The sequence below is a fragment of the Pongo abelii genome, chromosome 1, assembly GCF_028885655.2.
Source record: "Pongo abelii isolate AG06213 chromosome 1, NHGRI_mPonAbe1-v2.0_pri, whole genome shotgun sequence".
In the NCBI taxonomy this organism is placed as follows: Eukaryota; Metazoa; Chordata; class Mammalia; order Primates; family Hominidae; genus Pongo; species Pongo abelii.
The window spans coordinates 71,317,715-71,389,803 of NC_071985.2; the positions used below are offsets into that span (position 1 = coordinate 71,317,715).

Genomic DNA, 72,089 nt, shown 5'->3' on the forward strand with positions numbered 1-72,089 from the left:
TGGGAAGGAAAGGCCAACGAAGTGACCCAACAGACCCTCTCCTAGGCAGAGCGTCAGTCACCTCCTCACACATGAAAATCTGGAAATCTGTTCATGAATTCGAATGGAGACTTTTCCCCCCAAAGATATTCAGCAAATGGAGATGACGGTACCAGAACAACAAATATGCATTTCTTTCTTCTTTTGAAAAAGAAACACAATGATGTTGCCTCTGACATGTCTGTGTGTAGAGTGAGAAGAGGAGAGTATCTGAAGTCACACACCTCTGAGCAGTTTTTCTCCCTTGGACAAATCACTTAACTTCTCCCAGCCCGACTCCTCCTCTGGTATGAGTGACTATCCGACGTGTGTGAAAGGCCAGTGCATGTGTCCAATGTGTGTGAGTGTTCAATGTGTGAAAGTACCTCACAAACACTAATGCACTAGCCACCCTTTAAAACTAGTGTGCTGCCCTTGCAAGTAGATTTCCTTGTCTTTTTAAACATCCTTGTTGCCAGCGTCTACTGGACTGTAAAATGGGAAACTGCCTTGTACCCCCGCTCTGTTCGTTCGCTACCACCCCTGCGAAGAATGACCATTTCTCTGAAAGGCCGTTTCCTCATCTCCAAAAGGGAAGCCTGGACGGTTGGTCACCATTAACATTAGAAACCTCCTTCACGCTTCTCTTTTTGCTCTCTTACTAACAGCTTTATCTGTGCTTTGACCTAAAAGCTAACTCTGAATTTTTAATGCATCTGTGAGGTCTCATGTCTTATCAGAGGGCGTCTTCCCAGAAGTGATATTTCCATCTGTTTTCACACCTTGGCAGGTGGGTGGGTGAACAAAGGGGATAGTTCTATTTTCCCCTTCAGGTTTCTGAACCAAATCAATGAAAACAAACAAACAAAAAAAGATCACAAATCAGAGCGAGTTGTAAATTGCTGAATGTCCTGAAAAGTGACCTGTGGTTCTTCATCACTTGGTCTGTTTGCTAAGTTCAAGGTCTGATGGGGTCTGGATGTTTGTTCCCTCCAGATCTCATGTTGAAATGTGACCTCCAGTGTTGGAGGTGGGGCCCAGTGGGAGATGTTGGATCATGGGGGTGGATCCCTAGTGAATGGCTTGGTGCCCTCCCCATGGTAATGAGTGAGTTCCTGCTCTGTTAGCTCACATGAGAGCCGGTTGTTTAGAGGAGCCTGGCGCCTCATCCTCTCTCTCTCTCTTGCCATGTGATACACTGTCCCTCCCTTTACCTTCTGCCATGATTGTAAGCTTCCTGAGGCCTCCCCAGAAGCCAAGCAGATGCTGCTGCCATGCTTTTACAGCCTGCAGAACTGTGAGCCAAATAAACCTCTTTTCTTTATAAATTACCCAGCCTCAGGTATTCCTTTATAGCAATGCAAACAGACCAATACAAGGTCATTTTGGGTTTAGCAGAACATCACACTGTTTTTTAAGTCCTAGGACAGCAGGTGAGTGCAAAGCATATGTTCTATGGGCTCCAACATGAATTCAATATGTATGTTCTGATTCATTCACACTCTACTCACTAAATAACCATTTGATATCTACGAAGTCTTCAGAGTTTTAATGAAAAAATCTCTTCAAAGTATTATTTTCTTTGAATCCAGTATTCATATTTTCCATTGTTAAGAATAAGAATTAATTAATGGTCCATAGAGTTTGCATAGGTTTGAAACATTGCCAGAATCCTTTGTTTCTCAACTTCAGGGTCCCTTCAAAACATCTAATCACACAATCGTAATTTTAAAAAATACTTATATATGGTGTGTGTGTCAACCATGGGCATGTGCCAGGAATTGTGCTAGGCACTTTGCATTGTCACTAACATTTATAACAATGGTGGAAAGTAAGTATTACTTTCATTAACAGGCAAGGAAGCCGAGGCTCAGAAGATTTTATGACTTGCCCAAGGCTAGAGCTGACAAGTCAAAAAGCAATTCTATTGAACTCTCTCTATTTGAATCCCCTTAGTTAATTTTCTTTAATTTAGAAAATGTTTATCAAGTGCCTTTATGTGCCAGGTGCTGTCCTAAGCCTGAGGAGAAAATCTTGAGGGGCTCCCAGTGAAAAGTCTCTCATTTTTATCCTTCAACATGTGATTGCAGATGGCAGGTAAAAAGGAGTTTCTGAGGTTGTATCAATTAGGGTATATTTGATTGCAAGTAACAAGAAACCCAACTCAAATTGCCTCTAGTTATCCTCTAATATCCATTTTCTTCTTCCACTAGGAGCACAGTCTCCAAGGTTTAGCCAGTCACGTGGCCTCCCAGAATAAAGACAAGTCTCTCAGCCCCACCTGAAGCTGGGTGTGGCTGTGTAATTAACTCCTAGCATACAAGCAGAAGTGCTATATGCCTCTTCTGGGAAGGATCATTTCCTTTTCTCCTTGCTGACTGGATTTGGGCATGATGGCTGGAGTTGGAGAAGCCATCTTGGACGGGGGAAATACATTATGTGTTAATTTAGCTGACAGAGCTACCAGACAGAAGGTACGCTTTCCCTGGACATTTTTTTTTTTTTTTGCCTGGGAAATAAATAAAACTTAAACTTGTTGAAGCCACTCTTGTTTGGGGTTTCTGGTTACTTGCAACTGAACCTGATCCTAACTCATACACTGCTCACATAGCTGGAAGTGCAGAGGTGGGGTGGGCCCAGGGTTAGTTCGACTTGGCAGTTCGGTCTTTGTTCTGCTTTTGGTGCCAGTCTCATTTTAATACTGCCTTTCTCTCATGGGGCAAGATGGCTGCTAACAAAAAGATAGTTAGTACATGCTTCCTTATCAATTTTCAGAGAGAGAGAGAGAATCAAGTCTACAGCCCTCTCATAAAAATGATGAAGCTCCTTCCCCAGAAGCCCTCTGATATCTTGCTTTTCATCGCCCTGAATTAGGTCAAATGTAGCCAGGGGATTGCCATGACTGATTGGTTTAGTTCTGACAGAACCAATCACTGTGGCAAGGGAATCAGACTTACATTAATTGACTTGGACTAATCAGGGTCTACCCCTGGAGGTGGGATAGTCTCTCTTTCCTCTTTCCTCTCTTTTCTCCCTTCCTCCCTTCCCCCCTTCCTCCCTTTCTCCCTCCCTTCCTTTCTTTCCTTCTTTCTTTCTTTCCCTCTCTTTCTTTCTTTTCCTTTCCTTTCCTTTCCCTTTCCTTCCTTCCTTCCTTCTTTCCCTCCCTCCCTCCCTCTTTCTTTCTTTCCTTCCTTCCTTCTTTCCTTCCCTTTCTTTCTCTTTCTTTCTTTTCCTTTCCTTTCCTTTCCCTTTCCTTCCTTCCTTCCTTCCCTCCCTCCCTCCCTCCTTCTCTCTCTCTCCCTCTCCCTCCCTCCTTCTCTCTCTCTCTCTCTCTCTTTCTTTCTTTCTTTCTTTCCAGAGTCTCACTCTGTCATCCAGGCTGGAATGCAGTGGTGCAATCTCGGCTCACTGCAACCTCCTCCTCTCAGGTTCAAGCAATTCTCCCATCTTAGCCTCCTGAGTACGTGGGATTACAGGTATGCATCACTACGCCCAGCTCATTTTTGTATTTTTAGTAGAAATGGTTTTGCCATGTTGGCCAGGCTGGTCTCGAACTCCTGGCCTCAAGTGATCCGCCCACCTCAGCCTCCCAAACTGTTGGGATTATAGGCATGAGCCACGGCACCCAGCCAGATAGTCTTTCTTTTTAAATTCAGGATAACAGACGAATTTAGGGTCAGTATAGTTAATCCTTGGCATCGATGAATTTAACCTTCCCAGTTTGTACTGCTTTGAAAGACTCCAGTGGTCTACAACTGTGCAAGCGGTGGTACAACACCTTCCTTCTGTGGGTGCTGAGAAGATTCAATGACATACATTGTCCTCTATTTCAGGAACTAGAGACTGGTGGGCTAGGAAGAGTCATTTTACTGGTGAGTCCCCAGACTGGCGCCATGCAGTCCCCAGATAAATGAACCCCTTGGAAATGAGCAGAATCGTCAGTACTACCTTCTCCCAGGCTGGTGTGTCTTAGGGAGGGCTGCTACCTGAGAATTTCTCCTCCAGCCCCCACCCACCTCTGCTCCAAGGCTGCTTGAGGTGTCTATAATTTCTGGAAGCTTTATTCTTCACAATCAAGACATCTTCTTGCCAGAAAGTCCCCAGTAAGCTGGGAGGAGCAACACATTAAAAACCCAGCAGAAATTTGTTGATTAGGAAAATTAGAAAATTAAAAACCCCTCTTACTCATCCCCGCCATTTCCTCTACCATTACAGACAATGGGCCAGTGGGCAGTTGGGGTGTTGTCATAGAAAAGAGCAAATTCCCTGTTCAGGCTGATCAGAAAGGGCAGGATGGGATATCACAGTGGGAGTCCTGAGTCCCTGCTGAGGATAGAAGGCGGGGATAATAGGAATGATCAGAAAGTGGAGATCATGGAGACATCAAAGTCAAATTCAGCGATTTAATGATTTAGCCAGCCGGGCACGGTGGCTCAGGCCTGTAATCCCAGCACTTTCGGAGGCCGAGGCAGGTGGATCACTTGCGGTCAAGAGTTTGAGACCAGCCTGACCAACACGGTGAAACCCCATCTCTACTAAAAATAAAAAAATTAGCCGGGTACAGTGGTGCATGCCTGTAATCCCAGCTACTCCGGAGGCTGAGGCAGGAGAATTGCTTGAACCGGGGAGGCAGAGGTTGCAGTGAGCTGAGATCATGCCATTGCACTCCAGCCTGGGCAGCAAGAGAGAAACTCTGTCTCAGAAAAAAAATAAATAAATAAAAATAAAAATAAAAAATAAAAAATAATAATTTAGCCCTGGGCTAGCCCCATGCAATCTATGCTGAGTGACAAAATTGCTATCATTTGATTCCATGGCTATTGATTGACAACAGCTCTATTACTTCCCTTCTTGGATACACCAGTGGTTTCCAGAATCTTTGAAGCTTTGTTTCCTACTCATCCGTCTGGCCTGTGGTATGCCCACACGGCTCAGTACACAGCCTTGTTAAAAGGACAAGACTCCATCAATCTCCCCAAAATGGAAAAACAAAACAAAAAAAACAAACAAAAAACAGAAGAAGAACATTAATTCAGTACAGAAATCATGTCAGAGAAGGAGTGAAGCCAGAAACACTGTCCCAAAATAGGATTAGAGGGAGCTAAGTTGCAGTGGAAAGCAAAAGGTCTTTCTTACTTTCAACCAATTCTAGAAGCAACTTTTACAATGAACATCTCTTTCTGTAGTAAATTTATGTGGGCACTATCTTTCAGTACGTCATCCGTTCATTAGCTTATTTAAGCTTATCACTTAAATCAATGAAGTATGTTGGATATTTAATCTCAAACTGTCAGGATCCAATTTATTCTTCTGAAGGGCCATTTCTGAAGTTCTTTTGAAGTGCCTTATTTCACCTTTACCCCAGTATTTCTCCAAGTGTCATCCCTGGACTATTCATATACAAATCACATAGCAGGGAAAAGAATAATGGTGGCGGTGGTGGTGGTGAGTATTAAAAATGCAGCTATGGCAGGCGGATCACTTCAGGTCAGGAGTTTGAGACCAGCCTGGCCAACATGGCAAAACCCTGTATCTACTAAAAACACAAAAATTAGCCAGGCATGGTGATGTGTGCCTGTAATCCCAGCTAATCAGGAGGCTGAGGCACGAGAATTGCTTGAACCTGGGAGGCAGAGGTTGCAGTGGGCTATCGTGCCACTGCATGCCAGCCTAGGTGACAGAGTGAGACTCTGTCCCAAACGAAACAAAAATCAGATGTCTGGGCTGTACCTGGGACCTACTAAATTAGACTCTGTGGAACTAGAGCCTGGAAATGAGCACTGAAAACCAGCAAGTCGTGTGATTTTAATGTACTTCATGGTTTAAGCACATTAACTCCTGTACAGTGCCAATAATAGTAATACCTTAGAGCTTATAGGGCTCTATGATTTACAAAGACTTTTATGTAATATCTCATTTGAGCCTCACCATAACCCTCAAGGAAGAATGTCAGAACAGGTAGTATCATCTCCATTTATGAAGGAGAGACCACAGCTCTATGCTATCAAGTAACTTTTGTGAGGTCACACACAATAAATGGGGTAGCCTGGACTGCATCTCAGGTCTTGTAGCATCAACTTTGGTGCTCTTGCCATTACCCTGGATGATACTGACATTCCAATTTACTAAATAAGAAATCCAAATTCAGGTCATGCACGGTGGCTCATGCCTGTAATCCTAGCACTTTGGGAGGCCGAGGCAGGTGGATCACTTGAGGCCTGGAGTTGGACACCAGCCTGGCCAACATGGTGAAACCCTGTCTCTACTAAAAATACAAAAATTAGCCGGGTGTGGTGGTGTGCACCTCTGGTCCCAGCTACTCAGGAGGCTGAGGCAGGAGAATCCCTTGAACCCAGGAGGCGGAGGTTGCAGTGAGTGGAGATCACACCACTGCACTCCAGCCTGGGCAACAGAGCAAGACTTCGTCTCAAAAAAAAAAAAAAAGGAAGAAAAGAAAATCCAAATTCAGGCCGCTGTCTTAAGGGAAAGACAACAGACATAGAGCACCCACAGGAAGGAGAACCTTTTGTGGCAAGAGAAAACAAAACGGTAAAAACTTGGAAGATATCAATAACCAGCATACTTACTGCCATTAGTGGCCTAATAATAATGCTGAATTTGTTCAAACTACAAGTATAATCAGTTACATATTTATTATATATTTAGGTTTAGAATGGTTGACTCAGTTGGCTTGAGCAGGAATGATCAAGTTTTTACCGTAGTGAACCATGTGATCAGAAATTCAATTAAGTGAATGCCACCTTAGTTTACTTTTAAGAATGACAGTGTTGGCCGGGTACAGTGGCTCACGCCTGTAATCCCAGCACTTTGGGAGGCCGAGGCGGGCAGATCACCTGAGGTCAGGAGTTCAAAAGCAGCCTGGCCAACTTGGTGAAACCCTGTCTCTACTAAAAATACAAAAAAAAAATTAGCTGGGCATGGTGGCAGGCACCTGTAATCCCAGCTACTTGGGAGGCTGAGGCAGGAGAATGGCTTGAACCCGGGAGGCAGAAGTTGCAGTGAGCCGAGGGTGCACCACTTGCACTCCAGCCTGGGTGACAGAGTGACACTCGTCTCAAAAAAAAAAAAAAAAAAAAAAAAAGTAAAAGAAAAAAACCCCAAACGAACAAACAAAAAAAGAATGACAGTGTTGAATGAGAATCCATGTGACTCAAACCTGAGTCAAGGACATAGGAGGAATTGATACCTACTTTCCTTTTGTCAGAAATCCATAATGTCCCAGTTTCATTCTGAATTTTAGTGGAAGTAAATCTGAGGAACTCAAAATTATCTCATGAATTATGATTCAGTTCAGTTAGAATTATTAGCTAATTCAAGCCCGCTAAAGAGACACACACTGGTGATTAGTTTCGCAAACATAGTGTTAGGCAGATGAATAGTCCCTGAGGAACCCCTAGTTATAAGATACATCTGTTTTTCTCCTCCAAATCTCAGTGGCCACACTGTGAAGGCAGATGGGTCCCATTTAGCCTTGGACCCTTTGCCAGCCATTGGATTTATACCATAATGCTGTGGAGACCGAGGTGATGTGTCGGGCCCTGTCTGGAACTGCTAGTTAGGCCTTGCCTCATAGCTAGAGATTGCAAGGACAGACATCTTGTGGCCTAAGAGAGCATGAATGGCCAGTTCAGAAGTATCAGAGAGGACAGACCCCTCTCTGGCATGGCTTCAGGAAGCCATCTCTGGTAAGACACTGCATAAACTGAATAAGTCCTTTGTTAACTCAGACTCCGCATAAATTTTTATGTCACACTTGGTGAAAAACGCAGATTAAACTACTGGGCTTATACCACTGTAATGAAGACATTTGGCTAATGGGCCCTTCGGGATTTATTATAGTCAGTCCTGAGTTAGAATGAATCCAAGCTGTTTGGGCACAACCTGGCTACAATATGTGATTACATTTCTGTAAGTGCTGGTCAGCCTGTGTGTTTCTCCATGACCCCATTTGTCTAATTTCCTTTGTTTTTATTTTTGTTATTTTGATACCCAGATATTTATCTTTCCTCTACTGCTGAGATAAAGAATAGCTTGGTTTTCCAAATAGTTTGTGGTTAATAATTTTTTGGTCATCTGAATTTGTTGAAATGTATGATGTGCATAATCAGTATAGTGTTTCACGGCACTTGAGGGGCAAGAAATATTACTTTGTTTTTCTGGCTCATCAAATTCATCTCCAGTATTCTCTGAGCCCAGGAGCAATCATCTGGGGAGGGGTCCTCCCTCTCCATCACCCCTCTCTTGAGTTGTCCCAGGCTTCCAGGGCTTACTCAGTCTAGGAGGATGGGGAGAAAAGCCTCTGTCATTAATCCATTTGGTCACTGGAGAAGATGCTCTCACGCAAGCTTCATGGACCTCTGATGGCTGGGAGCCGTGCAGCTATACTTCCTCCTCACTAGAGCAGACAGCTGTTCCTGAGCCGAGGAATTGGAGGTCCAGCTTCAACAACATCCACACAGCCATCCGCCAGTCAAGGTCCTATCAGCTCCTGGGCACTGTCTCTCCCCAACTCTAAATGCCTCATGGCCCTGATCCCACCTCCACCCTCAGTCTTCTCCTGCCTGGAACCAGTGCTCCCAAGATTTGGTCCTTAGGCACCAAACGTGTCCCTTGGGAGCCGGGGACATAAAAACACTGAAGCCGGCTGCCTTCTCTGAGGTTAGGGGAGAATTTCCTTCAGTTCAATCCGCAGCAACAACAATAAAACCTCCACAAAACCAAAAACCACAAATAAAAGGGCACAACACTAGATAATTTCTCAACAATCCACTCTAAGTAGGATATATATGGCTATAATTCTTCCTGAATTTTCTCTACAATTTTATTTAAATAATGTTTCTTTTTTCCATTTTTTGTTGTTGTTGTTTTGTTTTGTTTGTTTTTTGAGATGAAGTCTTGCTCTTGTCGCCCAGGCTGGAGTGCAATGGCGCGATCTTGGCTCACTGCAACCACTGCCTCCCAGGTTTAAGCTATTCTCCTGCCTCAGCCTCCTGAGTAGCTAGGAATACAGGTGCCCACCACCAGGCCTGGCTAATTTTTGTACTTTTTTTTGTGATTTTGTACTTTTAGTAGGGGTTTCGCCATGTTGGCCAGACTGATCTTGAACTCCTGACCTCAGGTGATCCACCCACCTCGACCTTCCAAAGTGCTGGGATTATAGGCATGAGCCACCGCACCCGGCCTCTTTTTTCCAATGTTATACTGCTTATGTTCCTCCCTCCCCTCTCCCTATATATTTTCAACTGAAGCAGTTGAATCTATTTCTGGAATACCCATTTTATTCAATTAGTGATTTTTTTCTTCTCCCTGTTTTGAAGTTGATACCATATTTTCATGAAGATTTAGTTGTTATAGGTTTCAAAATCTAATAGAGCCTACCAAAAATGAAAAAAAAAAAAGATTTTGTTATTGTTTACAGCTCTTTTGGACTAACTTCACATTATTTGTCAAGTTATATAAATGATCTTTGGGAACTTTAATTGCATTAAATTCACATACTCGTTTAAGACATATTATCTTTACTGTATTCTCTTCTCAGCCAGAAACAGAGTAAATGACTTTGCCATTTTTTAATGTCTCTCTTTGTGTTTCCTATTATGGTGTTTTACATTTCTTAGAATAAGATAGTTTTTCATTCCAAGTTGAGTCAATACTGAAGAATGTATGGTGTTTTATTACTGTTATAGAATGGAATCTCTTTTTTTGTGTATATCACCAGTACAAAGAATAACACCAAATTTTGTGGAGTTAGCCTGTACTCCAGAGCTCCTTATCACCTCTCGCCTCTTGGGCTTCATAAATATATAATAATATCATCTCTCAATGATACTTTCTTCCTTTCTTGTGTAGCTCCCTCCATTTGCCCTTCTCCGACATTACTGTCAGCATCGCAGTACTGTGCTGAGTGTAATGATGGCAAAGGCAGACTGGCTTTGTTTCTACTTTGAAGGGATTCTCTATTTTATATAATATTGGCTTTTAGCTTTAGTTTCTTTATGAAAGAAACTTTAACAGAGAAACTCTCCTTATTCAAATATTTAGTTTTCAAAAAGAATAGTTGTTGAATTGGTTTGAATAATTTTTTGGTAGCTGTTGTGATAATGAAGTTATTTTACAAATTTATCATATTAGCACGGTAATTTAAAACCTATCACTTGAATAGATATGTGGACAATACAGTAATATCCAGACTTGACTCACAACTCAAAGCAAGAAAAAACAAAAAAACAAAAAAAAAATGAAGAAGCCAGCAAGTAAACAAACCAACTAACCCAGTAGCTCAGAAAAGCCCGTGCTTCTTTATGAAAGAAGCACAGTTTATTTAGGAGTGTTTCTTTCCTTTAGGAGGCCCACCACTGGCAGTCTTTGAAATGTGCTCAGTGGTTTACCCAGACCACTCTTTTTTTTTTTTTTTTGAGACAGAGTTTCACTCTGCCACCCAGGCTGGAGTGCAGTGGTGGGATTTCGGCTCACTGCAACCTCCAACTTTGGCCTCCCAGGTTCAAGCGATTCTCCTGCCTCAGCCTCCCGAGTAGCTGGGATTACAGACATGCACCACCACACCCGGCTAATTTTTGTGTTTTTATGGGGACAGGGGTTCACCATGTTGGCCAGGCTGGTCTCGAACTCCTGACCTCAAGTGATCCTCCCACCTCAGCCTCCCTAAGTGCTAGGATTACAGGCATAAGCCACTGCACCTGGCCCAGACTACTTCTTACCCCTGTTTCCTGGACAATGTGAAGCCGTCTTTGCAAAATTATGACTGAGACACTGGAAGGGATCTAACTTAACCGACTCCATCTTGCTTCTAACCTCCAAGCTGTCTTCGTTCATGCCTGGGTATAGGCTGAACTAACTTTGGGAGAAACTTTGCAGTTTATAGTTTAAACAAAGACAGTAACAGCCCTTTCCCAAAGCAGACCTCCTTCTTGTCTGAGGACTAGATTAACATTAGCCACAGGATTAGAAATTATGGTTTAGGAGTCATGCAGCTAGAGGCTACAAGATTCTGACCCTCCCTAAACTGCTCCTAAGATCAGTGCTTGAGATATTTTGCAGACTTAGCTTTGATGGATCAACTGGCACCACCCAAATCGATAAACTGGCTCATCTAATCTTGTGGTCCCCACCCAGGAACTGACTCAGTGCAAGAAGACAGCTTCCACTCCCTATGATTTCATCCTGACCAATCAGCACTCCTGGCTCACTGGCTCCCCTACCTACCAAATTATCCTTAAAAACTTTGCTCCCTGAATGCTCAGGCGACTGATTTGAGTAATAATAAAACTCTGGTCTCCTGCACAGCCAGCTCTGCGTGAGTTACTCTTTCTCTATTGAAATTCCCGTCTTGATGAATGAGCTCTGTCTAGGCAGAGGGCAAGGTGAACCCCCTGGGCAGTTACAAGTATATGTGCGTCGGAACAAATACCAGAGGAAAAACACGAAATTGTTTTTGAATAATTCCTGTTTTTAGCTGGGTAATTCTCAATTTTACCATTATACTCTTCTTTTCTTTTTTTTTTTTAGACAGGGTCTCACTCTGTTGCCAAGGCTGAGTGCAATGGTGCGATCATGGCTTACTGCAGCCTCGACCTCCCAGCTCAAGCAATCCTCCCACCTCAGCCTCCTGAGTATCTGGGACCACAGGTATGCACCACCATGCCCAGATACTTTTTATATTTTTTTGTAGAGACAGGGGTCTCACTATGTTGCCCAGGCTGGTTTCAAACTCTTAGACTCAAGTGATTCTCCTGCCTCAGCCTCCCAAAGTGCTGAGATTATAGGCATGAGCCACCATGCCTTGGCCATTATACACTTCTATGTCTTCTAAACATTCTACCATAAAATTGTATTAATTTTAAGTGAGAGCAATAAATGTTTTTTAATTATAAAAATTATATATTCTCGTGGTCAAATAGCCAAATAGTATGCTTCCAGAATTTTTCTATGCACATAGAAGTATAATTTCACTTTTAAAAAGACACACAAATAAAGGCAGGCTACACATATTGTTCTCCATCTTGTTTTTTCACTTGCAATGTCTTGGTCATATTTTCATATTAGAACCTCTGTATTTACCTCATTCTTTATAGCAGTTGCAGGGGATTCCATTGAATGGTTGTATCATGACTGACTTAGCCAATCCATTTTTCAGATGTATTTAAGATGCTTTGAGGTGTTTCGCTATTATAAATACACTATATATGCTTTATTTTTTTTTTTGAGACAGATTCTCGCTCTGTTGCCCAGGCTGGAGTGCAGTGACATGATCTTGGCTCACTGCAAGCTCCGCCTCCTGGGTTCACGCCATTCTCCTGCCTCAACCTCCCGAGTAGCTGGGACTACAGTCGCCCACCACCACGCCCAGCTAATTTTTTGTATTTTTTTTAGTAGAGATGGGGTTTCACCGTGATGGCCAGGATGGCCTCGATCTCCTGACCTCGTGATCCACCCGCCTCAGCCTCCCAAAGTGCTGGGATTACAGGCGTGAGCCACCGCGCCCAGCCTACACTACATATCCTTATACATTGCACATACATTTTATTATATATGAACAATACCTAGCAATGAAATTACTAGGCAAAAGGGCATGTATATTTACAACTTTGATAGTTATTGCTAAATTGCCCTCACCTTCACTAACTATGGGTTAAATTTTTTTTTATTATACTTTAAGTTTTAGTGGGTTAAATTTTTTTTAACCTTTGCCAGTTGAATATATGTAAAAACAAGAGATTATTTTACAAAATACTTATAAAGAAAAATGTTCCATCATTGAGCAATATGAAGTATATATTTCAACAGTCTGAAATACATCAGATAATTATACAATTATTTTAGCCAAGATTGTGACTCAGGGTTGTAATATTTTCTCTCAGTATCCATTTAAGAAAAACTACTGTTTATTGTTAATTGTTACTGTGTATCTAGTAATGAAAGCCCAGCCCTATTTATAGTAGAACATGAGAGTTATCTTATGACTAAAATTGCTATGATTCATGGTACGAGGCAGTCACTAAAATTTTCATCCCTGTGATTGAATAACCAAAAAGAATGCACCATGGTTGCAAGGTATAGTTGAAAAGAAGGAAGATTTTCAGAGGGGGCCATTCTCAGGGATGGGGCTGAAGCCTGACCACTGTCCACAGGACAGATGAGCACAGAATACACTTTTTAAGATTAGCACCACAATGCTTATGTAGTCTGATAGTCAATCTTTTCTCCACCACTCAGTATCATATCATGAGCATTTTTCTATGTCATTAGTCAATAATAAAAATATTTTTTCTAGCATTATTCAGTCTTTCTCTATATTATAACTCAAGGCAGTTTTAGCTTGAGCTTTCCATTGCTGGGTAGCCCAGTGCCCTGGAATGAGAATAGACTTCAGAATTAGGCTTCAGAATCTATGTTCAAGTCATGCTTCTGCCAATTAGTTATGTGATCTTAGGCAAGTTGCATAACCGGACTGAACCACATTTTCCCCTTCAGTAATCTGGGTAAAATAAAAGCCAGCTCTCCCCCACACTACGATACTGTGAGGATTAGAGGAAGTATCACAGGCAAAGTGCTTTTTTTTTTTTTTTTTTTTTTTTTTTTGAGACAGAGTCTTGATCTGTCACCCAGGCTGGAATGCAGTGGCATGATCTTTGCTCACTGCAGCCTCCACCTCCTGGGTTCAAGCAATTCTCGCGCCTCAGCCTCCTGAGAAGCTGGGACTAAAGGTGTCTGCCACCACACCCAGCTAATTTTTTGTATTTTTATAGAGATAGGGTTTCACCATGTTGGCCAAGCTGGTCTCAGACTCCTGACCTCCGGTAATCTACCCACCTCGGCTTCCCAAGGTGCTGAGATTACAGGCTTGAACCACAGTGCCCGGCCGCAAAGTGCTTTTTGCATTGTTAAGTAGTAAGAAGTGACTCATTGCTTTAACTCAGACCCAAAGGGCCTCTCCCTGGGTCTGCTGACCCCCCTTCTCCTTACTTGAGTGACTGAGGTCCTCTAAGAGGAACCCCCTCTTGAGCAGTGAAGACCAGACTTTTAATCTGTCACTTAAAGACCTTCACAGTCTGAACCAAACTTAGGCCCATCTGCTGATCCCAGTATCTTGTCACCGTTTCAGTCCATTTCTTGTACTTTCACATAAAAGCCTAATTTTTAGGTATCTTGCTGATATTGCCATTTGCCCTTTATTTCCTCTTATGCCTGGCCCAGTGCCAACTTTCCTGCAAGGACTTCCCTGACATCGAAGACTACTATGGTTTACTCCTCTGGGTTCACACAGCACTTGGTCTCTATTGCTGACCTATACATGGTTATCATATAGTTCAAGAATTCCTTGACTATTGGGGCATAGTTATCACCTTTTAGGTTGTCTGCTAATCCTATGACTCCTCTTTATTTTTTCAAGACTTGCCTCTTACACAGCAACCCTATTTGGCCACAGCTGATGGACAAGGGTGACCCCTGGGCCAATAAGATTCTCTCTTCAGGGACTTTAGAATTGACAACCAGGATGCTGGTCAGTATTGCTGGAAGTGAGAACATGGCCTTCAGGAGTTGACTCAGCCTTTGTGAAGTGCCCATTTTTGGCCCACCCAGGTACACAGAGGTAGAGAATGTTGTCTGCCAAGGAGATCCAAAAGCAATGAACAGACACCAGAAGCCACGTAACCCAGTGAGAGAAAATGACTGAAAGAAAGCACCTTGGTACCTGAAAGCTTTCTAATTCAGGGTTTCAGTGCTTGAGAGGCCCAGCTATAGTTTCAGCAGCTTTGGGCTCTATGAACTATCCCTGTATAAATAAATGTCTCCCTTGTGTTTAAGAAAGATGGATATCATAAAATCATGTGAATGTTCAGTAATAGAGACACATCCAAAGTTTCATGGGGCACCTGGAGGTGAGGGAAAGTAGTCAGTAATGGCTTTCTGTAGAAGGTGATGTTGGTTGGACCAGTAGGGAGGGCACTTCAGACAGCGAGAACAGCATAAGCAATGCTGGGAGCTGCAAGCAGTTCAGTGTTGCTGGCACATAAACGCATGGACTGGCCAGGAGTGAGGCTAGCCAGGGAGGTTGGCCAGGGGCCCAGTCAGGAGCATCTTGGGTGCCATGGGAAGGAGCCTGGACTTTATCCTGCAGGTCAGGGGTTCTCAACCATGTTTGCACATTAGGATTTCCTGGGAAATTTTAAAAAGAAATATGGTTTCTTTCTCCCATCCAGTCCACTTAAATCAGAATCTCTGGGAATGGAAGCAGGAACTGATTTTTTTTTTTTAAGGGCCCAGGTGATTCTAATGAGCAGATAGGCTGGAGAACCTGACAGGATGCCTTGAAGGGGTTTAAGTGAGATATAGACATGGTTTTAGAAAGATCACCATGGATGCTAGACTTAGAGGATGAGATGGAAGACAGGGTGACTGTGGGCAAACTGCTGCAGTGTGCGGGGAGACACTGAAGAGAACCTGAAATGGGACAAGGGTGCCAGAATAGAGGGGAAGTTTGCAAACACTATTTAGGAGATAAAATAGTTTTCAGTTTAAGATTTAGTGACTGGAGAGAGATGGAAGGTAGTCAGGGTTGTCCTGAGGGTCCTAGCTTGGGTGACTAAAATTGCCCCAGGCGGCACTCACCAGGGGTAAGCTGTGGATGTGTGGAATACGAGGTGGTGCCTGGTAAAGATCAGGCAGCTGAATAGACCTAAGGCTTCAGGGCTAGACCAGGTGGAAACAAATTTCAGTTTCACAGCTCATTGAGTGTTGTCATTTATTTTTTATCACTTATTGAGGAGAGCCTCCAAAAAAGTCACTTTCGTAGGTTACAAGGTGTTATGGGTGTTGAAAGCAGAGTGAGCCCCACCCCGGACCACCTCCTGAGACAGGGTGTGATGTGTGTCTCCAAGTGCCTTGAAGTCAGGTGACTTCTCAGAGAGGTCTAAAATTAGCAGAGCAGCTGTGCCTAGTGGGTGGCAACACCTCAGCTCACTAGGCCGAGAATGGGGCCTTCCTGCCATGGGCTCTGTTGTGTGAGTAGGTCAGGAATTAAAAGCAAGAATTTGTTTCTTTGCAGAATTTCCCCAGGAGCTGCATGTATTGCCAGTGTGCTCAAAGAGAAGAGAAAATGTCTTCTGTTGCCAGGTGGAAGGGAAAGAACAGGGAGGGGTATGTTGGAAAGAAGCTTCATAGAAGGGCTGATTTTCAAGAACGTTCACTATGGAAATGACGCCCTTAACGACAGGTGAGGAGTGGAGGAGCTCGCACTGGGGAGTCAGTTCTGACAATGGGAAACTTGCCGTGGGCTGTGTTTTGCACAGAATAATGCTGTGTAGATGCTTTTTTTTTTTTTTTTTTTGAGACAGAGTCTTGCTCTGTCACCAAGCTGGAGTGCAGTGGCGCGATCTTGGCTCACTGCAAGCTCTGCCTTCCGGGTTCATGCCATTCTCCTGCCTCAGCCTCCCGAGTAGCTGGGACTACAGGTGCCCACCACACCTGGCTAATTTTTTTTTTTTGTATTTTTAGTAGAGACGGGGTTTCACCATGTTAGCCAGGATGGTCTCGATCCCCTGACCTCATGATCCGCCCACCTCAGCCTCCCAAAGTGCTGGGATTACAGGCGTGAGCCACTGCACCCGGCCTGTAGATGCTTTCTTGTTGTGGGTTTTCACTCTCGGGGGTGGTTCAACCTGGCCTCCAGATCAGGCCTCTGCTGCCAACCCTGCCAACCCAAGGGATTTGTGGTGGGGGCCAGGCAGGTAGGTAGAAGTAGAGGGAGAGGAATCTCTTCCCGTTTTTTTTTTTTTTTTAACATAGTATAGATGTATATAACATATTAAGCATACATTTTAATAGTTTTATATAAAAACTAACCCTCAAGACATATAAAAGGCTGGAGAGGAGATTGGAGGGGAAGGGTAGTAAATGACACAATATTTCGTTGTGTTTCCATTAGGTTGGATTCTCCCTTCCTTGAGCTTTTGTCTACAGATTATTCTACACACACAGGAAGGATGACTGAGAAAATGAAAAATGGCAAGATATAGGACTCACTACCTAACTGAAAAGTTAAGCATGAACAAGCTGTAGGGGTATTATATATCCAGGAGTATTAATTTATATGGCATTTATCTGGGGATTTTTTTCCTACAAAATACCACCATAATCCCAGATGATACCAGAAGATATTTAATAGCAAGATTAAAAAATTAATCTTAACATGTCCTTTATGTTAATGTCCTCCATTCGCACAAGGAATCCCCATTCTCCATCCAGAGATACCAGCTATCTCCATAACCACGGGAAATTGGTGAGATTGCCTGGAGCAGCTGCTGTGAAAGGCAGGGAGGAGTACAAAAGGAGGAAGCAGATAGGATGCTCCTAGAGCACCTACGGACTGAAAAGGAAGACTTCTGGGCTGGGTCTCAGGGATCATGTTGAGTTCAAGGAAAGAAACTCCCCAAGAAGCTGTGTCCGTTTGGCCTGTATGCGAGCAGATGTGCATTATCTTGGCCAAGCTGCTTCTCTGAGCTCCGAAAGACTTGCTTGGCTTGAAATAGCCTCTTTTGGCCAGGCACGGTGGCTCACGCCTATAATCCCAGCACTTTAGGAGGCTGAGGCGGGTGGATCACAAGGTTAAGAGATCGAGACCATCCTGGCCAACGTGGTGAAACCCCGTCTCTACTAAAAATACCAAAAAATTAGCTGGGCATAGTGGCATGCGCCTGTAGTCCCAGCTACTTGGGAGGCTGAGGCAGGAGAATCACTTGAACCCGGGAGGCAGAGGTTGCAGTGAGCTGAGATCGCACCACTGCACTCCAGCCTGGTGACAGAGCAAGACTCCGTCTGAAAAAAAAAAAAAAGAAAAGAAAGAAAGAGTCTCTTTTGTAATCTTGGTTGTGTTTTCTAGTGAGTTCTTGGATGCATTTAGGAGGTGCTACCATAACTAGGAGACCAAGAGGGCAGCAATTCACTCATGAAGGAGGGCAGAGAGAGTCCCAGGGAGGAGGGAAAACTGCGGGTGGAGCTGAGTGCTAGAGGCAAGAACTCAAAGAGAAAGCAGGGACAGATGAGACTGATGATGCCATACAATCCTCCTTTCAAAGCTGAGTATTTAACATTGTTGAAAAATCAGCATTCATCCCTTTTATTTTATAACTGGTAAAGACCTTTATAATCCTCCAGTGGCCAAGAGGACCCACTGGGCCAGTCTGCTCTGTGACTCTCCCTCGTATCTAATGAAATGGGCAAGGCACTCCCAGAGGCAGGCACTGGGCACTTGGGTCAGGTATCTACCCCTGCTTTTGAACTTCTTTTTGCCTCCTTCAGTCCTCTGCCCCTTATAGCCAGGCTTCAGGGTGTAGTGCATGTCCATGTGATTGCTTATACCTCAAAGCTACTTCTGGATAGCCTGAGGCAATCTTGTGCTACTCAAGAAGTAAAGGAGAAGAATTTCCAACTATATACCTGGCTTTGTGAATAGTCTATGGGAGCTACTTATTGGGAGCCTCCACAGAAAAACCTATTTCCCACTGTTATATATGCTCACTTTTCATCCATTCAGATGCAGAGGCTAAAATGTAAAACCTAATATAAATTCAAAAAGGAGGTATATAAGCATTTCTGCATCTATCACTTGCAATGCTCTTTTTACCTGGACAAATCAAGAGTGAACCTGTTCTTATTTGAGGTCACAGGAACAGCATGTCTTTTGTGACATTTCAGGCTCAGCTTATGGAGAGTTTCTTAAAGTGGTGAACCAGGATGTTTTGGTGATAACTTGCAAAAGGGATGAGTGAAGTAACTACAATGAAGACTGATGATCTAGATTCAGGATTCCATTCCCTTCTTGTTCCTATAAGGTTGAACATTTGGAGACACTCCCAGGATCTCCATTTGTTTCTTCATAACTTTAAAAGAAACCAACATTTATTAACTAGTTCTATGCACCATGCTAAATGCTTTATATAGATATATGTGTGGAATTTAGTCCTCAGAACAATTCTGTGAGATAGGCATGGGCAAACACATTTTACAGATGACTCTTTGAGTCCCTGAGAGGTTAAGTAACTTGCCCGAAGTCTGAGTGCTGGTGAGTGGTGGATCTAAGATTCTAAACCAGCTCATCTGATGCCAAGTCTACATACTTTATGCATGTTACCTTCTGGGAAAGAACTAATGCCTCTTTTTGTAAGATTTGAGAGAACAAATAAGAAAGTACATATAAAAAGCTTTGAGAGTTGGGAATCAAGGTATCTGTGAGCCTTAGATTCTTAAGTATGGTGAAAAGAAAGTTGAAAGGGATCAGTTAAAATCTCACAAGATCAAAATGTATTGCTCAGGGATTCTCAAAATTAGAAATTGTAAGTAGAAACATGGATCTCAGCCTTTTTATCTATAGGTAACAGGCTGAAAAGGCTCAGTTTTGCTGCAGATTCCAAATTGATGAATATGTGTGATGGCTTTCCAAGTGAGAAGAGCTCTCTGAGTCTTGAAAAAATGGTTTATGACCACAATTTATAAGAGGACTATTAGTGAAGGAAATATGGACTTCCAACTGTTTACAACAGATTTTAAGAAAGAAACCATGACTGTTTTACAAAAGTCTTGTGTAATGGACAGAGATAGCCATGTTAGTTTCCATTTTCTGTGGAAAGGGGGGTATCTCATTTAATTCAAATCAACCCAGCAGTCCTCGGGGTTTGGAGACCTCTGTCATTCTCCAGATTTAGCCAGGCCAAAGTATAACATGTACATGCCTTAGATGTCTTACGAAAGTCACGTCACTCCAGAGAAAATGTGAATACCTTACAGAAGCTCTGGGGACAGTCCACTGACTTCAATTATTTTGGAAAGAAAGTGAAAGCTCAGGAGTGGCCTTTGAGTTGTGACACCCCTCCTTGCATTGCAGGGACTGGCCTCAAATCAACTTAGGCTGTCTGGATAGGCCGGCTTCAGAGCATTTGGTTCTGAAGTGATCTAAACAAAGACATATTTTTTATGGCTATTCTAAAAAGATAACTGTTGCTGGGCACGGTGGCTCATGCCTGGAATCCCAGCATTTTGGGAGGCTGAGGCAGGCAGATCACCTGAGGTCAGGAGTTCGAGACCAGCCTGGCCAACATGGTGAAACCCTGTCTCTATTAAAAATACAAACATTAACCGGGTGCGGTGGTGGGTGCCTGTAATCCCAGCTACTCGGGAGGCTGAGGCAAGAGAATTGCTTGGACCCAGAAGGCAGAGGTTGCAGTGAGCTGAGATCGTGCCCCTGCACTTGAGCCTGGGCGACAAAGCAAGACTCCGTCTCAAAATAAATAGATAGATAAACAGCTAGCTAGCCAGCTAGCTATCTGGTCTACCCTGTCCTCTGATGTTAGATGCCACAGAAATAGAGAAAATGCAATGTCTGCTTTTCACAGTCTAACTCTGTTGGATAACATGATTTTCCTATTTGACTGTGTTTTTCATGTTGTTAACTCCATATGTAGAATATGTCAGAGCCATGAAGGTGTTTGGCTAAGAATCTTGGAGGCTGAGGTTGTAAACTGAATGTGTAGCCTCCTTCGATGGGAGAAGGAGTATTCACAGAATCTGAGTGCTGAGAGTGGGAGATAATTTGAAGTCGGCAGCGTCTAAAATAGTTCCTGACAACCCAGTGCAATGACTCACACTTTGGGAGGCTGAGGCAGGAGTTTGACACCAGCCTCGGCAACATCATCAGACCCAGTCTTGACAAAATAAAATAAAATAAATTAGCCTTGCATAGTGGCACATGCCTGTATCCTAGCTAGACAGAGGCAGGAGGATTGCTTAAGCCAGGAGTTCAAAGCTGCAGGGAGCTATGATTGCATGCCTGGACTCTGGCCTGGGCAACAGAGTGAGACCCTGTCTCTCAAAAAAAAAAAAAATTAAATAAAAATTGAAGTGAAATAAAATCATAAAATAGCTCCTGATGATTTCCCCCTTCTAGTATTCATGCTCTTGTGCAGTTGCCTATAGCCTCCCTAGGGTATGGGTTGGGCTTAGTGAGTCAATTCTAATGAACAGAATATGGCAAATGTGATGGGATGTCACTTTTTAGTACATTTATTTATTTTGAGACAGAGTCTTGCTCTGTTGGTCAGGCTGGAGTGCAGTAGTGTAATCACAGCTCACTGCAGCCTTGAACTCCTGGTCTCAAGCCGTCTTTCTGCCACAGACTCCTGAGTAGCTAGGACTACAGGCATGTGCCACCACAACGTGCTAATATTTTATTCTAGGAGAGATGGGGTCTCACTATGTTGCCCAGGCTGGTCTCCAACTCCTCGGCTCAAGTGGTCTTCCTATCTTCTCCTTCCAAAGTGCTGGGATTATAGGCGTGAGCCACTGTGCCTGGCCAGAATGTTACTTTCCTGATAAAATTACATGTAGACTCTGACTTCTGTCTTGCTTGCCCTCTCCTATTCTATATCTTTGATCTTCTGTAGTTTGAATATGATATGCCCAGGTACAGTTTTGGGATTGTTTGTTTTTGCATTTGTCCTTCTTGGTGTTCTCTAAGCTTCCTGGATCTGTCACTTGGTGTCCGACATTATTTCGTGGAAATTGTTAGTCATTGTTCCAAATAATTCTTCTGTACTTTTCTCTCTTTCTTCTCTTTCTGGTATTCTCATTGTGCATGTGTTATATCTTTCGTAGTTTTCCACCAGTACTTGGATGTTCTGTTTTTGTTTTGTTTTGTTTCCAGTCTGTGTTCTCTTTGCTTTTCAGTTTTGGAGGTTTCTATTGATGTATCCTCAAGCTCAGAAATTCCTCACCCATGTCCAGTCTACTGTGAAGACCTTCAAAGGCATCCTGCATCTCCCTTAGTAATTCTGATCTCTAGCATTTCTTTTAGGTTCTGTCTTAGGATTTTCGTCTCTCTGCTTACATTGCTCAATTGTTCTTGCATGCTGTCTGCTTTCTCCATTAGAACCTTTAATAGACTGATCATAGATATTTTAAATTCTAATTCTGATAATTCCAACATCCCTGCCGTATTTGGTTCTGATGCTGGCTTTGTCTCTCTAAACTGTATTTTTTGACTTTTAGTATGCCTTGTAGTTTTTTCTTGTTAGCTGGTCATGGTGTACTGGGTAAAAGGAACTGCTGTAAACAGACCTCTAGTAATGGGCGGGGGGGTGAAGTGGGGAAGGCATTCTGTGGTCCTGTGATTAGTCTCAGCCTCTTAGTGAGCCTGTGCCTCTGAACTTCACAAGTGCTTCTCAGTCCTTTGTCTCCTCCCCACCTTATGTGGGACAGAATGGTTAGAGTTGCTGGAGTGGGGTATTTCCCTCCTCCATGTTGGGTAGGCTGTGATAAAATCTCAGGGGCTTAGGCTCTGGTTGAATAGTTTTTCTTGAGGGAAGGCCTTGTTAAGAACAGGGTGCTCTGTGCATTTCAAAATGGTTCCTTTCCCCCTCCCTTTGCCAGAAGCATGAAGGCATTTTTCTCTGACATTTAATGTGAGAACTTGGTCAAGATTTTGCAGGTTAATTTTCACAAAATTGTGGATGGAGCCCCCCTTATGTCTGGGTCCCCCTGGAGTCTTTTTACTCTCAGACTCATCCACACGGAGCCAACAGTAATTCATCATTTACAGTCTGGATTTTTCTATCTTGGCACTAGTTCCCACAGAGATTTCTGCTCATGAATTTCTGCTCTGGTAGGTAAGTTGTGATTCTCTGTATCCGCCTGTCTTGTCTCTTCAATTCTGGGGGCAGTGATTGTCCCTGGCACCTCACTTCTCTTAGAGTTCTAAGAAGAGTTGATTATTCAGTTTGTTCAGCTTTTTGCTTGTTGTTAGGGGGCAGTGGCATCTTCCAAGCTTCGAAGTACCAGAAAGCAGAAGTGTCTCTTGCTAGCTCGATTGAAGCCTGTCGCCATGTTATGAGCTGCCCTATGGAGAGACCCAGATATCCAGAAACTGAGGGAGGCCTCCAGCTAACAGCCAGCAAGGAACTGAGGTCCTTATTCCAACTGAGACTCTTACTCTGGGACTCCAAGAGGGATTGAATTTTGCCTAACAATCACTTAGGCGAGCTAGAAAGTTGGTCATACCTGGTGGAGCCCTGAGCGATGGTGGCCCCAGCTGACGCCTCCACTGCAGCCTCAGGGAGACTCTGACGCAGGGGGCTTGGCCACACAGTGCCTGGGTTCCTGACTATAGACTTCATGAGATCATCAGAGTTCTTTGTTTCAAGCTGCTAGGCTTTGAGTTAATCTGTTGTGTCTTTTAAGATAATGAATACTTCATCCAGTCCAATTTCTGTATTCTCAGAGAGCTGATGGAGACCTGGAGAATGTCAGTCCTTTTCCTACACTCTCACACGCTCGGACCAGATTTGAAGCCAGGCCCCTGAATTTCCTGGCCTGGGCCCTCCCATCTCTTTGAATGCTCTTCTGCAATTTGGCATTACAGAGATTTGCCTGGCATGGTTTTGTTTCAACTCCCTTTAAGCGAGCTCATACTTTTTCCTAATAGAATATCAATATCTCCATTTCTACCTGGCCAGGAAGAGGACAGGGCAGTGTGCAAGCCTGATCTCCAAGCCAATCTGCTCCTCCCCTGGCTCCCAGGCTCCTTCTCCCGATCGATCCCCATTCCAGGTACTGGGCTTGGTCTTCTGCTCTGAAAGACCCTGAAATTGCCAAATCTCCATAGACAGTAGATTCGAGTGTTTTCCAGCCTTTCTCTGTCCTCCTACCATTTAGAGTTTTCTTCTCTTGTTAATCCTTAGTGGAAATGAACAGCAGCCTCTCCCCATCCCCATTTTTCTCAAGTCACATATGTAATGTGCCTTCCTTTAGCCCTGAGTCCTCTGAGGAGAGGGTATGGAGGAGGCTCTGGGATGGAGAGAACAGTCCTAGAGGCACAGCTTTCAGTGTTCAGGCTGAGGATAAGAAGAGGATGGGGTAGGGTGAGCCTAAGTGAAGCTGGGTGCAGAGGGTGTGGCTGGGCCTGAGAAAGACCTGGCCTGAGGAAAGCCAGTGGCCCAGGCAGAGGTAGAGAAAAATAGGGAGTATGTGTAGGGTAAGAAGCAGGGCTGGAGTTGTGCAATGTGCATAGGAGCAATGGTTTGAGGGTCAAAACCAGGCTGCTGGGCAGGAGTTGTTTGGAGCTTGGAAGCAGGGCAGCTACCAACTTTAAAAAGGGCAAGGCGGCCAAGGCGGGCAGATCATGAGGTCAGGAGATCGAGACCATCCTGGCTAACACTGTGAAACCCCGTCTCTACTAAAAATACAAAAAAAAAAAAATTAGCCAGGCATGGTGGCGGGCGCCTGTAGTCCCAGCTACTCGGGAGGCTGAGGCAGGAGAATGGCATGAACCCAGGAGGTGGAGCTTGCAGTGAGCAGAGATTGCGCCACTGCACTCCAGCCTGGGCGACAGAGGGAGACTCCGTTTCAAAAAAAAAAAGAAGTGTCTTCTGTGTGCTAATGAAATGACTGGTGGCTGGCAGGTCCTTGGTAGCTTCAGGATGGGGGCTGGTCACTAGAAAGACCAAGACAGGATTAGAGGGTTGGGACTTTCAACACCCCCCTCCTCCAACTTCCAGGCAGGAAAGAGGGCCTGAAGCTTAAGTTGATCACCAGTGGCCAATGATGTAATCAATCACATCTATGCAAGGAATCCTCCATCAACACCCAAAAGGAAGCAAAAGGAAGGGGTTCAGAGAGCTTCCGATTGCTGGACACGTGGATGTTCCTGGAGTGTGCATGGAAGCTCTGTGTCCCTTCCCCACACTTTGTTCTATGCAACTCTATCTGGCTTTTCATTTCTATCCTTTATCATATGCTTTATTAATAAACCAGTAAATGTAAGTAGAGTGTTTCCCCGAGTTCTGTGAGCCGCTCTTGCAAATTAATTGAGCCTGAGGAGAAGGTTGTGGGAACCCTGGCTTATGGCTGGTTGGTCAGAAGCACAGGTCACTACCTGGGTCTTGTGATTGGCATCTGAAGTGGCAGTCTTATGGGACTGAGCCCCCAACCTGTGCGATCTGATGCTGTCTGCAGGTACACGGTGTCAGAATTGAATTAGAGGACACCCAGCTGGTTAGTGTCTACTGGAGAATTGCTCTGCATGTGGGACACCCTCTCTCCAATCTGGCATCAGAAGTGTTGTGTTGAGTGGTGAGAATGGAGAAGGAAAAAGCACTTTGGGTTTTCTTCCTCTCTTCAGGCAGCCTACTGGGTCCTACCATTGGATAAAAGTATTTGACCCAGCTCAGTACTTACAAAAATAAAAATAAAGCCACTTAAAAATCAGGATACTTAGTTCAGATTTCTGGTTTCTCTGGCTGCATTGGGCCTCATTTCCTTATGATATAATACCAAGCGCTAGACTGAGGTGGGTGGTCTCCTTCAGAGGAAGCAAGCACTCCCTCTAGTCCAGGAGTCCATGGCCCTTAGGCACATGGCAGATGCATAGCACTTGAACCCTACCTGTTTTTTCCATTTACTTTCTCTTCCTTGCCCCTGTAGACAGCTGAGATTTTAGCCCATGGAACTGAAGAACAAACCTGGCCCAGAAGAGGTTGCAGACATCACACTACAAAGACCAAAATTCCTACACTTAAAATACATTTTTAAACACCTGGGAAAGGATTTTCTTAATCTCCCTAATTACATGTCTGCTCCATTTTATTCTTTCTTCTCATTGCACTTTCAAGAGCTCTTGTAGCAGAAATTGCCTGAGACAACTGCACTTATATAATTAGCATAATAATATTGGTCAAGATAAATTAGCTTTGCATAAACATGAAATGATCAGAGGGAAACATTTCTCATTAACTGAAAGAAGTCATACAAGGTAGGTTGTGTCAAGAGATGCTAGTTTGGTCAAAGTAATCTGCTCTGGTTAAGATAGAAATAAAATAGCTGAATTATAACAAAAGAGCTGCTGCTAAACTCACTGTTGATTTCATGAGACAAAGGAGTGGAGGCTACTGATGATGATTCCTGAGAGTCACATCCAAGAAGAGGCAGAGTAACTTCCATCTACTAAGTTATTAGCTATTCAAATCAATATTCCTAAATTCAATAGATAGAGTGGATGATTTGCGTCTGCCCTGCATTGTTTTTCAATATGCCCCTTATGTGATTGCACTTAACTAGCCTTATACAAAGCAAATCCCCACATATAGTTCTCAATATATTCTAACTGAATTTGAAAATGTGCTTCTCAAAAAGATGACTCGGGGAACAGTGAATTCTAGTTTCTAGTTTGGCTTAACTGCTATTTTGCTCTATAAAATTGAACAGGTGATTTCCTTTCTGGGCCCTCATTTTTCAAGTCTCTCACTCTGCAGGAATCATGAAAACAAGTGCTTGAGCTCTAGGACTTCACAGAGGCCTTTTTTATTAAGGCAGAGACATAGGGAAGAGAGGCTCTGAGGGTAGGTGGCCTGGAAATCCCTTTGAGTATTGAGCTATTGCAGTCACATCTGCCTTCAGCGTACTCTCCTGGTTGTCACAAGGGGTTTTGGTTTTCAGAGAGTCACATGAGGAAAGGGAGTTAGCTTTAAAAAGCAGGTAAGCTGGGCACGGTGGCTCACGCCTTTAATCTCAATACTTTGGGAGGCTGAGGCAGGTGGATCACTTGAGGTCAGGAGTTCGAGACCAGCCTAGCCAACATGGCAAAACCTCACCTCTACTAGAAATACAAGAATTAGCCAGCCGCCATGGCACATGCCTGCAGTCCCAGCTACTCGGGAGGCTGAGGCATGAGAATCACTTAAACCTGGGCGACCGAGGTTGCATTGAGCTGAGATCACGCCACTGCACTCCAGCCTGGGCAACAGAATGGGACTCCATCTCAAAAAAATATTAATTTTAAAAAATAAATAAAAAGCAGGTAAATTCCAAAAATCTTAGGTAATGAAGCAGAAGAAAAGAACATGGATCAGTACAGTGTTTCTAATGAGAATGAGGAAGTAGGTTTAAAAATAATTTAACCATAAAACTACAACTCAATTATTCAAACATATATTCTATGGCAATCTCTATGGATGTGAAACTGGTTCTATGGCATGATTGGGGAGTACCAGCAAATTGACTATCTTAGGAAAGGAATCAAATCCATCTCCACTTGCTATTACAGTATAGTGTCCTGCGTTAATTTAATCAACAGACATAATGAACCAACTACAATGCAGGGACCCAGCCTAATAAATGCGAATAACTGACCAATGCCCTACTCTCAATATGAAGTTTCTTCTATTTAATGTCTCTCCTATCTGCCTACCACTGGGACTGAAGTCTTATTAAAAATGAATTTCAAGTTGTATATGTGTGGGAGATGGACAAGCAAAGTGAAAACAAAACATCTTTGTGTATGTGAGGACCACCAAGACAATGATGCAGCTTCCAGGCTCATGCTCACATCACCCTCATTTTGCTGGTGTGCAATACATCGTCTCTCTAACCTCACCCAAATAGCTGTTTTTAAATTTGGTTTTGTTTTAGATATCAGGCACAATATGCATTATGGGATGTGGGAGATATTAAAATCCTAGCATTTGCCCCTGCAAATTCCTCTTATTTTCTCCCATTCCCAGTGTGAACATTTACTTCCAACTCAGCCAAAGGTGAAATGCTTAGTTCTTTATTGTTTTCTTTTAAATAATTCGTACTTGGTGAGATATGCAGTTTTTGGAAAAAACAAGGAAATAACTCAAATAAGGAGAAGACTTATTTTTATAGATTTGCTAGTGTGTGACAATCGTGCTGGAGCTTGGGCAGGACTGAGCTGCTGAGGGAAGATCGACCACAGGGACCAGGGGAACCCGCTGGATGCCACCCAACGTCCAAGGCAGGAAGGAAGAGTCATTATGCTGCCTTGCCCCTGGGAAATGAGTGCAAAAGCCAGTTTAGCTACAAAAAGGAGGGTTGTTTCTTCCTCCTCTTCCTTCTCTTCTTCTTAAAACAACCTTTTCCTAACCAAGGACTCAGAGAGGGTGGAACATGTTTTCTCTCTTCTGGTTAGAAAAACAAATACCAGTGCTGCGCCTCTGGCTTCTCTTTTCTGGTTCATCACAGAGGCCTGTATCTGCCTTGCTCAAGGAGGGAAACTGCCATGCCAAAGGCCCTTCATCACCTGGTTGCATTTCCCAGTCTAATTCTGTTTCTAGGATAGCTAGCCCCCGTCCTCAGGCCTTGGCAGGGAAACACCCCCCTTCAAAGCATGGAACTTTGAATGTTGCTGAGCCCCCAGGACTTGTACTTTATCACTCTGGGGGTAATTTCTTTGAATACAATCCAGTCTCAGATTCCCACATCCCAAGAAGCTGCTCTCCGTCCTATGGAACATTCTGTTGCTGTTCACTGTGAGCCCGTCTTATTTTGTTCTTTTCATTATGGAATGTTTTCATCAGGGGCCTATGAGTTGAAAAGGCTTCATGCTGAGTAAAAGGGTGGCTTTGTCTTTCCCCCTTTCCTGACCTCTGTCAGGAGTTCTTTCTGGGCTCCACAGAAGACATAATGGGAGAAATGCTCAGAGCTGTACTGATGGAATATTGGGATTTGCAAAGAAATTCCTGTTCAGGCTGCCTGGTTATATTAAAATGTCATCTCTATTTTGGATGTGACTAGCTTGTTTAGTTAATGCTAGAGGGGAAAACAGAATTTGTTCTCAAGGGAGAGAAGCAGAAGGAGGAAACAGGCATACAGACAACTGACAATGTTCCAGCCACTTTGTCACAAATAACTAAATCCACTGTTATTAAGATCCAAAGATTATCAGTCAATTTGAGTCCTATCAGCATGATGCTGGGCTCCAGCAAGGTGGCCAAAAGCCTCCTCAATATAGAGATCGAATGCTAAATTCATTCTGTAACTCAGATTCTTAGGAAGGGAAGTATGTTTCTTAACATTTGTTATTAATTATGTCTCAGGTACTGGGCTTGCTGCTTTATGTTATTTAATTGAATCCTCACAACAACTTGGAAAACAGGTATTATGCCTTGCATAATATCTATGCATGGATGGATTTATTTATTTTTATTTCATTCACATGACTCTTTTTTTTTATTATTATACTTTAAGTTCTAGGGTACATGTACATAACATGCAGGTTTGATACATAGGTATATGTGCGCCATGTTGGTTTGCTGTACCCATCAACTCATCATTTACGTTAAGTATTTCTCCTAATGCTACCCCTCCCCCCTTCCCCCACCCCATGACAGGCCCCGGTGTGTGATGTTCCCTGCCCTGTGTCCAAGTGATTTCATTGTTCAATTCCCACCTATGAGTGAGAACATGTGGTGTTTGGTTTTCTGTCCTTGTGATAGTTTGCTGAGAATGATAGTTTCCAGCTTCATCCATGTCCCTGCAAAGGACATGAACTCATCCTTTTTTATGACTGTATAGTATTCCATGTTGTATATGTGCCACATTTTCACATTTGGGTTGGTTCCAAGTCTTTGCCATTGTAAGTAGTGCTGCAATAAACATGTGTGTGCATGTGTCTTTAGTGTAGCATGATTTATAATCCTTTGGGTATATATCCAGTAATGGGATTGCTGGATCAAATGGTATTTCTAGTTCTAGATCCTTGAGGGATCGCCACACTGTCTTCCACAATGGTTGAACTAATTTACACTCCCACCAACAGTGTAAAAGCATTCCTATTTCTCCACATCCTTTCCAGCATCTGTTGTTTCCTGACTTTTTAATGATTGCCAGTTTAACTGGAGTGAGATGGTATCTCATTGTGGTTTTGATTTGCATTCCTCTAATGATCAGTGATGTTGAGCTTTTTTTTCATATGTTTGTTGGCTGCATAAATGTCTTCTTTTGAGAAGTGTCTGTTCATATCCTTTGCCCACTTTTTGACGGGGTTGTTTTTTTCTTGTAAATTTGTTTGAGTTCTTTGTAGATTCTGGATATTAGCTCTTTGTCAGATACGTAGATTGCAAAAATTTTCTCCCATTCTATAGGTTGCCTGTTCACTGCGATGGTAGTTTCTTTTGCTGTGCAGAAGTTCTTTGGTTTAATTAGATCCCATTTGTCTATTTTGGCTTTTGTTGCCATTGCTTTTGGTGTTTTAGTCATCACATGACTCGTTCTTACTGAGTCAGGCTGCTGCTTAAATGTGTCCTTTAACCAGCCTTTCCTGAGCTCCTGACCCATAACCACAGTGCCTGTCATTCTCTGTCTTATTCAAATAGCCCCTTTGATACTGTTACTGTCTGGATGAATTCCTTACTCCTATTCATTAATTCTCTCTTCAACTATGTTTAGTCTAGAATCCATCCCACTGAGTGGCCCCCTGCCCCCTGTCAATGGCTGCATTTTTCTTCTCCAAGGTTTTTAATTTTTAAAACTACCTGTGCTTATTTTATTTCTATTTGGTGGCATATATCTATTTTAAGGATGTAATTTCTTTACCCATCTCTTCAAGGATTTTAAATGTACATATTTTCAAGTCTTTTTTAACATTTAAAATTTTGTGTCTTTCTAGAAAAAACTCATATTGCAATTATTGATTTTATTAGCTATCTTTCTGGGTGTAAGATTTCCTCATGTGTTTTAAGATCAAGCTTCTAAGGTCATCATGGGCAGAAGGTTTACCTCTGCCTCTATTTTTTTCTCTCTCTCTCTGTGCATCCTCCTTTTGGGACTTGTGCTTGAGTTCACTCTAGGCACTAAGCTACACTCCAGGCAGTGGTTGGCAACAGATTTCCTGGCCTCCTCTCCCTAGCCAGGAAAACCCTGCCGTGGCCTCTGGGTGCAGGTCCTGAGCATGGCTCTGGTTCCCCTGCTTCATGTGGAGCCCTTTTACCCTGTGCAGCCTGTCTACCTGCAGAAGTCAAATTCACATCTGCTATTACCTACTCTGAGATCCAGAGCTCAGCAGGCCCTCTACTCATTGTTTTGCATTTTGACTCTGTTCCATGGACATGTGTATCTCATTTTTGGGGCATGGCTATGACTTTTAAATTCTCTTTTATATGTTATATGTTTTCACGCTGTGTGTTGGTGCAGAGAGAGCTTCAAAGCAGTCATTAAAATGCCATCAAATTAGACGAACAAAGGCTAGAAACTAGGAAAAATATTTATAGTGGGCTGGAACTGAGGGGTGAAAAATGGACAATTACGTATAGGTTGAAAGAATAATTAACCTGAAGAATTATTGCGTTCAAATATCATGGGTGAATTTATGTGCAGGAACTTCAGTTATTAAAATGGAAAGAAAAACCATAAAACTAGAATTGGGTTGAAAGTCCATAATTTCTCAATTCTTCCTTTCTTTCCCAAATTCCCTCTCTCTTACCCCCTTTCATGTTGGTAATTACCCCTAGGGTGACTAACCATTCTAGTTTACCTAGGACTGTCCTAATTTTAGAACTGTAAGTCCTGCACCCTAGGAAAGCTCTCAGTCTTAGGCAAGCCCAAACCCAGGTAGTTCAAGTAGCTCTCTCTGTTAGTAGAAGGATAGATTGTACCTTGGTCAAGGATGAGTAGAGAGGTAAAAAATGAATTATGTGTGGGAAAATCTAGGAACAAGATAAAGGGAACATCATCCCCAAAACTGAGAGGAGGAACATATCTCTGAAAATGTTTTACTGTAGGAACAGAAGATTTGGAGAAATGCATGACATCCTTAATAGACAAAAAAAAAAAAAAATTAACAGAAACCCAAAGAAACAACTAATCATCCCTGTTTGACATGATCTCATATGTAGAAAAACATAGTCTACTCAAAAAACTCTTACAACTGATAAATTCAGCAGAGTTGCAGGATACAAAATCAACATACAAAAAGCAGTAGCATTTTTTAAACATGAACAACAAACTAGTTGAAAAAGAAATCAAGAAGGCAATCCCATTTATAATAGCTATGAAAAAGAATACCTAGGAATAAATTTAACCAAGTAGGCAAAAGACCTCTACAAAGGAAAACTACAAAACACTGATGAAAGAAATTGAAGAGGATACAAACAAATGGAGGGACATCTTGTGCTCATGAACCAAGTGAATTAATATTGTTAAAATTACAATACTACTCAAAACAATCTACAGATTCAATGTAATTCTTATCAACATACCATGCCATTTTTCACAGAATTAGAAAAAACACTCCTAAAATTTGTATGAAATCAAAAAAGAACTCTATAGCCAAAGCAATCCCTGAGTAAAAAGAACAAAGCTGGAAGCATCACACTACCTGAATTCAAAATATTACAAAGCTCTGGTAACCAAAGGAGCATGGTATTGGTATAAAAACAGACACATCAACTAATGAAACAGAATAACGAACCCAGAAATTAATACATGTATTTACAGCCAACTGATTTTTGACAAAGGTGCCAAGAACACTCACTGGGGAAAGAATATTCTCTTCAATAAATATTCTGGAAAGACTGGATGTTTGTATGTGGAAGAATGAAACTAGACCTCCCACCTCTCACATTATACAAAAATCAACTCAAAATGGATAAAAGATTGAAGTGTTAGACCCAAAACAATAAAACTACTAGAAGAAAACATAGGAGAAACACTTCATGGCATTGGTCTGGGAAAAGATTTATGAATAAGACCTCAAAAGCACAGGCAACAAAAGCAAAAATTTTTAAATGGGATTATTTTCTACACAGCAAAGGAAACAATCAACAGAATGAAAAGACAACCTACATAATGGGAGAAAATATTTACAAACTACTCGTTCCACAGGGGATTAATATCCAGAATATACAAGGAACTCAAACATCTCAGCAGAAAAAAAAAGTCTGATTAAAAATAGGCAAATGATCTGAACAGACATTTCTCAAAAGAAGACTTACAAATGGCCAACAAATATATGAAAAAATGCTCAACATCACTAATCATCAGGGAAATGCAAATCAAAACCACAATGAGGTATCATCTCACTCCAGTTGGACTGGCTATTATCAAAAAGACAAAAATGACAATGGCTGGTGAGGATGAGGAGAAAAGGGAACGCTTATATACTGCTGGGTTTTTTGTTTGTTTGTTTTTTGAGGATCCCCCATACCGTCCTCCATAGTGGCTGCATAAATTTACATTCCCATCAACAGTGTATAAGAGGAATGTAAATTTATGCAGCCACTATGGAGAACGGTATGGGGGTTCCTCGAAAAACAAAAAAACAAACAAAAAACAACTACACAGAGAACTACTGGTAGTCAGTCTAACAATCCCTCTACTGAGCATTTATCCAAAAGCAAAGAAATCAGTATTTTGAAGAAGTAGCTGCATCCCTATGTTTATTGCACTTTTCATAATAGCCAAGATATGGAATCAACTTAGGTGTCCAGCAACAGATGAATAGATAAAGAAAATGTGGTATATATCCACACAAGGGAATACTATTCAGCCATAAAAAAGAATGAAATGTTGTCATTTGCAGAAACATAGAACTGGAAGACATGTTAAATGAAATAGGCCAGGAAAAGAAAGTTAAACACTACATGTTCTCACTCATAAGTGGAAGCTAAAAAAAAAAAAAGGTGATTTCATAGAAGAAAAAAGTAGAACAGAGAATCCTAGAGGCTGGTAAGGGTAGGAGGAAGGGAGAGACAGGGAGAGATTTGTTAAAGAATACAGAATCACAGCTAGAGAGGAGGAATAAGTTCTAGTGTTCTATACCACTGTAGAATATTTAACAATAATGTATAGTTTCAAATAGCTAGAAAGAGGATATTGAATGTTCCCAACACAAAGAAATAATAAATGTTTGAGATGATGAATATGCTAATTATCCTGACTTGATCACTATACATTATATGTATGAAAACACTATGTACTCCATGAATATGTAGTTATTATGTGTCAAATTTTAAAAATTAAATTTTTAAAAAAGAATGAACCATAGGACTTTTGAGTGTCTTTAACTTCTGAGTGTGTATCAGGGAGCAGGACTGCACTCGATGCTGGAGTTCGGCGATGGCTAAAGCACAGCTCCTGACCACCAGGGGCTCCCAGTGCAGTGATCCCATTCCAACATCATGACTTATTCCAAATTGAATTCTAACCATGAGCTATGATGTCATGAGGTCCTACTGTATTTAAACATGGTTTTTAGACAAAGTCATTCTATTTTGGAAAAAAATTAAATTACCATCTCCTAAGTAAATGAAGCAGAGAGTGCACAGAGAATAGAAGCCAATTAACGCTTTCTTGAGCTCTGGGGTGTTTGATGCAAGATAACCCTTCATCATTTAGAAGACACATTTCTTCTTGCTTATAGGGAAGTGATGGAAGGTGCCTAGGAAGAGAGGCAAAGGAATGACAACGAAGGCTACTCTATCCAGCATTCATCTCTTGGGTTGAGCTGTGAGCTCCATGAGAACTCAGATGAAATGACTTTGCACCAGCACAGGAACCTGTCAGGGAAGCTCACCATTGTTTCTGATGTTAACAACTGTTGATCCAAGCCTGCCCAGTTTCCTAGCTCCAGTCTTCCCTGGCCCTCCTCTGAAGATGGAAACGAAGCCAACAGGCTCAGAACTTCCTATCCTCTCTTCCTATCTCCAAGGAAATAGCAGCTCACAGCAGAAGAGTGCAGGGGGAGAGGGAACAGTTATTTCTCAAGCCATTAATACAGTCCTTCTTACACGACTCTGCCTCCTGGCCCACAGTGATGGACCCACGTTTGGGAATGGACCACACAGTGGGCCAGCTGTAGAGCCTGAGACTGGGTAAGGGATGGACATCTGACCCAAGTAGGGACAGTGCAGTGTGTGCTTGGAATTGATGACCTAGGGACCAGAGAGTAGTGCTCATTGTCTCTTTGTGGCAGGGTTAGCAGCTCTGAAGTCACTGGGATGGCGTTTCCCACCAGGTGGAGGAAGCTGGCCTGTAGCTGAAGGACTGACACCCACACCCAGAGCTGCAGAGAGAGGGAACGTAACAGCAGCATGCCAGATCCATTTCCAGCTCTTCCGAGGTGCAGCCACACCTTGACCTTCCTGCAGTCCTCTTAGCCTTCCAAATACATTTTCCTTTGAGTGTAAATGAGTTTAAGGTAGGTATTGACATTTATAACCAAAAAATATATACACACTAATTGTTATACCCCTTTATGTGTTTTGGTTCGTTTGTTTTTTGTTTTGAGACGGAGTCTCGTTCTGTTGCCCAGACTGGAGTACAGTGGCGTGACCTCGGCTCACTGCAACCTCCACCTCCTGGGTTCAAGCGATTCTCCTGCCTTAGCCTCCCAAGTAGCTGGGATTACAGGTGCCTGCCACCACATCTGGCTAATTTTTATATTTTTGGTAGAGACGGGGTTTTACCATGTGGGCCAGGCTGGTCTCAAACTCCTGACCTCAAGTGATCTGCTCACCTTGGCCTCCCAAAGTGCTAGGATTACAGGCATGAGCCACCATACCCAGCCCCCAAAAAGTTATTTTTTTCTGATTATAAAAATGATGCTCATTTAAAAAACTTTTCAAACAATATTGAAAGTATCATATATAAAGTAAAAATTACTACCCTCCCACCCACCAGACATAGCCAGTGCCAGCTAATATTTTTCCAGGCATTTTTTTCTTTTGAAAGATAGATAAATAATTTTAAAAGAGTGAGTACATGCTATAACACACCATTTCATTTAAAAATATGTTTTACCCGGAACAGTGGCTCATCCTTGTAATCCCTGGACTTTGGGAGGCCAAGGTAGATGGATCACTTGAGGTCAGGAGTTCAAGACCAGCCTGGCCAACATGGTGAAACCCTGTCTCCACTAAAAATACAAAAAATTAGCTGGGGCATGGTGGTACACACCTGTAGTCCCAGCTACTCAGGAGGCTGAGGCAGAAGAATCGCTTGAACCCAGGAGGCAGAGATGGCAGTAAGCTGAGGTCACGCCTCATTCTTTCACTCCAGCAATGAATATTCACTGAGAGTATATTATGTGCCAGCCACTCTACTAGGTTTTGGGGAAACGTGGATAAGTTTTGGTTTTTATCCAAAGGATGAAGAAGAAACTAGTGTCTATTGAACTCTCACTCTGTGCCAAGCACTGTAAAGGATTCTTTATCTCATTTATTCTCCATTAAAAAACAAGAACAACCCTGTGCAGTAGATAGTATTATCTCTTGATATAAGTGAGGAAAAAGAAGATCAGAAAGCTTGAGTAGCTTATCCAAGATCATATAGTTAGTAAGTACAAAGCTGGGATTTGAACCCAGGTCTGTCTGATTTCTTTATGTCACACACAGTTTACGAAGAGAGATGTGAAAATGAATAACAAAAGCCAAGTCATACGTGCTTTATAAAATCTGAACAAAGGGATTTATTTAGGCCCATCAGCCATGATGATCAGAGAGGCCGACTTCAGACAAGTCTTTTCTCTGTAGCAGGCAGCTTTTTAATGGTCCAGGATAAAGAGACAAAACCAAACATTAAATGGTTTGCCCTGACTCTTCACAGCGCCAGGAGGCCCTCGATAAGCCAGAATATTCGCTGGCCGGGAAGCTAGGGAAGAGTAGGAGGGTGTTTCTAAACAGCTACAGGGAAGCCAAAACCAGCAAAGTTAGGAACAGCATTTGAGGAGCAGGCAGAGCCATATGGAAAGAAGAGATTGGAGGAAAAGGACAAACTGTTGGGAGGTCTTAGGGCTCAGGCTGGTGGGAGTGACACCTTGAATGGCCTTGCACCATGAACAGGTGATTTGCCAACATAGGCCAACCTGTAAGGTGAGTGTGCATCTCATTGGAGGCCAGGTTGGGAGGAGCCTGGAAGCATTGCTTACCAGGCACTGGGCTGCAGCAGCTGATGAAGGCTGGGCGGGCTGAGTTAGTCTGCTGAGGGGTTTAGATTTGCCTGGACAAGATTCATGGAGTTGTCCAGGCAGCATCCCATGAAGTCAGTCCAGGAAGAACGTCCCCAAATTGACAGCCCTCAGCTCTTTCTTTCCCCATCTAAGAGAGAACCTGATCGTTTAGACTTTATAACTCTCTGGAAAATCCATCTTAGCAGAGAATAACAACGTCATTTCCTCTACTTCTCCAAGATTACCCCAGGTCCATACAAAAGAAAAGCACCAACTCTCTTCTCTGGGTTGCATCAGGGAAACTTATTTCTAGCGGTTCTCCTATTGTTCAATGCTTTATGTTGCAGCATCATACGTGGAAAAAATATCCGAGAGAATGACAGTGTACTCACCCCAGATCCTTCCTCTTGAGGCCAGAGGTGTTAGGAATGAAGATGGTGTTGGTGCGGAAAGTGGTTTAATGCTGCGGTTCAACAGAGAGGACCATGCCAATCCTTCACGGTCCTGGGCAGACTTAAATAACGGGCTTAATGTGGAGGTGGTTTTGTACATTCTGGTGCCTGTGCTGTTCCTAGCTTTTCCACTAGCAGTCCGCACTGCTGAGGGTTGCCTTCTATAGTAGTCCCCTTTTAGCCTCACTTGCACTTTCTATGGTTTCAGTTACCCATGGTCAACCATGGTCTGAAAATAGGTGAATTCGATACAATTAGATGTTTTGAGGCAGAAAGAGCCTCCATTCACATAACTCATTACAGCATAGCATTATAATTGTTCTATTTTATTATTAGTTATTGTTGTTAATCTCTTACTGTGTCTAATTCGTAAATTAAACTTTATCACATGCATATATTGGGAGAAACAGTATATATAGGGTTTGGTACTACCCAAGGTTTCAGGCATCTACTAGGGATCTTGGATGTCATACAATACAGTAGTCCCCCTTTGAATAAAGTGAAGACTACTTAAATAATGGGGACTACTGTATTGCACAACACTAAGAGTGGGAAACTGACGAGAGTGGCATGAGTTTATCTCCATGTTCCCAGCTATATATAGTTACCACCTATATACCAAAGGCATGTGGGTGTAGGTATTGTGTTAAATGGGATAGACTTTGATTTCTGGGTAGGATCTCAATTGGTGTTATTGTGATATCTACTAGTAGAATGGTTTCAGGCCTGTGACATCAATAGTCCCCGCCTCAAGAGAGAGCCAGTCGGCTCACCTGAAGGGCCAATGGTTTCAATGACCCATTGTGGGCAGAGCAGGAATTGGACTTCATTTGATTGATTGATTGATTGAGAAAGGGGTCTTGCTCTGTTGACCAGTTGACCAGGCTGGTCTTGAACTCTTGGCCTCAAGTTATCCTCCTGCCTCAGCCTCCCAAAGTGCTGGGATTACAGGTGTGAACCACCATGCCCGGCCAGGAATTGGACTTCAAATGGGGGCAACCAATCTGCCACACATCCTACAGACTAATAGAGCTTAATTTAGTGGCTGCTTACTCAGAAGGGATTTACTTCTTTTCCCATCTGTTTGGATATTTCCTATAGGTTCAGAGTCCATCTGACTTTAGTGGAGCCGAGCCGTGGAGACTCTTGCTGGAACTGTGCAGCCCATCTTTGCATTTTCTTTTGAGTGGCATAGTCCAGTGAAGAGGAAGAATAAATGAGGTGAAAGGAGAGAGGCCACTAACGGGGAACTCTAGCTCTGATTTCCTGGCAGCAAAATCTGCTTCTCTTGCCAGAGGGGCACTTGGGGCTCTACTGTTTGGCCTCTTCCCACTGCTCATATCTGTTTCTTGATATTCCTCCAAAATGTACCAGTCCTTCTAAGACCAGACATCAGGACTCTGCGTTCTTCCAGGGAGTGACATAGAAAGGGAGGCTTCTTTTTCTCTTCTATTCTCTTCACTCCTGCAACCCAACCCTGTATCTTTCCATCGTGCCAAGGAAGCATCACACGCACTGCTCCATAGTCCCTGCTCCACAGTCCTCACAGGCAGGGCCTCCTGTCCTCCCGTCTGCCTGGCATCACCCAGTACACAGGTCCCAGTGGCGCGTCCTGATGCCTGGGCTCACCAGCTTTCAGGTAGGAGACCAGATAACTCACTGGGAAGTGGGTGTAAAATATGTTTGGTGCCCACATTAACATTTCATTCTGGTTATGCACCATCAAGGGGCCAGAGAGCAGATGGGATAATTAAAATCTCAAGACAATTGGCTTTAACTTCCTTCCCCATTAGACCTTTCACCAGTGCAATTAATTTCCCTATTTTTCTCCTTTTATTTTCTTTAATCAGCCTCTGTTTAGGGAGCTAATGAACCATGACAAGAACAAAAGGCCGGCAGCCAAGAGGAGGGGGAAACAGGAGCTGGCAGACCAGACCGGACCATGGCTCCTGAGCTGGTTGTTTCCCTTCTCAAAGACGCAAGTAAGGTGTCGCTGTCCTTTACGCTGCTCAAAAATTTAGGCCTCCTCTGTGAGGCTGCTCCCCTCCACGGGACCCACCCACAAGGGCAGAAATGCAGAAAGCAAGGCTTTGCTTCTAGGGTGGGAGGGGAGGGAGGAGCTGGTTCCCAAGGGAACAAGGAATCCCATTTGAGAGTCTAGGAAGTTCTCAGCCTCAGAACTGGCTTGCGAGCTGGCCAAACATGCAAATCCCCACAGGTGCAGGATGTAAAAGAGAAGTGGCCCTGGGTGAGGCTGCAGGGGCAGCTGGCCACACATTTTGCATATGCTCGTAGGAAGCTAAAGTTAGGCTCTGGTTCACCCCAGGTGTAGGGGCTACATTTAGCTGTTTCTCACCACTGAGCGAGGGGCTCACTGCATTATTTGGCTAGGGCAGGGTCTGGCTTGCCCTCTGAGTCCTGAATTGGGTCCCGGGCCATTGCTGTATTTGGGTAAGGTTAGGGTAATCACAACTACTCTTTCCCTTCCCCCAACCAGTCTGAACATCATCGATTTAACACCTAAGATGGACTTGAAGGATTCTCTCCATCCCAGAGCTAAGACATCACCAGGATTCCATACTAGCAGACCCCAGTCTGGTTTGCTCACGGACTTCGCCTGTACCATTTCTGCTAACCAGTCTTCTACAGCGTCACTTGCTCTGCTTGGCACCCTGCCAGGCTCTGACCCCTAGATGGGCCTTCCTTTTTGTGGCCCAGCCTCATCCCCATACCCGATGCTCAGCTTCTCTGGCCTCCCATTTTTCTCTCTTCTTTGGCCACAGTTTGAATTCCTATTCCGATGAGCTGCCTTGAGCCACGTGGCTCACTCCTAGGACCTCCTCCAGTTCCCCATGTGTGCAGGACCCAGGAGTCTGGAGGAGGGAGCAGCCTCAAAGACCAGAGGAGCGGGAGGGTGTTGATCAGGGACTGGCACGGGGAGAGGAGGTGTAGGCTGTTGGTGCTGAGGGGATGCCTGCACCCCTCAGGTCTTGTTTCTTCCTCCACCAGCTGCCCCCTCCTCCCAGAAGTGGGATCTGAGCCACTCGTAGGGTCCAGGGCAGGAACAAGGGCCCTGTTTGCCACACTCCAGGGCATCTGTGTTGTGCTAAAGTCATGGTGCCCTCTTTTTTCTTTTATAAAGAGTTCAGGATGTGCCCTGTGGAGGGGGGATGGGGAGGGAATGGTGGTGGTCAGAGGATGTGAAGCATCCACTTAGGGTCAGAAATTGCCATGTGTCAGTGGGTGTCAGGGGCGGGTGAAGTCTTTAGTGGTCTCTGAGACCTTGTGCTAGTGGGGTGGGAGGGGAGGATGGAGTAGGGAGAGATCAGACCCCCTATCCCATCTTCACCTTGGGCAGCCACCCAGTCCCAGTGAGGAAGAGTGCATTCCTTTTTTTGGTCCTGGAGCTTAAGGGCTGTTCTCTTGTCAGTAGAAAGCTATAGATTCTAATGCTTCCAAATTCCAGTGGATTCTGGTCACTAGAATCACAGCAAGGAAGGCTGAAGCCTGTGACAGGGAAGTGTCTAGGAAATCGTTGCCCGTAATCCTCCCTGGGCTATTTTTTTTTACATGGTGGTATTTCCTAGTTCATTGACAGTGATGACTGGTTCCCTACAGAGCTGGCCACCTTGCTGAGTGCACTGGATGGCACACAGTGACAACAAATGACACAGAAGCCTCTCTTCTCGAGGACTTGAGGAGTTAAATATCTGATGGAGAAGAGAAGACAGGACCCAGGCACAAACAGCGCAATCTGTATGAACAAATACAAGAATCACATACTCCACAGTCCCATGAACGATGGGGATAGACAGCAAAGGGTTCCCCAGCAGCCCTGGCAGGCACATAGACAGCCACAGCTATGCGGGCCCTTAGGTCAGCTCTCTCAGATGATCTGAAACCACTTCAGTCTGTCTGAAGCTCTCATGAACATTTCCGGTTAAGTATTGTTTTCAATAATTTATTCTGGAGGAGATGTTGGCTCCCCTGGGAATCACTTTGCAGCAATCCCCTCCAGAGACCAGCTACAGACATCAGGCGCCAGGATAGAAGAGTCACTCTGTGTAGACGGTGGACCAGGAATAAGGTTGCCTCCAAAAAATAATAGCTGACATCCACCCCACCTTCCACTCTTCAATCAAGCCAGTCAGGCAATGAACCTTTTCACACCTGAGGGATTATTTTTGCTTTTGTCTGATTCTGCTGTGTTAAAGGAAACAAGTGTTGAGAAAGGTAAGTTGTAAAAGAAAACTGCTGCCTTTCCCTGATTAACTGGGAACAGACATAGAGGAGATTTTCTTCTTAGGGAAGTCGAAGTGGGAGAACAGAATTGGGGGTTCTGTTCCCTGGTTAGCTCTTTGTTCTGGGGGGCTGTCCTATGCATTGCAGGATGTTTAGCAGTACCCTGGCCTCTGTGACTATGCACTTCCTCTGCGTGTGACCACTGACAGTGTCTCCTGATGCTGCCCAAAATCTCCCTGTGGGCAGTATCACCTGCAGCTGAGAGTCACTGCCACAGATTAAAGGGGATGGAGTCCCAGGCAGCACCAGGGATGCCCCCGGCCACCTGCTTTGGAAAGGGCTCGACTCCCTAAAATAGAAACAAACCCCAGAAGTGTCTGTAGGTCACGGAATTCAGCATGGCTGAAATTTGAGTGATGTGCACTGCTTTCTCAAGAGAAAAAAAAAAAAAGGATGATTTCCAGTGTTAACATAAACTGCTTTTATAAAGATTGTTAGTTGGATGTACACAAACATAAAATTGGGTGTACAACCCTTGTAAGTTTTCTACAACTATAAAATCAAAATAAGTTCATGATTTGACAAATCAAATATAAAACCAATAAAACTCAAGTTAACATTAATTGAATGAGACAGATAGTGTGATTTTGTGGAGTCAAATTGCCCCTTGCTTGGTAACTCAAGCACCGAGTCGGTTCTCTGAGCTGGGCACGCCTTACACCTGCATTGTCTCATGACTTAAATCTCACGTGGCATCGTCTCTTCAAACTCCTATGGAAACACTGGTTGTGGGCCTTCTGTGAGCTCACTTGGCAAGTACATACTCTACTCACTAAGGCCTCCTGTGTTTTCTTCTGATTGGCAATTAACAGTTGACAACTGGCAATTAAAATAGCGCATCTAGGTTGCATTGTGATTGCGAACACTGAGCAAGGCTGGCACCGTACGCTCAAAGGTGGACATAGGGAGGACCCCAAATATGCTTATATTCTTTAGATTCTTGTCCAAATGAAAAGAATTTTATATTTTAAAAATGACAAAGTTCCAACAGACGACTCCCAGTAATATATTAGGAGACTCTCAGAGGAGCAGATCCAGTCTGGGCCTCTCTACAGATGAGAAACCAAGCCTAGAGAATTGCCTGGGGAAAGAGATGTGGAGGAGCAGAGCTGGCTGGGAAGCAGCCCTTGCCTGGGAGCCGGTGCTCCTTCCTCTCCTCTGGCTGTCCTTCCAGCACAACACTGTAGAATTCTGATCCACAACGGTGCATAGATTCGGCTTGTTGTTTTAAATGTTCATTCAACTGAACTGAATACTTAAAGTTCATTTTTTAAAGGTACTAAATTGAACTAGGGAGTTTCTTTTTCTAGATTTTGATCTTTTGGTATTTAGCAGTATTAGAAAGCATTGTGTGTGTGTATGTATGTTTGCGTGAAACAACATACATCCACAAACTATGGATGTAAAGATCCAGTTCAATGAATGATGATGAAGTAAAAACCCATGAAACCACAGCCAGGTCAAAAAATAGAACATTTCCAGAGTGCAGAAGTCTCAGAGTAAGCTCGGTCACAATTCTTTTTCTCCTCTAAAAGTAACCACCATCCTCACTTTTATATAACAATTTCCTTGCTTTTCTTTAGAGTTTTAGTATCTCTATATTCATCCCTAAACAATGTAGTTTAGCTTTGCCTGTTTATAAGCTTTATTATAACAATTTCCTTGCTTTTCTTTAGAGTTTTACTGTCTCTATATGCATCCCTAAACAATGTAGTTTAGCTTTGCCCGTTTATAAGCTTTATATCAATGGACTCTGACTCTCAGTATTCGCGTCTTGCTTCTTTTCTTCAACATTATATTTATTAACTCCAACCATGCTGTTGTTAAGTGGCTCTAATTCTTATGCTTTCTATGACAGGCCAGCATTTGGTTTGGTTCCAGCTTGGGGCTATTACAAACATTGCTTCTCTACACATTCTTGTATGCATCCTGGTCCACAGCATATGCATGTACACCTGCCTCGATGGCATTTTCCCACATCAGAATTTCTCCACTTGTGAATAGGGTGTGTGAATCTTTAACCTTAGTAGAGAATGGCAACTATTTGCCAAAACTTTGCTTCAATTTAAACTCCCAAAAGCAGGCTGGGTGCGGTGATCACGAACCTGTAATCTTAGCACTTTGGGAGGCTGAGGTGGGAGGATCGCTTGAGCCCAGGAATTCAAGGCCAGCTTGAACAATACAGTGGGACCCCATGTCTACAAAAAAAGAAAAAAAAATAGCTGGGTGTGGTGGTACACGCCTGTAGTCCCAGCTACTTGGAAGGTGGAGGCTGCAGTGAGCCATGATCGTGCCACCGCACTCCAGCCTGGGTGACAGAGCAAGACCCTGAGTCAAAAAATAAATAAAAACAAACTCCCAACAGCAGCAGTTCTCACTATATTCCATCCTCAATAGCACTTGTTATTGTCAAACTTTAAAACTTCAACTGATCAGGTGGCTGTGTAGTGAGTAACATTTCACTGTGAGTTTAATTTGCATTTCCCTGATTATTAAACAAAACCAAGAATCTTTTACTATGTTAATTGGCCACATGAATTTCCTGTTATGTGCCTGTTCAAATCTTTGACATCTTGCTATTGCCAAATTTAAATGTCCTTTTTAAATAAATTTCATATTCATTAAAATTACATTTGACAGAAAAGTATGTCCGTCTTCCAGAGTACCTCTGCACACCTGAGAACTGTATATAGCTAAAGGTAAAATGTCTAAGATCTGTAAGCTTATAAGCGATTTTTTTTTTACTATAAGTCACTGAAAAGATTATAACAATAGTTCACAGAAAAACATGGATTTAGATCATTTTTTCTTATCTCTATTTTCAAATCTAACATCCTTTTATTGAATTTTGTCCCCTCATTTCCCTATACTTTCATAGAGAACAAACATACTCCTATATATCACAGTCCTTTGTTAAAATCAAGTGCAACCAAAGTTATTTATTATTCTATTCTGTATTTCTCATGCTGTGTGCGATATGCATTGTTAGAAGTTAGCTAAATGTCTATAATAAAGTAGTGACACTATTATATATATGACCTTTGCAGCTGAGATAATATTAAGTAAAATATAAATGGCTACAATAGTTACACATATCTAATAAAAATAAATAAAGAGCTCACCCAAGCCTGACATCTAGCTTTTGCTCACCTTATCTCCTTTAGACATTTGGGTATGAGCTTACTGGCAAAGAGTGAAGCCCATATAATCTACCATTAAATAAATTATTCAGTAATCTGTGATGTCCTTGTAACATGAGAATCCCCTATTTAAAAAAAAATAGCTGCACTGCTTACAGAGGCACATGCCTGCTATTTATAGTCTTTAGGGAAGTTGCTTTGCTAGCAAATCCAACTAGAACTCCCCGGGAATCTACAAGGATTGATGTTTATTTCAGGGTTTTTACACTGAGCTATTTTGCATATGTGTGGGTGTGTGATGCACACACAGAGGACCGGCGGAGAAAGCCCAAGCAGGTATGAGGTATTTGTTAGCTCTGCTCCATTTTCCTCTTAACACTCAGGAAACTCAAATAGGGACAAAGTAACTACAGGTCACCCACAGATCCAGTGATATGTATTCCTGACCGTATCCAGGCAACTGGGGCTCTACTTTTTTCTAAGAAGACATGTTAGTTTTCTGCCAACAATGTCAGATTTCTCTCATAGACAAAGCAGACCCAGGGACACTGAGCCTCCCTTTTTACTTCCCCTTTTCCCCCAGGTGCGAGTATGATGTCCTGAAGACAGGAGGGGATGTGGGTTGCAGGGAGTCAAGGAATCAGGGAGGCAGCTTGCAGATCAGAGTGGGGCAGATGGCCTACATGAATTCTCATTCTGGAAGGGCTGGAAAAGAAACAGCCAGGTTGGCTGGGCATGGTGGCTCACACCTGTAATTCCAGCACTTTGGGAGGTAGAGGTGGGCAGATCACTTGAGGCCAGGAGTTCGAGACCAGCCTGGCCAACATGGTGAAACCCCATCTCTACTAAAAATGCAAAAATTAGCCAGGCATGACAGTGTGCACCTGTAATTCCAACTACTTGGGAGACTGAGACACAAGAATCGCTTGAACCCTGGAGGTGGAGGTGGAGGTTGCAGTGAGCCAAGATGGCACCACTGCACTCCAACCTGGGTGACTGAGTGAGACTCTGTCTCAACAACAAAAAAAGAAAGAAACAGCCAGGTGTCTATTTTTTCATAGTTTCAATTAATTTTTTGATTAGAAAAATATTTTACAAATATAGAAACGTAATTGGTATGTGGATGAAGCAATTCTCTTTACAACAGGCCCTGAATAGCCAATTAACTCCATTTTCATGAAGTATATGTCATGTTAACTTTTGAGTTGACAATTATCAAAAAGGTTTCATCAAGTGAAACTTGACATCAAGTCATGTGTCAAAAGTAGGCATAGACAGAATTCTTCGCATACTGAAAAAGTATGGACAGGCAAGTGAAATGGAATTATGTGAAATATTACTTGGATTTTTCTAACATGTTACACAGCTATTCAGTGATTAAAATGTTTCTGAAAAATAAAAATATAAAAGCTGCACAAATATTCAGTAGCAAAAGTTGAAAAGTACAAATTGTTTTTTAAAATGAAATAACTTCAGTGAAATTTTACTACACACCTATCAGAATGGTTAAAATTTAAAATAGTGACCATATCAATTGCTGATAAGGATGTAGAAAAACTGTATCACTCATACATTGCTGGTGGGTATAGCCACTCTAGAGAACATTTTGGAAGTTTCTTATAAAACTAAAGATGCAATTACCACAAAACGCAGCAATTTCACTCTTGGGTACTTACCCCAGAAACATAAAAACATATTTTATGTTCACACAAAACCCTATATACAAATGTCCACAGCAGCATTATTTATAATAGGCCCTGGAAACAACCCAGATGTCTCAGCGGGCAAATGGTTAAAGAAACTGTAGTTCATCTAGACCTTGGACTACTACCCAGTAATAAAAAGGGAGCAAACTATGGATACACACAAAACTTGGATGGATTTCAAGTGAAAAAGCCAATCCCAAAGAATTATGTATGTTATGATTTTATTTATATAACGTTCTTGAAACCACAAAATTCGTGTGAGAGAGTATAGTTTAGTGATTGGCAGGGGTTAGGGCCAGGGGGTGGAGGAGGGAAGGAGAGGGAAATAGATTATGTTACAAAAAGGCAACATAAGAGATGGTGATTGATATACAAACCTCCACATGTGATAAAATGGCATAGAATTAAATACACATGCACGTGCACGCACGCACACACACAAACAGGAGTACATGTAAGACAGGAGAGAAATCTGATCAAGATCTGTGGATTGTACCATCAATTTCCTAGTTGTAATATTGCACATACTAGAGTTTTGTAAGATGTTACCATTGGAAGGAAACTGTGGATAAAAGACACATTGTATCTCTCTGTATTATTTCTTACAACCTGATGTGAATCTATAATTACCTCTATTTAATTAAATTTTAAAAAGTTAAATGGAATCTAATATTCTCATGATATAGCTGTTAACCCTGTACAGAAAAAGAACCCAAGTATGAAGCCAAAGAAAGAGCAGTGGGGAAGCCTGAAAAAAGTTCAAAGTGCGGGACAAAGGCAGAGCTGGAGCTGTTCCTGCACCTGTGGTGTGTATGGGGAGCAGGGGAGAGAAGGTATCAGCACAGGTCATTTTTAGGGTGCCAGGGCAGGGTTGAGGAGGGAGTTCTTAGCAGTAGAAACCCACTGTGTGCTAACAGCAGTGAAGAGAGTCCTAGCAGCAAGGGTGGGAACAGTTAGGCAGCTTCCTATGGATGCCCAAGGTCCAACCATGAGTTTTTTTTTTAACTCCAGAAACCCAAACATACACTATTTGATAAAACTAAAATTACTTTAGCTGCTGGAAGCAAATCTGTGTTTTCTGTGATCGATTCAAACCACAGACAGAGCAGTGGATTGTCTTTCGGTAGGTGTGAATGCGGCTGTATTAGTCACCAGAGTTTCAATTGTGCTTCTGCTTAGTTATCAAACTGCAATTCCATTGATGCCCCGTCTTGAGTGTCTCCTCTGTGAGTAACATGAAAAGGACCTCTGGTTAAATAGAAAACTTGTCTTGAATTTGGAATTACAACATGCCCTTACTTATTCAGGACTCAATTAACTGAGCTTCAGGATAATCCAAGGTGAAGAAAAACAAGAGCTAACAAAGAAAAGAAATGGGTGAGTCAAGACAGGCACTGGGGTCTCTTCCCACAGACCTTGGGTGGGTTCAATGGAACCTTGAGGCCTGGGTTTAACTGGGCCTAACCCCACCCCAGGGATGTATGGGGGTTAAAGGGACTAATACTAACCTACTGACTGGTTGGAAGGACCTGGGAGTCTGGGAGATTAGTGGGAAAAACAAAACAAAAGGTACTTAGAGTCCCACTCAAGACAGCAACTTTTAATACTGATTTCTTAATGGCAATTCACAGCCTTGACCTAACCGGTTCCTTAATCCTGCTCCAGTATACAAGCAAGTTCTACAGTGTTTGTTCCTTAATAGCTCTTTCTGATTATCTAGCATTTTGATTCATTTGCTGACCTTCAGATATTTATTGTTGTCCTGGTTGTTTAAAGGGCACTTTATTTAGGTATCTTAATTGGCCTCTTCCAGGTGTTTTCAGCTTAAACATTCAGGTCTATTTTTTGTCACTCCTCCTGGTGGCCCACCAGGGTAAGATAGATGGTTTGGGGCAACTAAGGGGGAAAGGATAAACTCTGGGGCCAGTCAGATCTGCACTAGCCAGCTACATGACCTCAGAGTTCTTTAACTTCTCTGAACCCCAGTTTCCTATTCTGTAAGACAAAGTGATTTAGGGTCAGGTTGCCTGATTTTTATTTATTTACTTATTTATTTAGAGACAGAGTCTCCCTCTTTCACCAGGCTGCAGTGCAGTGGCATGATCTCAGATCACTGCAACCTCTGCCTCCCGGGTTCAAGCGATTCTCCTGCCTCAGCCTCCTGAGTAGCTGGGACTACAGGCACGCACAACCATGCCCAGCTAATTTTTTGTATTTTTAGTAGAAACGGGGTTTCACCATGCTGGCCAGGATGGTCTCAATCTCCTGACCTCGTGATCCACCTGTCTCGGCCTCCCAAAGTACTGGATTACAGGCGTGAGCCACGGCAGCCGTTCAGGCTGCCTGATTTTAATCCTAGCAGCACTACCTATTGCTTGGATGTCCTTGGGTAAATTACTGAACTTCTCTAAACCTCAGTTTCTTCACCTGTAAAATGAAGGCGGCAGAGACAGCTAGTTTCCCTCATTCCTTGGTAAAAAACCCTTCATTTTTAGTTGTACACATGGTCTCCTAAATAAAGGCCACATTTTTCAACCTTTCTGAAAAGCATAAAGACAACACCAAGGCAGAGTTGTCGACTGCCTGGCTTAGTGTTCAAAGCATGCCCCAACACTCACACGGAGCCCTTGGCAAAGACTGGGAGACTTAGTGGCTCCAGTTGTTTAAGAAAAATCTCTGTTCATCATCAGCTGACCATTAAACTAACTGAGCAGGGACTTCAGTGGCCTCACCTGACAAAGAAAACAGAGGTTCAGAAGAGTCAATAAACAAACAAACTAAAACAACAGCACCATCAAAACAAACCTGGGGAGGGTGGAGAATCTGATTTCCAGAGTTGCCACATTACATTATTTAAAATGTCAGTTTGGGCCAGGCGTGATGGCTCATGCCTGTAATCCTAGCACTTTGGGAGGCAGAGGCTCACTGCAGCCTCTGTGTTTTGGGTTCAAGCAATTCTTGTGACTCAGCTTCTGAGCAGATGGGATTATAAGCGCCCGCCACCGTGCCCAGCTAATTTTTGTATGTTTAGTGGAGACAGGGTTTCACCATGTTGGCCAGGCTGGTCTCACTCCTGACCTCAGGTGATCCTCCTGCCTTGGCCTCCCAAAGTGCTGAGGATTACATGCATGAGCCACTGGGCCTGGCCCAGTTATTTTAAATATATTCAAATATATATTTGAAAACCATGTCTAAAAAACTGAAGGAAACCATCTCTAAAGAACTTGGCCAGGTGCAATGGCTCACGCCTGTAATCCCAGCACTTTGAGAGGCTGAGGCGGGTGGATCACTTGAGGTCAGGAGTTCAAGACCAGCCTGGCCAACATGGTGAAACCCCGTCTCTACTAAAAAAAATACAAAAATTAGCCAGGTATGGTGGCATGCACCTGTAATCCCAGCTACTCAGGAGATTGAGGCAGGAGAATGCTTGAACCCGGGAGTTGGAGGTTGCAGTGAGCCGAGATCACACCACTGCAGTCCAGCCTGGGTGACAGGGTGAGACTCCATCTCAAAAAAAAAAAAAAAAAAAGAGAGATATAATTTATTTTAAAAAATCAAATAGAAATTCTGGCATTAACATGAAAAATTCACAAGAGGAACACCAGGAAAGGTGTAAGCAGGAAGAAGAGAGAACTGGGAAACTTGAAGATAGGCCAATTGTGGTTATCCAATCTCAGAAAGAAAAAGAATGAAGGAAAATGAACAGAGCCTCAAAGACTTGTGTGGGACACCATCAAGTGTTAATACACATAACTGAAGTACCAGAAAGAAGCAAGAAAGAGAAAGGGGGAAAAAAAGTACTTGAAGACATAAGGGCTCAATACTTAACAGATTTGATTAAAAACATGAATTTACACATCCATGAAGCTCAACAAACTCCAAGTGGAATAAATTCAAAATATCCACACCTAGACACTTCAAAATCAAACTGTCAAAAGCCATAGACCAAGAATCTTGAAAACAGCAAAAAAAAGTAACTCATCATATACATAGGATCCTCAAGATTAACACTGAAACACTCCAATTAAAAGACAGATATTGGCAGAATGGATTTTAAAAATCATAGAACTATATGTTCTTTGTAAGGGACAAAATGTAGATTCAAAGACAGAAACAGTCTGAAAACAAAAGAAGGGAAAAAGATACACCATATAAACAATAACCGAAAGAGAACTGGAATAGAAATACTAATATCAGACAAAAAATACAAATGAATTATACTATATTATGCTAATATATAACAAAATTTTCCTAGAGAAAAAAAGGAAATTTTATAATGATAAAAGAGTCAGTCTATCAAAAAAAAAATTTCAAATATATATGCACCTCTCAACAGTTCCAAAATATATAAAGAAAAAAATGACAGAATTGAAAAGTTAAACAAACAATTCAACAATAGCAGTTGAAGATTTCAATATCCCACTTTCAATGATGAATATAAAAACTAAGTAGAAGATCCACAAGGAAACAGAAGATTTGAATAACACTATAAGCCAACTAGACGTAACAGATATCCATAGAAAACTCCACACAACACCAGCAAAATACACATTCTTTTCTTCTTTTTCTTTTTTTTCCAAATCAGGGTCTTGCTCTGTTGCCCAGGCTGGAGTGCATTGGCCCGATCTCGGCTCACTGCAATCTCCACCTCCTGAGTTCAAGTGATTCTTCTGCCTCAGCCTCCTGAGTAGCTGGGATTACAGGCACCTGCCACCATGCCCAGCTAACCTTTTGTATTTTTAGTAGAGACAGGGTTTCACCATGTTGGCTAGGCTGGTCTCGAACTGACCTCATGATTCACCCACCTCGGCCTCCCAAAGTGCTGGGATTACAGGCGTGAGCCACCGTACCTGGCCTACACATTCTTTTCAAATGTGCATGAATATTTCACATGATGGACCCTGTATTAGTCCAGAAAACAACTCTCTAATTTTAAGAGGACTGAAATCATACAAAGTATGTCCTCTAACCACAATGGAAGTAGAAACCAACAGCAGAAGAAAATTTGGGAAATTCACAAATATGTAGACATTAGACAACCGATAGGTCAAAGAAGAAATAAGAGATATTAGCAGTCTTTGATATGAATGAAAACAAAACACATCATACTAAATCTTATGGGATGCAACAAAAACAGTGTTTACAGGGGAAAATTATAGCTGTAAATGCCTATATTAAAAGGTAAAAAGGGTCTCAAATCAATGACCCAACCTTCCACTTTAAGAAATTAGAAAAGAAGAGCAAATTAAATCCAAAGCAAGCCAAAGAAAGAAAGTAATAAAGGTGAATAAATAAATGAAATGGGAGAGGAAAAAAAGTAGAAAAAAATCAACAAACCCAAAAGTTAGTTCTTCAAAAAGGTCAAAAAATTGACAAAACTTTAGCTACACTGACCAAGAAAAAAATACAGAAAACTCAAGTATTAAAATCAGAGATGAAAGAGGGGACATTGCACTGAACTTAGAGAAACAGAAAGGATTATAAGAGAATACTATGAACAATTGTATTCCAACAAATTAGATAACCTAGGCCGAGCACGGTGGCTCACACCTCCCAGCACTTTGGGAGGCTGAGGCGGGTGGATCACATGAAGTCAGGAGTTCCAGACCAGCCTGGCCAACATGGTGAAACCCCATCTCTACTAAAAATACAAAAATTTTCCAGGCGTGGTGGCGCATGCCTGTAATCCCAGCTACCTGGGAGGCTGAGGCAGGAAAATTGCTGGAACCCGGGAGGTGGAGGCTTCAGTGAGCCAAGATCATGCCACTACACTCCAGCCTGGGCGACAGAGCGAGACTCTGCCGCAAAAACACACACACACACACACACACACACACACACACAAAAAGAGAGAAAGAAAGTCTAATTTGACCTATAACAAGAGATTGAATTATTAATCAAAAATCTTCCCACAAAGAAAAGCCCTGGACCAGATGGTTTTATTTGTAAATGCTACCAAACGTTTGTAGAAGAATTAGCAACAATCTTTCACAAACTCTTTCAAAAAGAAACAGAAGAGAAGGGAACACTCCTAATTCATTCTATGAGGACAGTAGTGCCCTGATACCAAAGGCAGAAAAAGACATCACAAGAAAACTACATGACCAATATCCCTCATAAATATAAAAGCAAAAATTCTCAACAAAATACTAGCAAACTGAATCCAGCAACATATAAAAATAGGTTATATTATTAACTACTCCATAGGATTGCTGTGACAAGCGAGTTAGTAGGTGCACAGGGGCTGCACATAGGAAGTGTTCCATAAATGTTCATTTCTTCTTCCTGTTTTCTCATGAATGGATGTGCCAGGAAGTACTAGGTTCACCAATATCTGGATTCTCTCTTTTATGTATAGTTGATCTCGTTACTCATGGATTCTGTGTTTGTGAATTCACCTACTTGTTAAAATTTATTTGTAATTCCCAAATAAATCTCATGTTGCTTTCTTGGTCATTCACAGGCATGTGCAGAGTGATGAAAAATCTGTGTTGCCTGACAAACAGCTGTCAGTGAAACAAGGCTATATTTTGCCTTATTTTTCAGTTCTCATATTATAAACAAGTATCCTTTTTGGGGATATATTTAGTGACACACTTTTTACTTTTTTTGCTTTCTGCTGGTTATTTCACTTTTTCCCAAATGTAATGCTATAATGCTGATGTTTATAAGCACAAAAAGCCTGTGATGTGCCTTGTGGAGAAAATACAGGTATTAGATAAGCTTTGTTCAGGCATGAATTATAGTGCTTTTGGCCATGAGTTCAATGTTAAGAAATCAACAATATGTATTTAAAAAATAAGATGTCTTCAAATAGACACACATAAAACAAGGTTATATATTGAATAGGTGTTGAAAATGTTGCGTCCAGGGGCTTGTAGGAACCTAACCCTGTATTTCCCTTAGGAGCAATGGTTCAATATTCTCTAAGTCAGTGTTCATAACAACTTTGTAAAACATAACTACCACACATAACGAGAATTGGCTGTATGTACATGTACCTGCTGTGATAGATTAAAACACATGGTGACAACATTTGCAACTCCTCCATTAAGAGACTATTTCCCCATACCTTGAATCTGGGCTGTCCTGTGACTAGCCTTGACCAATAAAATATGGCAGTTTTGTGCAATTTTTGGAGCCTGGACTCAAAGGATCTAGCAGCTTTTGCCTTTGTCCTCTTGGAACACTGTCCCGAGATCATCATGTAAGGACGTGAGTTGAGACCGCCCACTAGAGGATGAGAAGCCACATGGGGAAGAACCAAGACACCCCAGCCAACAGCCAGAAACAATTGCTACACATGTGAATGAGGACATCTTGGACTTTCCAGCACCGTCAATCCTCCAACCACATACAGCTGTATGAGTAAGCCCAGGCAAAACCAGCAAAAGAGTTGCCCAGCTGACAGATCACTTGAGGTCAGGAGTTTGAGACTAGCCTGGCCAACAGGGTGAAATCCCATCTCTAGTAAAAATACAAAAAATTAGCCATGCATGGTGGTGGGCACCTGTAATCCCAGCTACTTGGGAGGCTGAGGCAGGATAATTGCTTGAACCCTGGAGGCAGAGGTTTCAGTGAGCTGAGATTGTGCCACTGCACTCCAGCCTGGCGACACAGCCAGACCCTGTCTCGGAAAAAAAAAAGAGTTGCCCAGCTGAATCACAGAACCATGAGAAGTAATAAACTGTGTTGTTTTGGGGTGGTTTGTTTTACAGGAATCAATAACTGGTATACCCACCCACTTGGAGTTCAGTGTGGCTATGGGACTTGCTTTTGCAAATTAAATATGACACATGTCGCTTCCAAGTGGAAGCATGTAATTGCTCTTCCCCTACTGTGGCAATCAGGGAAGGGTATGTTGATAAAGAAAAGCTGTGAGATCGAATGGCATGCTAAGTCATCACACAAGGACAGTTGCTCTGGTTAGCAGCCACCCAAACCCAAAAGCAGACCAGGGTGAGCTATGAATAAACTTGTATAAATCCTAAGATTTGGGGGATTTTTTTACTGTGGTATATCTAGCCTATTTTGACTACCAGAACTGGAGATTTTAATAAACATTTTCTTTCTTTATTATTTATTTATTTATTTATTTATTTATTTATTTATTTATTTATTTATCTATTTTGAGACAGGGTCTTGCACTGTCACCCAGGCTGGAATGCAGTGGTGCAATCTCGGCTCACTGCAACCTCCACCTCCCAGATTCAAGCAATTCTCCCACGTCAGCTTCCCAGGTAGCTGGGACTACAGGTGCCACCATGCCTGGCTAATTTTTGTGTTTTTAGTAGAGACAGCGTTTCACCATGTTGGTCAGGCTGGTCTGGAACTCCTGGCCTCAAATGATCTGCCCGCCTCAGCCTCCCAGAGTGCTGGGATTATAGGCATGAACCACTGCGCCTGGCCTAATAGACATTTCCTATGCTAAGCATTTTTCCTACTCACCCAATAATTTCTAGACGTCTCTGGAAAAAGGAAAAAAAATGCCTGAATGTAGGCTGACAGGTCAATGCCAAGCTGGGTGTCTGGGATTATTTACAAATATTCATCTGCCCCTTTGAATCCATTCATTCCACATACATTTGTTAGTGTCCTTACCAGTTAATTGTATAGAAGATGCTCTTGGACCACCCTGGTGTTAATCTGATAGTCCTTTGCAGAACAAAGAGGTGATCCTGAACCAGGTCAGTGGATACAGCGTGCAGAAAATAGAACACCAGTCAGCTGACCTTGCTGTCTTTGGTGAGCTGTGTCCCATTATCACAGTCAAGTTCACCTTACAGCTCAATTGGCATGCAACAATTTTCTCATATGTCAAATGAAATGAGAAGTAAAATACGTCCTGAGATCTAAATGGTAGCTGATAAAAACGAAGGTTTCCTAATGATACCTCTTTAAAAATAAATAAATAAATAAGACCTAGTTACTTCTACAGACCGGGCCCTGCAAGGGGGCAGACACTAGTTAGGTTTTACAAATTTTAATGCCTGAGATGTTTCTACACAGAATGCCCTTAGCTTAACAACACGGGACTGATTTAACACAAACAGGGAGATCTTTGCTGAGAAAATAGGCATGGACTTTGGTCTTGCTGTCAAAGATGAAAGTGCCCTTTGGCACATATAGAGACAGAAGGCAGATTTATATGTGCAACCAGACAGGGCTGAGGAGATTAAATTGCGCTTAGCAGCTTCAGCACCCATTTGGGCTCATGGTGAATGGCATTTTTGTTCCACATTGCTATCAGTATTCTCGGTTGCTTCAGATTGGTGTCAATCAGCATTAGAAATTACACCACTGGAAGACTCAGGTATTTCTGATTTTCCTTCTCATTCATTTTGCCAAGTGGGAATTGTTCACGAACTTTTCTGCAGAACAATAGCTCCCTTCCTATGGCTGCAGTCCAAGCCTCTGTAACAGTGTAATTCATTTTCCAGAACTGCTTGGTCCACAATTTCCATTGACTGTGGTCACAGACTTTTCCCTTCCCCAGCTACTCCTTTTTCTACGGTTCTGGATTTTGTGGCTCAAAATTTGGGACACTGACAAGGACTCAACTTGAGCCAGACCAGAAGAAATGGATTTGAATCTGAATTAAAAGAGGAGTGATTTAAAAGATGTGAAGGAGGACTTTTTTTTTTTTTTTTTTTGAGATGGAGTTTCATTCTGTCACCCAGGCTGGAGGACAGTGGTACGATCTTGGCTGACTGCAGCCTCTGCCTCCTGGGTTCAAGTAATTTTCCTGTCTCAGCCTCCCAACTAGCTGGGATTACAGGTGCCCACCACCACATTCGGCTAATTTTTGTATTTTTAGTAGAGATGGGGTTTTATCATGTTGGCCAGGCTGGTCTCGAACTCCTGACCTTAGGTGATCTGCCTGCCTTGGCCTCCCAAAGTGCTAGGATTACAGGCGTGAGCCACAGTGCCCAGCCGGAGGACTTCTTGATAAAATTTATCTTCAGATTAGAAGATTGGTGCCTCTTCCCCAGTGAAATCTGCGGTGTGTGACCTGCGTATGACCGGGAGCACTCAGCTGCTCCCTACCTTCACCTCGAGCCCAACCAGTTACCTCCCACTGCTACCCCATTAGCGCCAAATGCACCTGTTAGTAACATAAATTTGACTGAGGCTTGCATGGAGAAACAGGAACGAGAAAAGGTGAATGAATGCACGTCACACAGCCACCTTCCATCCCATTCATCATCTCCTCCTCTGAAGTTCCTCTCCACAGTCTCCTGTTCTGCCTCTCCAGCCCCTGCTCACTCCACTCCCATCCCCGAGTTCCCCTCTCAAAATTTCATCAACTCACACGCCCCTCAGACAACCAGAAACCACTGAACAGCATTCACCAAATGAAAGTCCTGTGGGTGCTGAGTACGACCCTTATGCCCCTGGGGATGCAGGTACCCCCACCACAAGGGGACCTCCAAAATAGGAGGTCAAGTGAGGAGCTACCCTGGCCCTTTCTTCTGCTCTGAACTCTGGAGCAGGCCCTCAGCACCCCAAGGCCCCCTCAACCCAGCTTGGAAACTTGGGGTTGGGCCTCCACTGGGCTCAAGGCCTCAGGTTAGTCCCTTATGGCTGAATGGTTCTGTGACTGACTTTCTCGGTGAGTGAAACAAATTGTGTTACCGAGAACACAAGCATCTGTCAGAAGGCAGGACACTTTCCCTGGAGATAAAAGTTCTTATGAAAACCAAGAATAAAGGGAACAGGGACAAGCCAGAAAGAATGGCAACGGTGTTGAATAGAAAGTACTTGGAACTAGAAGACACAATTTCTTGTTGCAGCTGGCCTCAGACTGGCTGTACTGGGCCCGGAGGAAATCTCTCAGGTTTTGTGAACTTTTGCTTCCAATTTAAAAATGGAAATGCCCTTCCCACCTCACGGGGTCATGGTGAGGCTAACATGAGGTGCTGCTTAGGAAAGGAGGATAAGGGGGATAAGGGGAAAGGGGGCTTAGCAACATGAGGGAGCCGACATGTACTTCCGTTCAGCCTGAACCTAGAGCTTCTAGGATACAGTTAGACCAGCTTTTCCCCCACAACATGGGTTTACGGTCCCGACATGTTGGTACTTGTGAAGAGCTTACTCATTGTTTCAAAAGAAAGCTCCTTTTACTGTGAAACTTTTGCCCTTGCAAATCATTATAGCTAAAAAAGTAGAGGTAGGGCACGGTGGCTTATGCCTGTCATCCCAGCACTTTGGGAGGCCGAGGCGGGCAGATCACCTGAGGTCAGGAGTTTGAGACCAGCCTGGCCAACTTGGTGAAACCCCATCTCTACTAAAAATACAAAAATTAGCTGTGCGTGGTGGTGGGCACCTGTAATCCCAGCTACTCGAGAGGCTGAGGCAGGAGAATGGCTTGAACCTGGGAGGCAGAGGTTGTGCCACTGCACTCCAGCTTGGGCAACAAAGCAAGACTCCATCTCAAAAAAAAAAAAAAAAAAGAGTAGAATCCCTGATATGTCAAAATTCTCCCTAGTATAGCTCCAAGGCTAGGTAGTTCAAGGGACAGATGAGCTTCAAGGAGCAAAAGGAGCCAGAATTGGATTTGAATTTGGGGCCAGAAAACTGGTGGGAAACTTTCTGGAAACACAGCTGAGGGTCAGAGCCCAAAAGGGGCCAAGAAAGAAGCCAAAAGTATCTCAAGAGGGCAGGTGGGTGGGGCGGCAGGAATTAAGGGGGAATCATAATAACGGCCTCTCACTTTGTAGAGCACAGCAGAGTTTTAAAGGTGCTTGTGCATTGGTTATTTCCTTGAACTCTCACGTGAATCCCATATTGTATTACCTTGACCCTCATGAAATTGCCACATTGGCTCAGAGAGTTAAGTGACTTTCACAAGCTCACACACAGTAAGTATTAAGAGTGTGGCAGAGAGATGAGGTCCGGTAGTTTGTAAAGTGAAGAAGTTTGAATTTTTCCCCCACAACTTCTCAAAGACTTTTCTTTTTACTGTCATATGTTGCTGAGTACAGAAGCCAGCCTAGAGAAAGAAGTTGTAAATGGCATTTGGAGGTCTAGTAGGGCTGGGGTTTCAGTGGGATGGCACAAAGGTAACCACCTTTTTCACCCCTAACTCCCTTTTTATCATTGAACCAAACCCAGTTGATTAGCAAGTTTAGGAGCAAGTTTATCTCCTTGTAGGAAGCCTCTCTGAGCCAATATGGCAATTTCATGAGGGTCAACATAATATGTACAAAACAGGATTCTTGTGAAAATTCAAGGAAATAACCAATGCACAGCATTTTTAAAACTCTGGTGTGCTCTATGAGGTGAGAGGCTGTTATGATTCCCTCTCTCTTCCCGTCATCACCCCACCCACCATCCAGGCTGCTTGGCTCCACATGTCCTCCGGCCTTGGCCACTGCTACCATCGCCCCTGCACTTCACTCCTGGGAGGACACTGGGCTTCTGTATGTTTCTGTTGTGCCCGATGCCAGGCCAACCCTGAATGAGTGAGACAGGCACAAGGTGTGTCTACTCGCGGAGACAAGGCAGCAGAACTTCAGGGGTAGTAACGCCCCACAGAGAGACCCGTGACCAGTGACAGACAGGAGACAGCAAACAGCCTTCAGACATTCCTTTTCTCTCCTCTCCCACTCCGAGGTGTGATGGGTCCATGTGGCCCATCTGTAAGGCTGCAGGGTATATTTTCTCCCATCCCTCCCATCCAAGTACTAACCAGGTCCAACCCTGCTTAGCTTCTGAGATCAGACGAGATCAGGCATGTTCAGGGTGGTATTGCCATGGACAGGGTGTATTTTCTTGTGAAGCTGTTCCCAGCTTGGTAATACCCCTTCCTTCCCTGCCTCAGCTCTCCTTTTCCTTCCCTCTAGCAGCCTTGGTATTGCCCCTTCCAGTTAAGCCTTAACACACAAACTTTGCCTCAAGGACTTTTTTTTTCTAGAGAGTCTAGGTTAAGACAATCACTTTGACCCAAATTCCCATTTCCTACCCACTCTGTGGAAAGCTCTCTCATCTTCATGAGCATGAAGTCTTTGGACTCAAAGCACAGGACCCCGTCCCTTGGTGAGGCCTGCAGTCACGGTGAGGACTCATGGATGACATTTGCAAGAATGCCATTCTGTGCAAAGCTACCAGATGCTTTGGCTAAAGATGGAGGCAGGAGAAGAAAAATTTCTCAGGTGAAGTTCTCTGGGTAAAATGGTTTTCCCAGGCCCAGGTGTTGGGAGCAGGCACCCCAAAATCTGGCCATAAACTGGCCTCAAAACTGGCCATAAACAGAATCTCTGCAGCACTATGACATGTTCATGATGGCCACAATGCCCACGCTGGAAGATTGTGGGTTTAAGGGAATGAGGGCAAGGAACAACTGGCCCGCCCAGGGCGGAAAACCACTTAAAGGAATTCTTAAGCCACAAACAATAGCATGAGCAATCTGTGTCTTAAGGACATGCTCCTGCTGCAGTTAATTAGCCCAACCTATTCCTTTCATTTGGCCCATCCCTTCGTTTCCCATAAGGGATATTTTTAGTTAACAGAAACAGTGCTAATGACTGGCTTGCTGTTAATAAATATGTGGGTAAATCTCTGTTCGGGGATCTCAGCTCTGAAGGCTGTGAGGCCCCTGTTTTCCCACTTCACACCTCTATATTTCTCTGTGTGTGTGTCTTTAATTCCTCTAGCGCTGCTGGGTTAGGGTCTCCCCAACCGAGCTGGTCTCGGCAAGTGGCATCCATTCGTGGGGGCTTGAATCCAGGTCGAAGGGTCGCCGGAGCAACGGTTGGAATGGAAAACTAGCTGGAGAACACCTGAGTACTCTAAAAGCAATCCCCGTGGTGTGTAAGAAGGGGAGCTTGGAAGCTTCGGGGTAACAATGGGACAAGTGTGGGCTGTGGTTTGTTCCACCTTGGAACTTTTTCACACTGATAATGAGGAGGAAGGACAGTGTAACGCAGTAACAGAAGAGGTTACAGACCAGGTTTATTTGCCAGCTAAAGCTAAAGCAGCAAAGGAGGGAGAGGTTCATCCCTACCCTTTTGCACCCCCTCATTATTATTTTGAAGAAAAAGACCCTCCAGATCTTTCTTTCCCAGAGGACACTGGACAAAAAGTAGTTGCCCCAGTGACTGAGCAGCACCTTGAGCGACTGCTCTTAGTTCTATTCAGGTAGGAATTCAGCAAGCTAGACGAGAGGGTGATATAGAGGTTTGGCAGTTCCCTGTTAGAATACACCCCCCTGATCAACAGGGAAGTATTATAGCTACATTTCAGCCTTTTCCTTTTAAATTCGGGAAAGCACATTTAGTTGATTATATCAAGGCCTGTGATGGTATCGGAGGTAATCTGCATAAAGCTACTTTGTTGGCACAGGCAATGGCAGGACTGAGAGTGGATAAAGGAAATACTCCATTTCCTGGAGCTTGTTTTAACTGTGGGAAGCATGGTCATACTAAAAAAGAATGTAGAAAAAGTCAGCGAGTCAGGCCACCAGATAGGGGAAAAAAGAAAACTGCTGAGCCTGAAATATGTCCAAAAGGTGAAAAAGGAAAACATTGGGCTAATCAGTGTCACTCTAAGTTTGATAAGGGAACCTGATTTTGGGAAATGCCACGAGGGGCCTGTCCCGGGCCCCGTTCTAAACCAGGGCATTTCCAGCTCAGGCCATTCCCTCACCCCTGTACAATGTCTGTCCCCTGCCACAGCCAATAGTGCTGCAGTAGATTTATGCTGCACAAAAGCTGTGAGCCTTCTGCCTGGGGAACACCCACAAAATGTCCCAACAGGAGTCTGTGGACCCTTGCCAGTGGGGACAATAGGATTACTTTTAGGAAGGCCTAGTTTAAGTTTAAAAGGGGTACAAATACATACAGGAGTCATTGATTCAGATTACAATGGGAAAATTCAAATTGTTATATCTACTTCTGTTCCCTGGAAAGCAGAGCCAGGAGAGCACATAGAACAGCTGCTCATTGTGCTGTATGTGGGAATGGGAAAAAGTGAAATTAAACGAACAGGAGGATTTGGAAGCACAAATAAACAAGGCAAAGCAGCTTATTGGGTAAATCAAATTACTGATAAATGCCCTACCTGTGAAATAACTATTCAGAGAAAGAAATTTAAAGGTTTGGTAGATACAGGAGCAGACATTTCATTTCTCTACAGCACTGGCCGTCTGCGTGGCCAATTCAACCCACTCAATTTAACATAGTTGGAGTTGATAAAGCCCCTGAAGTATATCAAAGTAGTTATATTTTGCAATGTGAAGGGCAAAATATATGTGATGGACAACCTGGGACTATTCAACCAATTATAACTTCTGTACCTATAAATTTATGGGGAAGAGATTTATTACAACAATGGGGAGCACAAGTTCTAATTCCAGAACAATTATATAGCCCTCAAAGTCAACATACAATGCATGAAATGGGGCATGTCCCTGGTATGGGACTAGAAAAAAATTGCAAGGTTTGAAAGAACCGCTTCAAGCGGAAAGACAAAATTCCCGCCAAAGATTAGGATATCATTTTTGATGGTGGCCATTGTTAAGCCTCCAGAACCTATACCTTTAAAATGGTTAACAGATAAGCCAATTTGGATAGAACAATGGCTGCTAAGTAAACAGAAACTGGAGGCTTTAGAGAAATTAGTTGCTGAACAATTAGAAAATGGACACATAGGTCCAACATTTTCCCCTTGGAATTCTCCAGTTTTCATAATTAATAAAAAATCAGGTAAATGGAGAATGTTAACTGACTTAAGAGCCATCAATTCAGTTATACAACCTACGGGAGCATTACAGCCAGGATTGCCTTCTCCTGCTATAATTCCAAAAAATTGGCCTTTAATAGTCATAGATTTAAAAGACTGTTTCTTTACTATCCCTTTCGCTGAGCAAGCCTGTGAACAGTTTGCATTTACAATTCCTGCAGTAAACAACCTGCAGCCTGCTAAGCGTTATCATTGGAAAGTGTTGCCACAGGGCGTGTCAAACAGCCCAACAATTTGCCAGACGTATGTGGGGCAAGCAATTGAACCTACACGTAAAAGATTTTCACAGTGTTACATTATTCACTATATGGATGATATACTTCGTGCTGTCCCCACTTGAGAAATATTACTCCAATGTTATGATCACTTGCAAAATTCAATTTCTTATGCTGATTTAATTATAGCTCCTGACAAAATTCAGACTACTACTCCCTACACCTACTTGGGGACCTTAGTAAATGATACTACTATTGTGCCACAGAAAGTAACCATATGTAGGGATCAACTAAAAATATTAGACTTTCAAAAAATACTAGGCCGTATCCAATTACTATTAATTGGATATGACCTGTTCTAGGCATTCCTACCTATGCCATGAGTAATCTGTTTTCTATCCTTAGAGGAAATCCTAGTCTCACTAGCCCTCAGCAATTAACAAAGGAGGCGGAGGCAGAGTTACAACTGATTGAGAAGCAAGTCCATAAAGCTCAAATAAATAGAATAGATCGAGAGAAGACTCTAGATTTGCTATTTTTTTCAACTCAGCATTCACCTACTGGTGTTATTTGTCCAAGAACAGGACTTAGTAGAGTGGCTTTTTCTTCCACATACTAATTCACAGACTCTAACTCCTAATTTAGATGAAATCGCTACTATGATGGGGATTGGGAGAACTCGGATTGTTAAATTACATGGATATGATCCTGGAAAAGTTATTGTCCCTCTCAGGAAGGCACAAATACAGCAAGCTTTTATAAATAGTCTTACTTGGCAAACCCATTTAGCTGACTTTGTGGGTATTCTTGATAATCATTTTCCTAAAACGAAGCTGTTTCAGTTTTTGAAATTAACTAATTGGATTCTCCCTAAAGTAACTAAATTTAAACCAATTGAAGGTGCTGAGAATGTTTTTATAGATGGGTCTAGTAATGGCAAAGCTTCTTATTCTGGCTCAAAAAGTAAAGTTTTTCAGACGCCCTATACTTCAGCTCAAAAAGCAGGGCTTGTAGCTGTAATTGAGGTATTGACTGCTTTTCATATGCATATTAATGTGATTTCTGATTCTTCATACGTGGTTCACTCCACAGAGTTAATTGAAAATTCTCAGTTACGATTTCATACAGATGAACAACTGATGACTTTATTTACCCAATTGCAAATAGCAGTTAGGAGTAGAATGTACCCTTTTTACATCACTCACATTAGGGCTCTTACACCTCTTCCAGGACCTTTAACTGAAAGGAATCAAATGGCTGATCACGTACTTGCTACTGCGACATCTAATGCTAGACACTTTCACAATTTAACCTATGTTAATTCCTCTGGTCTCAAAAGCAGATACAGCATTACCTGGAAAGAAGCTAAAGCTATTATCCAGCGATGCCCAACTTGCCAAATGGTACATTCCTCATCTTTTACAGGAGGAGTTAACCCTCGAGGACTGGAACCTAACTCTATTTGGCAAATGGATGTCACACATGTTCCCTCATTTGGGAAACTAGCTTATGTACATGTATGTGTGGACATCTTTTCTCACTTTGTCTGGGCTACATGCCAAACAGGAGAGTCTTCTGCCTGTGTTAAACGTCATCTTTTGCAGTGTTTTGCGGTGACGGGCATTCCAGCTTCTATTAAAACAGATAATGCCCCAGGCTATACTAGCCAAGCTCTAGCTACATTTTTCTCTATGTGGAATATTAAACACATTACTGGTATCCCATACAATTCTCAAGGACAAGCCATAGTGGAAAGAATGAATCTCTCCCTAAAACAGCAGTTGCAAAAGCAGAAAGGGAGAGACAGAGAGTATGGAACCCCACAAATGCAACTGAACCTAGCATTATTAATTTTAAATTTTTTGAGCCTGCCCAAAGGCCAGATGTTATCAGCAGCTGAACAGCATCTACAGAAACCAGCTGCAAAGACAGAAACAGAACAACTGATTTGGTGGAGAGATCTGATAACAAAAAGTGGGAAATAGGTAAAATAATAACTTGGGGTAGAGGTTATGCTTGTATTTCTCCAGGTCAAAATCAACAGCCAATTTGGATACCATCAAGACACCTGAAACCTTATCATGAGCCAGATGCCGAGGAAGAGATTCTGGGAGGATCCCGAGGACCCCCTGGTTGCAACCATGTCGAGAATGATGCTGAGGAGGACCCCAACTGTCATGAGCAACACCCATCGACCACAGTCACCCACCTGGGGACAGATCAAGAAGCTGTCACAGATGGCGGAAGAAAACTGGAGGAAAGCGGGACAACCAGTCACAATGAATAATTTAATGGTAGCTATGATTGATGGCGGTTATCACCACTGCCATGAGTATTCCTACAATAAGGGCTGGTAATAATGCCTGGATGCAATCACTCTACGACACAGTTACATATGCTTTCTGATCTCAGTATTTACCATAATAAATCTGCTCCTATAATTGAGGCATATCACCCTCAAAAACCTATTTGTAAACAGGATTGGACCCAGTTAGAAAAAATGAACGTACTTGTTTAGAAGATTGCCTTGCAGAACAGGCAGAGGTGCTGCACAACGATTCCTATGGAATCCTTATTAATTGGTCCCCTAAGGGGATGTTTAGCTTGAATTGCACCTCTCAGTCTGCGTGCCACAGTCACACTATGTTCAGATGATCTGAACAAAACAGTCAGATGGTAGAAATGTTAAGAAGTACGGCAAAAGTTCCTATTATCTGGAACCATGGCGGTATAGTGGCACCTCAATCTCAAATGATATGGCCTGCTCTAGGAGCTAAACATAAGGATTTACAGAAACTATTAAATGCTCTTAATAAGATCAAAATTTGGGAAAGAATAAAAAAGCATCTAGAAGGACACTCCACAAACTTGTTTTTGGATATAGCAAAATTAAAAGAACAAATATTTAAAGCATCCCAGACACAACTGACCTTAATGCCAGGAACTGAAGTGCTTAAAGGAGCTGCAGACAAATTAGCAGCTAGTAACCCATTAAAATGGATAAAAACACTTGGAAGCTCTGTGATTTCAATGATGACTGTGCTTTTAATCTATGTTGTTTGTCTTTGTATAGTCTGCAGATGTGGATCCTGACTCCTGTGAGAAGTAGCTCACCATGACAAAACTGCCCTTGCTTTTATCGATTTGCAAATCAAAGAAGGGGGACATGTTGGGAGCAGGCCCCCCCAAATCTGGCCATAAACTGGCCCCAAAACTGTCCATAAACAGAATCTCTGCAGCACTATGACATGTTCATGATGGCCATAATGCCCACGCTGGAAGATTGTGGGTTTACGGGAATGAGGGCAAGGAACATCTGGCCTGCCCAGGGCAGAAAACCGCTTAAAGGCATTCCTAAGCCACAAACAGTAGCATGAACAATCTATGTCTGAAGGACATGCTCCTGCTGCAGTTAACTGGCCCAACCTATTCCTTTAATTCAGCCCATCCCTTCGTTTCCCATAAGGGATACTTCTAGTTAATTTAATATCTATAGAGACAGTGCTAATGACTGGCTTGCTGTTAATAAATACGTGGGTAAATCTCTGTTCAGGGCTCTCAGCTCTGAAGGCTGTGAGACCCCTGATTTCCCACTTCACACCTCTATATTTCTGTGTGTGTCTTTAATTCCTCTAGCACCGCTGGGTTAGGGTCTCCCCGACCAAGCTGGTCTCGGCACTCAGGGGTGCCACTCACAATGATATGGACTGCTTTAATACAAAAGGGACAACTTTGTAAGAAAATAGCAATTTCAAATCAAAATCTCTAAAAGTAGGGAGCCATTTATATCCAGAAATTATTCACATCTATAAAAATATTAATGCTGCCCCTACTTAATAACAAATAGATAAAAAAGAAAAATAACTTCTACATGGTACATGACAGTCCATTGTGTAAATCATTTTAAAAGAAGAAGAGGCCAGGTGCCTCTCTTCCACCCACCACACCTCAGAGCAGGAGAGGAAGGAAAAGGAATTTGTCTGCTGGCTCTTTGCTGTCTCCTGGGCAAAGTCTCCTAGCACTCCCAAAGTGCTAGGATTACAGGCGTGAGCATCGCTTGAGCCCAGGAGTTCAAGACCAGCCAGGACAACATGGTGAAACCCCATCTCCACAAAAAATACAAAAATTAGCCAGGAGTGGTGGTGTGTGCCTGTAGTCCTAGCTACTCGGGAAGACCTCCACTTGAGCCTGGAAGGTTGAGGCTGCAGTGGTCTGTGATCACACCACTGCACTCCAGCCTGGGTGACGGAGTGGGAGTGAGACTCTGTATCCAAAAACAAAACAAAACAAAACAAACAAAAAAACCCGCAAGAAGAAGAAAAATGTCCATGTGGAGTCCAGGCATTTTTAAATTCCCTAAATGGGAGGGCTCTGGAAATGTCAGGTGTAGTTACCACTAAATGGGTTTGCGGTTTAAAAGGCAACCCTTTGGGATCAGCCATCATTTCCACTCTCTGTCCTCCTCCAGGAATCTGTCACACCTGACATTTGGTAACTTTATCAGCTGGGACCATGTAGAGGCTGTGTTTGGGACTAGGGTGCATCTGTAACCTGAGCATTCCCAGGGAGTGGCCCTGGCTTATCCCCAGGCTGAGAGCTGCTATCAGGAGAGCAGGGCCAGCTGGCACCAGCAGGAGGAGAGGGAGCCCAGGACCTCTCCCCTACATGTGTGAGATGCTGCAGATCTCGCGGACGCCAGCTCCCAGAAAAGCAGGTGCTGGTCAGGAGGCCGCCCTGGGGGCAGCCTCTTCCCTGCCCTCCTCCTTTTCTCCCCACCCAGCCAGGGCCCGTCCTCGCTCCCTGTTCTCTCCCTGGAATCCAGCTTCTCTTCCTCTCTATGGTGGCGCCTGCTTCAGTCAGGCCTTTGCCAACTCTCACCCACAATCCAAGCTCCATACTGATCTGGCCACCAGCTTAGCTTTTCTCTAGGCCAGTGTTTGATAAGGTCTGCCAACTGTCAGAATCACGAGGTGAGGGAGCAAGTACACATGCTTACAATGCAAATTCTCAGGCCCTGCCCTGGCCTAGCGAATGAGAATTTCCAGGTAGGGCACAGGAACCTTTACCTCCAACCAGCTGTCTAGGAGATTCTGCTGCAGGCTAATCATTCTTTCCCTGGCTGCCATCTAATTTTATGTAAACATAGATTGGCTCATATCACCCCCTTGCTTTAGGTAGCTGGGGTGGGCATGGGACGGGGTGCATGTGTCTAGATGTGCCAGACGAACTGGTGGGATTGAGCCACCCAAAGTCTCTTTACTGAGAGCCAGAGATGCTGCCTAACCTGAGAAAGAACTTAAGAGACAGGGCAGGCTGGACCTCGTGAGGAGGAAAGGCCAGTGCTTGGCACGAACTTGGCCCTTGGTTAATAGAGCCAAATAGATACCTGGCCCTGATTTATTACTCCTAAGGACAGAGGGAGTCGTAAGTAAAATCTGGATGTACGATTGCACTAAACATTGCTTAATGCACTCACGCACACCCATGCAGTCACGCACACCCATGCAGTCACGTGCAGCAGCACTTTTTAGAGGCCCCTTTAGGAGAGCATTTCTCCCACTTCCACACAGGGTGACTCTGGCCCCCCGAGGACTCTGTGTGTTGGGATGCCTGGCTGGAGAAGGTGAAGACCAGCGTGAAAGGGCAGTAATGCCTGCCAAGGGACACCGGGACCTCACCACTTTAAAATGAAGGCTTTCTCCCCTTCCACAGCTAACCCCTACCTGTCGTTTTAGATTCATAAACCCCCTCCCCAAGCAGGCACCCTGATTTCCAGTCATTCCAAACCAAACGATTTCCCTCTAAACCCTGCATGGGATTAGGCTGCAAACTTCAGTGGCAGGACAATTCGTGGTTGAGGAATTTAAACCCTTATGGGGAAAAACAGACAGTTGGGAGTTGAGACAACAGAGAAGCTAGAAAAACTTCTGTAAATACTCATATAACCAGGACACCACACAGAATAAAGACAACGTTTGTGGTATTTGCTCATCTTTATTAATTTCCATTAGAATTTGTAGACAATGGAATCTTCCTTCCCTGTATTTTAAAGGAAATGCTTGTCAATGGATTTTGCTTTGCCCCCTATATTATAAACATGAGGGTACTGTCCTTGATTTTTTTAATTCAGGATGGTTAGCTGTTGTCCTGTTCACAGGCCCCACAGCTGCAGTGTCACCTGGGGAAATGGTAACTTGGATATTTGCACAGAAAACATGGAGTTGTCCTTTTGCCAGAGGCACAGAGTCCTTTCTGCTTCTGATCTTTGGGCCAAAGCTTGCACCATCTCTGCTTCCCCCCTCTCTGATCCCACCACAGTTAGTTCCAAGGCCAGGGTCAGCTCCCTGTAACTTCCACAGAAGCATCTTAAGGACAAGACTTCAGCCTGTACTCACCTCTGTGGAAGGAGGCGGATGCCACAACTGGTCACTCTTTTCACTCACCTTATTATCATCTTCCTATAATCTGGTCCCCAGAGAGAGTCAGAGTAATAATTGGAAAGTATAAATCAGTCTTATCATGTCCCTACTTAAGATCTTCCAACGACTTCCCATTCTCCTTGGAAGAGAATCCAAGCATTTGGCCCTGCCTAAAAGGCCCACATGGCCTGACCTCTGTGACTTCTTCATCTTCCTCTCCCACTTTTCTTCCTCTTCTCCAGCTCAGCGATATTGGCACCCTCTTGCTCCTCATCCAGCATATCAGGGTCCTTCCTGCCCCAGGGCCTTTGTACTTGCTCTGTCTGGAGTGTCCTCCCCCCGCCCCTGGTGCTTCCCATCGCTGGCTCCTTCCCTGCTCAGATGTCCTGACCTCAGAGAGGCCTTCCCTAACCACCTCTTTAAACAGCCCCTTTTCTTCTCTCACACTTAATCTCTTTACCTTGCTTTATTTTCTCAGTGCAAATTGCCATCTGCAACTCTTGCAATTATTTATGTGTTTCCAGACTGTCTCCTCTGACTAGAATGTCAGCTCCAAGAGGCCAGGTACCTGCTCTCCTTGTTCCTGGGTGTGTCCCCAGGACCCGGCCCAGTGCCTGGCACATAATTAGCACTCAAAAAGTGCATACTGTGAACAAATGTATCCAGACCTTGAGGTGAGGTGGCTTAGGAAGGCTGGGCCTTGGAAGTGGCACATTCACCTGGAGGCACTTGGATCTACAAGATGACCAGAATTTGTGGCTTGGACAGGTGAGCAACACTTCCTGGTGAAGGTGCAGGCAGTAGCCACCAATAGTAGTGGGGGCTCTCTTCTGTCACCTTTCCAATCTCTTGTCTCCTTCCAATCCATATCTGACACCCATTCTCCACCTTTCTCAGAATACTTTCTCATTCAAACCTATTTTCTTTACCTTTTTGGTTTTATGATGTTGTTCATATAATTTAGAATATGCCATTACTTTACTTGCAGTTGGGAAAGCTACTAGATCCTAAACTGCCTTCTAATACAGAGATAGTCACCTTCAATATTGTCAAAAGTTACAGGCACTTTTCTTTTTGACTATTTATGAGCCTTGTACAATTACTAGTTAGATGAGTTTACTGTAAAATATCTTTAAAAGGATAAAATATACTTGCATGATTCCTTTATGAAACAGCTCACAAATCATGTAAAAATGGGCTGTTCAAGGGAAAATAAGCTGGCACTTAGATCCTTAACCAGTTTTCTTTTGTGTTTGCATACATGTCTGTCTACGATATTATAATATTATAATTTATAATGTCTACGATATTATAAATTTCACTCAATTGCCCTTCCGCAACATCAGATTCTTAATTAAATGAACACCACTGCTACAATTCTCTGATAAATAAAATAGCATTTCCACACGAATTAGAAATGCCAACTTGTTAATAGCGTCCCTGAGGTTTTGTTACAAAATCATCACTCTTTTTGTCATTGTTCAGGCGTAAAAAGACCATGCTACAAACTGGAAATAAGAATGTTCTTCAGGCAATTGACTCTCAAGTGCGGACTCAATATTCTATAAGACAGCTTTCCCCCTCATTCCTATTATAATTAATAATAATTAACAGTTAATTGCATAGAAATGTTTTTCATATTGTTTTATTTTATTGAAATTCACCAAATTCACATGAGCTGGAAGAGGAAGCTGGCCTGAACTTATTAGAGAATTTACATTAAAAAATACTAGGTAGTAAACTTCTTAAAGGCAGACAGCCTGTTGTACCTGTCTTTGCTTTCCTAGCATTTAGCTAGGTAATTCAGGCAAGATACTTAGAGGCCTTCATTTTCCTCCTCTATAAAATGGTCATAATCATAGGCCTGTTGTGAAGACTAAATACTTGGAACTGAGGAACTAGCATGTAATAAACACCTAACAAATGTTACCGGCTTAAAACAACTCAGTAATTATTATTATCTGCCACCTAGGCTGGAGGGCAATGGCACGATCTCGGCTCACTGCAACCTCTGCCTCCCAGGTTCAAGTGATTCTCCTGCCTCAGCCTCCTAAGCAGCTGGGATTACAGGCACATGCCACCACGTCCAGCTAATTTTTGTATTTTTAGTAGAGATGGGGTTTCACCACGTCGGTCAGGCTGGTCTCGAACTCCTGACCTCAGGTGATCCACCCACCTTGGCCTCCCAAAGTGCTGCGATTACAGGCATGAGCCACCACACCTGGCCTTCAACAACTTAAAATGCTCCCCAAGTCTTTCCAAGAAGAGATCATCCTTCAAAGAACGGATGATTCATTTATAATTCACAACCCCACTTGCATACCAACAATTATTCTGGTTAAGCCCTTTAAAGAGCTGATTTCTTAATTAAACCTAACATTCCCTTTGCACTCTTGTTTGTCCTTCGAATTTTCTTAGTAAATCTTTTCTTTTAAGCAGTGTAGACAAGCACTCCAGTCTAGCCTAACCATGTACATTTACCCATATATGAAATGAATGGCATCTAAAAGAATGATGCTATGCTGTGTTTTACAGCAATAGAACAATACCAAGAATGGTCACCACAAATAATGCACACTTGTTTTTGAGGAGGAAACTTGGTATATTCAGTTTGATGTCAGCTGCCTTCCTCTTCTAATCACCCCCCTTTGCCTTATACTCCCTTTTTAAATTAATGCATTCTTGGAACGGAGTCTTTGAAATCATTACAGGGAGCTGCAGTTTGCGCTTTTTCATAATTTATTTAGAAAGACCTCATGGTTTTGTTTTTAAGCTTAGGTCAGCATTTCATTATTTTGGTGACTTGTTTCTTGGCACTACATAGGTGACAGCAAGATGAGAATTAAACAGGGCTTTGAGGGATTGAGCAGGCCAAGACATACCCAGGCTGCCTCGAACATGTGTGGGGCCTGGAACAAGAGATCCAACAGAAGCCCACATTCCTTATGCTGGGAGGCATCTCCTCAGGCTTGCCACTCCAGCCAGGTAACCTCTGCCCACCAGGCGCCTCTAGCACTGCCACCGTCTGCTGGCATTACCTTTTACATCCTGCAGAGGAACACGAGGCTGGGGAGTCCAGTTCAAATGAAGAATTTGTGGCCTCTCTGGAACTCCCACTAAATGTGGTGGCACAAGGTGATAGTCCCTGGTGCCCAGCCTACAGCCCAGCCCGCTTCTCTTCCCACCAGGCTCCGGTGCCATGAAAGCTCTTCCATACAGGCATGTGGACACCCCAGCTCCACAGCGGAGCTCTGTCAGAGCCCTTGCAAATAGCTGTGCCTTGGCCATTCCATAGAAAAAGGAGTGTGCACAATGCTGTGGTTTGACTGT

The 72,089-nt window shown here is 43.1% G+C and overlaps 1 long non-coding RNA gene across 2 annotated transcripts; it reads left to right on the plus strand.

Moving 5' to 3' along the window:
- Nucleotides 1–34,274: 34,274 nt before the first annotated feature.
- LOC129058262 (uncharacterized) lies at nucleotides 34,275–46,626 on the plus strand. 2 transcript variants are annotated; one of them, XR_008523320.2, is made up of 3 exons: nucleotides 34,275–35,035; nucleotides 39,098–39,218; nucleotides 40,855–46,626. It is a non-coding gene; the product is annotated as an uncharacterized LOC129058262 (long non-coding RNA). The 2 variants fall into 2 exon arrangements; XR_008523318.2 differs by lacking the exon at nucleotides 34,275–35,035 and adding an exon at nucleotides 38,477–38,875.
- The last annotated feature ends 25,463 nt before the right edge of the window (nucleotides 46,627–72,089 follow it).